The sequence below is a fragment of the Nicotiana sylvestris genome, chromosome 12 (assembly GCF_000393655.2).
Source record: "Nicotiana sylvestris chromosome 12, ASM39365v2, whole genome shotgun sequence".
In the NCBI taxonomy this organism is placed as follows: domain Eukaryota; kingdom Viridiplantae; phylum Streptophyta; class Magnoliopsida; order Solanales; family Solanaceae; genus Nicotiana; species Nicotiana sylvestris.
The window spans coordinates 5,725,660-5,779,235 of NC_091068.1; the positions used below are offsets into that span (position 1 = coordinate 5,725,660).

General features: G+C 38.1%; 1 protein-coding gene across 1 annotated transcript; it reads right to left on the reverse strand.

The window, feature by feature from the left end:
• Positions 1 to 26,593: 26,593 nt before the first annotated feature.
• LOC138882635 (uncharacterized) lies at positions 26,594 to 51,787 on the reverse strand. Its single transcript, XM_070163241.1, has 4 exons — positions 51,643 to 51,787; positions 47,983 to 48,294; positions 27,101 to 27,336; positions 26,594 to 27,058 (listed from the first exon to the last, which is right to left on the reverse strand). The coding sequence occupies exons 1-4, from the start codon at positions 51,785 to 51,787 to the stop codon at positions 26,594 to 26,596; spliced, it is 1,158 nt and encodes a 385-aa protein (XP_070019342.1).
• Positions 51,788 to 53,576: the final 1,789 nt, after the last annotated feature.

Here is a 53,576-nt window from a genome sequence, read left to right on the forward strand (position 1 = left end):
TCAAAATAAGCATCTCGAACCAAATTCAGCTTCGCTTAAGAAGTTGTTTATCTTTCGAATGTTGTCAAGTGTGTTGAGCATGATTCGTTATTGCCTCCTTTAGGAGTGGACTAAGAAGGCAGAGGAAGGAATTTCCTGCACCAGAGACACAGAGTTTCAAGCTAAAGTTAATCAGTGGAGTTTGCTGTGATATATTTCCAGTCAGATGTCCTAACCAGACATGTTTTGGTTTCTTTCCTAGTTCTGCTAATTCTGTGACATTGTATAAATAATCATGTTTCGGTTTTTGTGGTTTATGGTGCTGTTTTGAACAATGATAATTATGTCTTGTTCTTTAGTATCATTTTCATTCAGTTTGTTGTTACTCTTTTTTGATTGCTAGCATCCTTAGATTGATTGTGGTAAGCTTATTTACCTTGATTATTTGTTGTGTAGCCCCAACGGCTATAGGATTGACATCTCTCTTGCTAACAGTTGCATTGACTAAAATTAATTTCTTCGATGATGCCAAAAGAGGAAAGATTAAAATGTACACGAAAGTGATGAAAAAAAAAATTAGTACTCCCTCCGTTTCAATTTATGTGAACCTGGTTGACTGGTCACAAAGTTTAAGAAAAAAATAAAAACTTTTGGTATTTGTGGTCCTAAACAAGTCAGAATATTTGTTTGGCTATAATTCTTTTGAAACTTGTGGTTGCAAACATGCTAGAGTATTTGTGTGGTTTATAAAAGCTTCTTATTAAGGGTATAATTGAAAATTTAAGCAAAATTATTCCCAAATTTAGAAAGGGGTCATTTTTTTGGAGCAAGACCAAAAAAGAAATAGATTCACATAAAGTGGAACGAAGGGAGTACTTTTTAAAGCTAGTTTTCTTATAATCCTGTTCTTAAGTGTAGTGGCCTTGGCGATATGCTGATCATGATGGGATTGTATTTGGCTTTGTGTATATTTGTTTGTCATCATCAAAAAGTGCATTTATTGAAAATTGAATTTTGATGATTAACAAACATGCAACTATGTTGGGTGGTTGTTGCAAGTTGAAGATTCTAGTCATGTATTGTCTAGCACTTAGTCCTAGCAAGGGTATGATTCACTTTCGCGCAAGATATCTATTTATCTCTTGTGTATTGACCTAGCAACAACCTAAATATTAGACTATCTTGACAGATCTTTATTGCTAACTTAAAGACCAAGTCTCTGAGGAGGTAGAGCTGTAATGAGAGATTATTTTATGGAAAGTGTCACGCCCCAACCTTGGGAGGCGCGACCGGCGCTCAATCGAGTGAACCCAACTGAGCAAACCTTTATAACACTTTCTACCCAACTCAATATGATTAAGGGAACCATACTTTTGTTTATTTAGATATTAGGAGAGATCATACATTCAACACTGATAGTCCATTTTATATCATAAACCTTAAACCGTGGTTATATTCCCAAAACATCATATAGTTTACAGTTTAGAGGAAATAGGAGTTCAGAATTACAACATGGTTTAGTGACCCATCCAACCCGAACATAACCCACACAAACGTCTACGGAGCCTCTAAGGGTACAAAAGATAGTTATGACAATGCCGGCAACAAGGCCCAGCTATACCTCAAAAGTGGAAATTACAACAAAAGATGTACAACATAACCCATTGAAGGAAAAGGGGCTCACCAAGACTTTGATGGGAAGATACTCCGCTACGCGCGATCGTCATTGTCCGCTATAGAGCCACCTACACTCATTCAAAAATGTAGCGCCCCCGGCAAAAGGGATGTTAGTACCATGGAATAGTACTAGTATGTATAACTAAACAACATTTCATTAGAAAGAACTATCATGCAAGAACAAGGAAATCACAAAGAATTAATCAAAGGCTTTAAACGAGCACCACATCATCACATAAAAGAATCATATAACTTTCACATAATTTCCGTAGCTTTAGGTTGGGGCCTTTAATACTGTACATCATCAGTCATATTACCACTGCTTTCTTGAGTGGAGTCCGATCACGGCCCGGTCGGCTAAGCTGCCTCACTTGAGACATATACCTCAATTATTATTTCATCTCACTTTCCGGTTTCAATTATCAACACAATGCCACCATGTGTGTAGCATGTAGTCCGATCACGGCCCGATCGGCTAGGTCGTCTTACCAAGACATTACCCTTTTCCATTAATCATCTCACTTCGATGTTTGGTTTCACATGTATTAATTCATCGGAACTTGGGGCCACAATTACCGCATCATACTTGGCACTAGGCCACATTCCATAACTCATGTTTCAAATTATTCCCATTTTCAACATTAACCTTGCCATTTAATACCATAGGCACATACAAGAGCAATTTAAGTTATAAGCATAGAGAGGAATTCATCTAGTTCGGCATAATAATCACAATGTAACCTTGACTTGAAATTTAGCCATTTTTAGCACATAGTTCATGTTCTTCACACATATCCTCAATTTTACGAAGAATAGCATATAAAACACATGGAGATGCACCTTCCACGTGAGTTCTCACAACATCAATTCATTTGATATAACAAGTACTACATCAATCAAATTTCTGACTGACAACATTTGCACGAACACCTTGGAAGTTCAATTTCTAAGAAGAGGGGATTTTAGCCGTACATACCTCAATAGAGCTTTCCTTAAATCCTTACAATAAATTTCGGAATTTCCTAGCAACTTTGATCTATATTATGAGAATTACAAATTGAACCAAGACTTAGAGACATGATTAAGGTTTTAGCTCATTTGGGCGTATTATCAAACACTAAGTGTGCATTGTGATTTTAGGATCCTTTTGTGAGAGATTGTTATCATCTTACACCCCAATTTCGATCTTTTTAACTCACAACCTCCCCATACCCTATTATTATTTATGCATGCAAGAAAATCCATTCTCACACCCATGAACCCACTTGCTAATTATTCATTCTAGTGTGAATTTCAAAATTAAAGGTTAGGGCTCAAGTTCTTACCTATTGGGGTGAAGGCCTAGCAGCTTTGCTTGATAATCTTCGAGGATTTAGGAAAGGATTAAGTGGGAAACTTGATGAAGATCACTCTCTCCCTCTAGAACCTCCTCTCTCACTCTATTTCAAGTAAAATATCATAAAAAGGACCTAAGGAGGTGTTTCTAATGGGATGAGGTCGGGTTTTAAAAGTTAGAAAATAGGAGCCCCAACACACTCTGTGATCGCATAATGGACATGCGGCCCACAGAATGGACCACGAAAATGGTCCCAAAAACCTGAACAAACTGTTCGGATATGCGGCAAGAATGCGGTCTGCATACCTATTCTGTGGTCGCATAATGCACCGCAAAACTGTCCCTCGCAAAAATTCCAAGGGGATTATGCGATGACTATGCAGCCCGCATATTGATTATGCGATCGCATAATTAGCCGCATAGTTGACCTCAAAATTAACCATCAAACTGTCTGACTCTGCGGCGACTATGCGGTCTGCATAGCTATTATGTGACCGCATAATGTACCGCGGAAATGCACTTTTCTGGAAAATATTATTCCTTAACTTTTTAATGCACAGATCAGTCCAAAGGGTCCGAAATTTTCACGGGGCCTTACAGGAAGAATTAGGCAAAATACCTAGACGGCTACCTAAACTTGGATCATTTTTTTCCATAAGCTACCTCAATTGAGCCATGCACCTATTGGCTACATGAACTTATTCACTTATGTATCTATTAAATACTACTTAGTTACCTGGCCAAAACTGTGAATGCCACTTATATTAAGCGCATGAATTAGTAATTTTTTGGCTTACATGGCTTTATAACGGTATAAATAATTTTATCTCAACCCTTTTTTATAAACCACCAACATATAATTCTAAATTTTATTTTTTCTCTTTCTTCTCTCTTCGTACACCTGAAGAAAGAGCCCTAATTTCTCTCATCTTCTCTCTTTGTAAATCTGTCATAGTAGACCTACTCCCAGCATAAAGTCCTAATTTTTCACTATTAAAGCCTTAATTTTTCTCATCTTCTACGCTCTTCTTTACAACAATTATGAAGCTCAAATTTTACAATCAGATTGTGAAAACAATGGTGTGTTTATGTCTATACAGGCGTGTTGCATTGTTTCAAACATCATGGACTGATAAAAACCCAGGTCGCATGTTCTATTGCTGCCACTTAGGCAAAGTAAGTGTATTATGTTAATTTTTTTGATAAATCTTTAGACCCTCCTCAAATTGCAATTTTATTGTAGGCTCCTGGTGCATGCGAATTCTTAAGGTAGCACGATGATCAGATGTCGGAGCAAATAAGGGGAGTATTTTCAGTCTTTTGAAGAAAGTTAATACCTATGAAAAAAAGAAGGTTTAGGCAAAGTGGATAATTATTGTACTTGTTGTTTACATAATTTGGACTTGGTTTGGGGATTCTACTTAGTTTATTGTAGATTATTGGTATGTATTATGGGATGAGTCTAAGGAAATCTAGTTGAAGGGTCAATGTGATCTGCAATTTTGCCTTCTATGTGCAGATTGTGTGCTGAAAAAATGCATCGTTTAATATGAATCTTCAGATTGTATTTTATACTCTATTTTGACAGAAATTTTCAGCTTGTATTGGCTTGGTAATTCTTGATGGTAATAATTTCCAATAACAATGATAATGAATAATGACGAATACAAATCACGATTACTTAATGACAAATGCAGTAAATATATAGCTCATTATAATTAGCTCCAAAACAAACTAAACTAGTCAGCCAAGGCAGGTTACATGGACAAAATAAAGGTTTAAATTGGCCTACTAAGTCTGGCTATTTTAAACTCCTAACAACTTTGATCATAACAAAGACTTTCCAACATATACTTGTCACTTGTTCCTCTTTCATGGAGTTGTTGTTGTGTTGCTTTTTCTTGTTGACACTTTCATCTGTTGTAGTTGGGCAGTTGTTACTGCCTTTCTTCCATTCCATTTCAAGCCATGTGGTTTAAATCTAGTGTCAATATTGGTACCAGATGCACTCGTAAAAGAAGTTCCACCCATGATAAATCTTTCACTAGTTGTACCAGGCTGAAGTATCACAAATATTTTCACGTCATCAGTTCCAATTGTAAGCATCATATTCAGGTAAATTTAAAAAGTCATGGTTTACTTACACTTAGTATTGTCCTTGATGATTCAGGGTCTACATATAATCCATATCCAGTTTGTTTTTGTCTCTTTTGTCCTCTAACTCCTCCTCATACATCAGTTGGTTCTCTTACTGAAATACATGGCCCCCTGTATCCATCTTTAGAAGCACGTTTCCTTTCTCTCTTCATTCCAGCAGTAGTACCCCTCCCTATTCCTATGTCTCTTCCTCCAGCAGTAGTACCCTTCCGTATTCCATTACCTCTTCTTCCAGTTGTAGTACCCCTCCATATTCCCCTACCTCTTCCTCCAGTTGTAGTACTACCCCTCTCTAATCCCCTGCATCTTCGTAGGTATTACTTCTAACTACTTATGTGTCATGGCATATAGATGTTAGGAATGTATAGGGTAAAATTGGTTTGTAACAAATGGTCGAATGATAGTATGACATGTGGAACGAAGACAAGTAAAAGGTAAATCAAGTAACTACCACTATCAAGAATAAAAACTGCGGTTGGTATCAGATAAACCCCGAAAGAAGCCTAGTCAATTGGAGAAGTTCGAATGTTTGCCATCAGATAACATTCAATGAAAAATATTCTCTAACCTTAAATGGACAGTCGTTGCAGAGAATATTTTTGTTCATGGTCTGCTGTTACATATTCATTAATGGCTCGTTATTGTTATTTAAGTGGGGCTTGATCCTATGATCTTATTTCCCTAGGTATGACTATAAATAGCGAGCTGAGTAGCCATTATAAGACATGAAATTCTTGGCAAATCTTATGTTGTATTCTACTTTCACTCTCAATTAAAACAACTTTATTTGCTCTTTTATTATTCTCATTTCTGTCCTTGAAGACGTTATTCTCAGAGCTAGGCTTGTCATCTTATTCAATTTTAATCTCGAAGTCTTATTTTTAATCTTGTTTATTTACCATTTTACGGGTTTGGCACCCACTGTGGGGCTTATACAGTTGCGTAATTGCTTTGATCCTTGCGTTTGTTACTAACTTGTTTGATTTTTTCCTTAGAAAAATCAAAAATGACAGTTAATGATGCCAACACTGCACACAACATTGAGGGAAATGAGAATTTTCCTCAATATGAAGATTCAATTAGCGACACCCATAACAAAGGGGACGTAACAACCCTGGTTCATAAAGGGCAGTACCCCGGCCGGCTTGTACGGGAGCCAACTCTCGATGACGCGGAAGAGGAACACGTTGCGAAAATAGTAAGAATACTAAGAGAGAAATCGAAAGGCATCATGGGCCACCTCTCAAGGCAGGATCGGGTGATGACAGAGTCGAAGCAAGCGTTGTTAGGTGCTTCCAACAACACAAACGGAAGGCGCCCAGTTCTTCCCAGCGTTCCTGCAAATCAAATGACTCAAAGAGTTGATAACAATACCCAAGGGGTGAGGTCAGTTTCGATGGCGCTGGGGGGACCGATAGCAGATCTAGTAACAATAATGGTAATGATCACTTCAAATCGAGCTCATGATATTTATGAGGGAAATTAACAAATGGATGGATCAAAACTGAAGGAATTTCATGCCTGAACAGATCAGATTCCGAGTGCACCACAAGTTTTGAAGGGCCCAGATTCGAATAAATACACTCAGTTGCTGTCTAAATCAAGTGCAACACTAGAGTTAGTTTCGAAGAGGTTCAAGATGACAGACATACGAAAACACGATGGGACTTCAAACCTGCAGGAGCACATCACAACTTATACCACGGTTGTGAAAGGGAACAATTTGGCTCAATATAAGATCAAATTGGTTCTACGGAAGAAGTTTGGAGAAACCATCACAAAGGGGGCCCTGGCATGGTATTAACTCTTACTCGAGCATTCAATTGACTTTTTTGAAATGCTTACAAATTCATTCATTAAGGCCCATGCTAGGGCCAGAAATGCCCGAGCCATGAAGGCGGACATATTCAGGATCGCACAAAGTGAGTCTGAATTGTTGCGGGAATTCATGATCAGATTCAAGAAAGAGAGGATGTTTCTATTGGCCGTACCATACGAGTGGGCAGCGGAGGCGTTCACAAAGGGTTTGAATTTGAGGAGCTCTGACGCCTCTCGAAAGCTGATGGAAAGCCTACTTGAATTCCAAGAGACTACATGGGCAGATTTTCATAACCTTTATGAGTCAAAAATAAGGATAGAAGACGATCAACTCGAGTTCTCGTGTTCCTGAAATTAACCAAGGGACGGGATCGAGACAAGAACCAGGATAAGTTCAAAAGCAATTTTGATGTGTACCGACGATCTTCTAAAGGTCGTTTCCTGTCATATGAGAAAACCAAAGGACGCAACAACAAAGGGTTCAGGTGCTTGAATAGGTTTGCTCCTACAGAAAAACTGACTGTGGCTGGAGCAACAGATTACTTCAAGAAAAAGAGGTACCACGGGCCCAGGATTCCACATATCCTAGGTTGTCAGATAATAATTTCAACATCAGTGTTGTGGACTTGGTATTAGCGATGAGGAATATTAAAGAAGCACGATTCTCAAAGCCAATCAGGTATGATCCCATCTAGAGGGATCCTAACTTATGGTGCGCATATCATCGGACTCAACGGCCAGAGAACTGGGGATTGATGACATCTGTTGAAGAGGTGGCCACATTATTGAATAACGGCCATCTCAGGGAGTTGTTGAGTGACCGGACCAAGAACAATTACGGTCGTATCCAGGATAATGCGAAGCCTTTGAAGATAGCAGAAGACCCCCTCGGTTGACTATCAACATGATTTTTGGAGGGAATGAAATTAATGGCATAATCTCTCAACGACCAAGAAAACTAAGATATCAGTGACCCACAACAAGTGAATCCGGGAAGTTGTAGAAGATGATATCACCTTCATGAAGGAAGACGTCGATGGACTTCTTCTGCCACATAATGATGCCCTGGTAATTTCTCTCAATGTCTTAGTTTTGAAGCTTAAGCGTATTTTGGTTGACCCAGGAAGCTCGGCGAACATCATTCAATGGAGAGTGCCGGAACAAGCAAAGTTAACTAGAAGTATCATTCCGGCAACAAAACTATTCGCTAGGTTCAACTTGACAAGTGTGATAATCCGGGGAAAGATCATGCTGCCCACGAATGCTGAAGAAGTAACCAAGACCACCTTATTTGAAGTGGTAGATGGCGACATGGGTTACAACATAATCCTCGAAAGGAATCAAGCAGATAAGAGGAGATCAAGCAGCAACAAAAGAGATGAACGCAATGTCAATTTCCAGGAGCAAAGGGAAGGAGCCCAACAAATAGCAATTATCGCAACTGACACCTTCTCCCTAGACCAATGAAGATGATAAAGGCGAGGAATCATTAGAATCCCACTAGGTGTCAAGATACTTTCAAGTACTGGAGGAGACAAATGCAACCAAGTCTACTATAGAATAACTCGAGCAAGTGGCTTTGTTCGAATAATTCTTGGAAAGGAAGTTTCACTTGGTAACATGACTCAATTCCAAACTCAGTTAAGGATTTATTAATTTCCTTAAAGCTAACGTTGATTGTTTTGCATGGTCGCACTCAGATATGGCAGGTATCCCATTAGAGGTGGTCGTGCACAAGCTAATCCTGGACCTGAACTTCCTACCGGTAAGGCAAAAGAAATGCCCGATAGCCGAGGTCAGAAGTAGGTTTGTTAAAGAAGAGGTAAATTGACTACTCGACATCGCTTCGATCCGGGAGGTAAAGAATCCCAAATGGTTAGCTAATGTAGTTATCATTCCAAGGAAGAATAACAAGTTTATAATGTGTGTAGATTATAAGGACTTAAATAAGGCTCGCCCTAAAGGCTCATTCCCATTTCCAAACATTGATCAAATAATTGATGCAACGGCCGGGTACAAGTTAATGAGTTTCCTCACTACCTACTCCGGGTACAATCAAATCAAGATGAACCTAGAGGATTAAGAAAAAACTTCGTTCATAATGAACTTTGGAAAATATTATTATAATGTGATGCCACTTGACCTAAAAACGCTGGAACCACTTATCAAAGGCTCATTAATAAGATGTTCGAGAAACATATAGGCAAAAAAATGGAAGTAAATATTGATGACATGTTAATAAAGTCTTTGAGTGTAGGTGATCATTTGAAACACCTCCAAGAAACCTTCGACATCTTGAGGAAGCATAATATAAAGCTCAACCCGGAAAAATAGGTGTTCAGGGTTGGTTACGGTAAGTTCTTGGGGCTTTTGGTCACAAAGAGGGATCGAGGTGAATCCCGATAAAATCAAAGACAACAAAGACATCCCGAAACAACTAACGAGCATAAAAGAAGTTTAGAGGCTAACTAGAAGATTAACTGCTTTAAGCAAATTTATCTTTTGATCCTCGAAAAAATATCATCGTTTCTTCTCACTTCTTAAGAAGAAGAATAATTTTGAATGGACTACAGAATGCCAACAGTTTTTAAAGATTTGAAATGGTACATATAAATCCCCCCGCTACTATCGAAATTGGGGGAAGGTGAAAATTTGCCAATATATCTAGTGGTCTTAGAAGTAGCGATGAGTGTCGTTTCAGTCCGAGAGGATGAAGGTACGCAATTTCCTATCTATTATGTCAGTAAAATATTGTCAAGAGTGAAGACTCGCTATCCACACCTTGAAAAGTTGGCCTTAGCTCTCGTAGTCACCTCTTAAAAGCTTAGGCCTTATTTTTAGTGCCACCAGATAGCTGTTGTGACAACCTTCCCCTTGAGGAATGTTCTTCACAAGCCTGAGTTGTCAGGACGGTTGGCAAAATGAGTTGTCGAAATTAGTGCGTTTGATATTGAATACAAGTCTAGGACTATGATCAAATCATAAGTTTTGATTGATTTCAGTCCCCGGTTAATGTCCATAGCCGATCAAGAGGCAGTATTAATGTTAGAAACGACATCAGGAGTTTGGACCTTGTTTATGGATGGAGCCTCTAATGAAAAGGGTCTAGGCTCGAGGTGGTTCTAACCACGCCCTCGGGGGAAACCCTGAGGAAGGCCATTAGGACAGTTCCTTTAACTAACAATGAAGCCGAGTAGGAGTCTTTGGTTGCAGGACTTGAATTGGTCCGGGGACTTGGCTCAGAGGTCATATAGATCAAATGTGATTCACAGCTGGTAGTAAAGTGAATAAGGTTCAGGCATTGCTTGCATGGAGTTCGTCGAATATCTTCGGCATGGCAAGTTGCCTGAAGACCCGAAGGCATCCCGGGCACTACATACCAAAGCGACTCGCACTGCCTCATGGACGGGCAATTATATAGGAGATTATACCAAGGCATGTAAACCGATGTCTAGGAACCTCGGAGGTGGACTACGTGATGAGAGAAGTCCAAGGAATTTGTGGGAACCATTTCACCGCTGATTTGATGGTACTAAAGCTGGTTAGGGTAGGATGTTATTGGCTTCGGATGGAACGAGTCGCAAAGACATTTGTTCATAAATACGACAAATGTCAACAATATGCGTAGTTGATACACTAACCGGCGGAACTCTTGCATTCGGTGTTATCCCCGTGGCCATTCATGAAATTGGGGATGGATATTGTTGGTCCACTGCCACCGGGTGTCGGAGAGGTAAGAAGCCTCTTAATTTTAACTGAGTACTTCACTAAATGGGTTGAAACATGTCCTTACGATAAGATCGGTGAGCGCAAAGTGGCCGACTTCCTATGGGACCACATAATCTATCGATTCTGAATCCGAAGGAAATTGTGTGCAACAATACACCACAGTTCATAGACTCAAAAGTCACAAAAATTCTCAAAAATTTGAAAATCAAGAGGAATACATCCTCACTGTACCATCTGAGCGCTAATGGACAGGCAGAGTCAACCAATAAGGTGATTATCTAAATCCTTAAAAAGAGGTTAGAAGCTGCTAAAGGCGAATGGCCCAAAGAGTTACTGGTCATGCTATGGGAGTATTGGACGACAGCAAAGTCAAGCATGGGATATATACCTCTTCTCTCGTATATGGCGCGGAAGCTCTGATACCGGTGGAAGTAGTGGAACCAACCTTATGGTTTTTCTGAGCAAACGAAGAAGCAAATAATAAGGCATTGCTGGTGAAGCTGGATTTGCTCGATGAACACATGGACTTGGCATATGTGAAGATGGTGGCTCATAAGCAAAGGATAGAGAGATACTATAATTTTAGGGCAAATCTCCATTATTTCAAAGTAGGAGACTTGGTTTTGAGGAAGGTGACTCAGAGCACTCAGGAAATCAATGCTGGGAAGCTGGGTCCAATGTGGGAAGGTCGCTATCGGGTTTCAGCTGTCACCGGTAAAAGATCATACGAGCCGGAATATCAAGATGAAGTCAAATTGCCCAACAATTAGATCGTGACTCGCCTTAAAAGGTATTACTGCTGATAGATCTATCAATACTGAAAGTATTGTCACACCTCCTTTTTACTTACACCCCCATAAAGGGGTATATAAGGGAGTTTTTTACAACTTAAAGCAACAATCGAAATGGGATTAATTATTAAAGAATCAGAGTCGCCACTTGGGATAATTTATGGTGTCCCAAGTCACCGGTTTAGAATCCCGAATCGAGGAAAGATTGACTCTGTTTTACAGTCCGCGAACACAAAAATCGGGTAAGGAATTCTGTTAACCCGTGAGAAGGTGTTAGGCATTCCCGAGTTCCGTGGTTCTAGCACGGTCGCTCAACTGTTATTATTGGCGTAATTATCCGATTTTAGAACACTTTCAAACCTATATGCATTTTTACTTTTAAACCTCTTTTATTCATTTTTAGGAATATTTCAACATTATACAAAACACGTCTTTGGATCATGCCACATGAAATACACCCGCAATCCGCGACATATTTTATTTAACGTTGTTAGGATTTGGATTTGGGTTACATGAAATGCACACCCGAGTTTAAGGAAATTAATTATTAAAATAACGCGCCTAAATCAACTACGCGTTTTTAAATTTGCGAGGGCCATGAAAAATTCGCTAAATGGCTCACCTCGATTTCTAAAAAGCAAACACATTAAAAATGAGGGTCGTGCATTTTAAGATTTTATTTGGCACGGCACTCCTTGATTCCAATTTTTAAAGAGAATCCAAACTAAATTTTGAGGGCCATAAGCTATTTTGTGTTATTTGATATGGCACACCTTCTTTTTCTTTTTTAACTAGTGGTGGGAATAAAGAATGCAACAATGCACATTCCAGACCTCTGAAACTGAATCCTTAGGAATTGGACAAAAAAGTAGTTGATATCTTGAATAACAACAATGAGATAAATAAAAAAAAATTAGAGAAAAGCTATAGGAATGGCTGGCATAAGCAATACAAAATTTTCAAATTTAAGAAAGGAAGTGGCGTTAACTTGAAACCAATTAAAAACAAATGACGAACTCATAGCGCCATAAAATATATAAAGTAACAAATTTATTTTCGTTGATCCAATTTTCCAATTTAGAGCGACGTAAAACTGTTCGACTAAACACTACCAATCAGAAAAGTTTCAACAACCGAGTCTGAAAAGAATTGGCGTCCTACGCAATTGAAAACAAAACAAAAATGGCAAACCAGCAATTTTGAGGGGGAATCGAATGTAACGTAAATGAACTGGAGAAAATTAGACAAATTGAGAGAGAAGGCAAATATGTTAAACTACCCAACAACCCATTTATTTGCTCTTCCTAATTTAATTTAACTGAACAATTGTTAATTCATAAAATAACAAGCAACTCAACATTTTTAGAGATTTTAAGCTAATTTCAAACAAAAACACAGCAAACTAACCCAACTAGCAGACTAAGTAACAGAACAAATTATAGCATATCCAACAACATTAAACAAGGAAACTCACTCAAAATGTTCAAACAACTATGTAAACGGAAATGAGAAGATCTCTATTACTGTAATTTTCTCTCAATCACATCAAAGTAGAGTAAGGAAACAGAAACGCACCAGAAAATGACCACAACCAGAAGAGGGACCCGAAGACCTCGAACGGAATCGTGAATGGCAACAGAAACTCGACCACGGGCTGGAAATCTCGAGTTGGTGTTTCGACAGGTTCTGAGGCTGTTTGATTGCGTTCCAAAATTGGAATTATTGGTCGGTTTTCATTGCTTCTCATGGCTGGTTTCCGGCGAGTTTGGGAATCAGATCGGCTCTGTGTACGTGTGTAAAAGAAGAAGGAGATACGTTGGGGAGGAGGTGTCGTTTGGTTTTGCTCAAATGCAGCACTACTGAGTTTGGGAAGGTGGCATGGCTTGTGTTGGTTTGGTGCTGCTGAAGGTTCCCGTTGATGGATGTTCTAAAGAAGTTTTGAAGAAGAAGACTTGAAAAGGAGGGTGAAGATGATGATCCGAGGGGGTGGGGGTCCTCTTTTGGCGCAGCTTTTCAGCTTTTCCAGCATTATTTTTGTTGTCCTTTTTGCTGATTTAGGCGTTCCTATATGTAGAGTCTAGGTTTAGGTTATTATTTTGTGTATTTTACCAATTAGTCCCTAGGTCTTCTGTGTTAAGTCCTTAGGGTCTTTTTTATTTATTTTTGTTCCAAAGAAGAGTCTAGAAGGGTCCTTAGGCTTAATGGACTAATCCGAATTGGGCCAAAAATTGGGCTCTAAAACTCTTAAAATTGCGATCCAACACCTTAATTGACTCATTTTAAAATAAGATAAAAATACTACACAATGCAAAAGCTAACATGAAACTATTATATATTTTTGTATTTTCAAAATTATATAAAGATAAAAATAAAGTACTATTTTTTGTATTTTTGTTTTTAAATTTATGAAAGATACATACTAAAATATTTTTTTGTAATTTTCATTTTTCTTGTAATAAAATAAAGTAAAATAGTAAAAATGAGTTGAAATAGCTATATTAGGCCTAAATTAAATATTTACGTGCTAAATATGAAAAAATATTGGGGAGGGTCAAAAATCACATGTCTACAGTTGCCCCTCTTTGGCTGGAAACGCGAAGAGCTTTCAGACAAAGAACGACTAGACAGGTTTTTTAACCCGACCCTTATTTAAGGAGACCAAAACTAAGTGAAAAGGGGAATGTGACCGAGCCCTGGTATCTGAGCTGCCTACATATCCTTGGCTATAAAGGAATCATGCCACGTGTAGTTCAGAGGTGAGTGAGATGATGGAGTATGCCGAGGTGGAGAGCCAGTCAAGGTGACGTTCTGCCGAGGTTCCGGTCCGCGGTCCTGTTATTACATCAAAAAATCACAAGATGAAAAAGACTAGCTAAGTCTGTTAACTACGAGTTATAAGATTCCTATTTATAAGTCTTTTGAAGCTTGATCTTGAGTCTTAAATGGTTTTTCATGCAGACTTTGGATTTGAACCTTGACACTTGCTAGCTGCAGGTGCTACTGCTTACTGACTTCCTTATTACACCATGAAAAAATAAAATAAGCTAGACTAAACTATGATCTATGCATTACAAGAATCCTATCTATATCTTCAAACTTGATTTCGTAATTCATGTTGCCTTGTTGACTTGTATTTTCTAGATGAAGTCCCTTTGTTGCTGACTTGAATTGTGATCTGAGACACTTTCCCTTTTCTTGAGGTGGACGCCTGATTGCTGAACTCGAATTATAATCTGGGATGCTTTCCTTTACTCTAGGTGGACGCCTGATTGCCAAAATTTGAACTGTATTCCCGTGCTCTCCAGGTGGGCGCCTGATTGCTGAACTTAAACTGTATTCCTGTGCTCTCCAAGTGAGCGCCTGATTGCTGAACTTGATCTATATTCATGTGCTCTCTAGGTGGGCACCTGATTTTTGAACTTGAACTGTATTCCCGTGCTCTCCAGGTGGGCGCCTGATTGCTGAACTTGAACTGTATTCCCGTGCTATCCAGGTGGGCGCTTGATTGCTGAACTTGAACTGTACTCCCGTGCTCTCCAGGTGGGCACCTGATTGCTGAACTTGAACTGTATTCCTGTGCTCTCCAGGTGGGCGCATGATTTCTGAACTTGAATTGTATTACCGTTCTCTCCAGTTGGGTGCCTGATTGCTGAACTTGAAATATATTCATGTGCTCTCCAGGTGGACGCCTGATTGCTGAACTTGAATTGTATTCCCGTGCTCTCCAGGTGGGCGCCTGATTGTTGAACTTTAATTGTTTTTCCCTGTTCTCCAATTGGGTGCCTGATTTCAACAAAAATAGACAAAACAAAGAAAATTTTCTGCCCCGGTTTGGTAGCTGGGCACATTTGTGAGTGTTAAACTGAATCATGTTACCAAATATTACTAAGAGTTTGAAAGTTAGGTCCCATTATCCTTGAGGGTCCTGAAAACTCCTAGTTAAATGACAGTTTTAATCTAAATTATATGTATTAAAGGTATGACTTCCGCTAAATTTTGTTATCTAAGAAGGTTTTAAAACTACGTCCCATTATCCGGGAGGGTCCTGAAAATCAAAATCAAACCTTATCTTAAGAGTGACAACTTTTACAGCTGAATTATACTTCCCTGCGATAGAACTCTTACGGCTGAATTATACCTCCCTACAACTGATCTTACGCTAAACCTTGTTATCTAATGAAAATCTTAAAGCTAGGTCTCATTATTCAGGAGGTACCTGAAAACTTCTAATTGAATCCTATCTTAAACATGCAAACTTTTAAACCAACTTATATCCCTTTGGGGTACACTTACACTAGATCTTGCTACTTACGATTGTTTTGAATTTTAAACTAGGTCCCATTTTCCCGAAGGGTCCTAAGAATTTACTGTCAAACCTGTTTGGTGCTTGCCTTTCCTTACGGAGGGTTCCTCTGAAACAATCGAAATTTTCTGCCCCTGTTTCAAATCTAAGAAAAATCTTGTCGGTTTAAAAATATGGTGGTTGGTTTGTGGCCTTGACTTTGAGGGTGATTGCTCCTTCACTTCCCATGATAACTTCGATTTCCACTCAAAGACCTTGCTTGTTTATTGACTAACCACTCTCTCTATCACCCTAATCACAGAAAATACCTCTTCTCTGTTCAGACCCAATACCCTTTATCTATTGCATTGCTCATGAACTGACATTTACCAAACCTTTGTGTCTCACATGAATCCCAAAGCATGTCAATTGCCACCCACTCAGTGCGTATGTTGTTCTTTCTTGACTTAAACCACTGGCCTTGGCCTTGAGGTCTATTTCTCCTTCACTTGCTATGATAACTTTGATTTCTGCTTGGAAGACCTTGCTTGTTTATTCACTAACCACTTTCTTTGTTAATCTTATCACAGAAAATACCTTTGATCCGTTCACCTAACACCCTCCATCTGTTGCATTGTTCATGAATTGAGATATACCAAACCTTTGTATTTCACATGGATCCCAAAGAATGTTGATTGTTACCAACTCAGTGTGCTTGTTGTTCTTTCTTGACTTATGACACTTTGATTTGCTAGCCAGATCCCGTTTTGTGCAAATGGAAAGCTGGTGGCAAATTTTGAAGTCATTTCTCACTTGTTCTGACCAAACAGACTCAGGAAGAGGAAGTAAACAAGACAACCGGAACAGAGTAAAGAACAATGGAAAGAGATGATTCCTAACAAGAAAACTACAAAGTCGAAACCTATCAGATGTGGATACCAACTCTAATAACCATGACATGCACCTATGGATATTCTATCAAGAAAGTCTAATGTTCAACTCTTGTTATACCCCCAAACCGTGAAACTGGGCTTCAATGCTCCGATTATCCAATCGGATTCACAATCCCTATTCGACTTGTAGTGCCCGAAGGGTTTTCACCATCAAGCCTATCTCATTTTGTTTTTTCTCTCAACTTATAGTCGCCTCAAGGTGCTCGTGAAGGTTCTCACCAATAAGACTCTCTCATTTTTTATTTCTCTCAGATTTCATCGCCTTACGGTGCCTGTAAGGGTTTTCACCAATAAGACTCTCTCATTTTTCATTTTCCTCGTTTGGACCGGAATGTTTCCCATTATATGATTCACCTCTACTTGCTTGCCTTGGCATCTCTCAAAGACTGATCGGAAGGTCTTTCTCTGGACCGTAATATGGGCTTTTGGATGGGGTTAGAAAGAAAGGGTATCAAAAGGCTCAAAACAAGCTCAACCGCGTTCAAAATTACAACTTTTGGAACCAGATTTTCTCACAACAACCGCAACTTCTGCCCCAATTTCTTTGCTTGGGGACTTTTGGATTTTTATTTTGATGGGACCGAACCGTGAGGCTTCCTACGTATCCTTAAAAGGAATCAGATCGAACGTAGTTCATGTCATAGGAATTACTTTGTTTGTTGTGATTTTTCTTTTCTTTTTCTTTGTCTTCTTTTCTTCTTTTTGTTTTTCTTTTTGTTGTTTTTTCCTCTCTTTTTCTTTTTTGTTCTTTTTATTTTCATTCTTTTCTTTCTCTTTTTCTCTTTGTCGTTTACTTACATTTTGCACTTGCGTTTCTGAACTTTACTACTAATTCCAAAAGAGGAGTATGAAAAAGAAATAAATAAGGCTCAAAAGGGTAACAAAGGATAAAGTGTTTAGATAGCAGAATAAAATGTCTTCGTCATTCCAATCTTCAAAGCACGCCAGATGCAAATAGCACAATTAAACAATCTAAAGAAATGACACATAATATATTTTGACTGCATTAGAATTGATAGTCATATACACACATTTGCCTTCTACATTTGCTAAATAAAAAGCACCTTTGGACAACACTCTCACTCTCACTACCACGAACGGCTCCAGTCAATTTGGGCAAACTTGCCTTTAGCTTCAACCCGATGCGGCATGATGCATTTCAATAGGGTTTCTTTATGTTTTACCTGCCCTAGTTTCACACAATTCGGGCTTGAAGTGATCTCAAAATGCCTTTACTTATTTCCCTCAAATGTCCCTATCATCTTCAAAATTGTTTTATTGCTTCATGACTAAATTGACTTTTAAAACCAGGCTGAGAATTATGCGTGCATGTCATGTCACTAGGGTCAACAAGAAAAGAACTATAAAAGAAAAGAGAACTAAACAAAAATGACTAGCAGTTACAGAAAACAGAAAATTGCATTAGACAACTGGTGAAAGGATTTGAACAACAAAACAAGAAAACTAAACTGGGGTTACAAACCTAGAACAAACCTAGACAACACTAAACGAGCTGCTATGACTAAACAACTAGGCAAAATAAAAGGATACAAGGGTTTGAGTCACAAGACAATATCCGGATTACAACCCTGGAAATAACCCGGATAATAGAAATGACAACAAAAATAAACCACCAAAACTTCTCCCTGGCTAACCAAGAAAAGAGCGTCTTTCCAATCACCAAACTCAGCATCTTAGCCACTGACTTCTGCATCAACAATACTAGGACCTTCACAAGTCTCCATCACATTATTCTTAACAAATTGCTTTTGGGTTCCATGTGCCTTCTCATTCTTAGGATCAACCTCTGATAGCGCCAAAAGCTTCGTAGTGCGTGGACCTACAAGGATCTCAGAATAATTATCATATCCCTTTTCAAAATAAATCATACCCACCATATGCGTCTCATTACGCATAGGCGATGGACCTTGGCTAGTGTCTGTTGTATCTGGATTTTGTACGACAATGTCACCTACATCAATAAGCTTCTGAATTGCTTTGTTCAGATGCCAACACTTCTCTATGTCATGCCCCGAGGCATCTAAGCAATATGCGCACCTTTGAGAAAAATCAAACTTCTTTGGAAGAGGGTTTTGCATTTTTATTTGAATCGGCTTCAACATGTCCAATTTCCTTAGCCTCTAGAACAGACTGGCATATGACTCTCCCAATGGAGTGAAGGTTTTCTTTCTCTGCAACCTCTCGTTCTTAAATGCTTGATTGGGCCGAAAACCTGATCCAAGAGGGTTTCGGTAGGCTCGTGGGGGCGAATAAGACATTTGGGGAAGTGGTGTGGGCCATCGCGAGCCTTGTGGGTGTGGAGCATATGGTGGTCCATTATGGATAGGGTACTAGGAAAGTGATGTGACTTTAGGAGTTCTGTGGAGAAAAGTAGCATTGGGGAGGGTCATCCGGTGCACAAGGATATCCATGGGGACGATGTAAGGCTGGAAGTGCTTAGCAGGAGGCCCATCGGATCATCTTTTCTATTTCTCTTTCTTCCACCCAAATTTACTCGGATGTTCTGAATGTCTTTTGTAGTATCTTTCAATGCCGAATAACTCATGATTTTGCCTGACTTGATTCTCTCTTCTACTATCTCCCCCATTTTTAACACATCATTGAAAGGCTTACCCAAGGCCGGGATGAAATGACTGAAGTAGGTGGGCCCCTAGGCTCGTAGGAAAAGCTCAACCATTTTTTTCACCAATTAGGGTACTGACTTGAGCATCTTGCTCCCTCCATCTGAGCCCAAACTCCCTAAAGCTTTCCTCTGGCTTCTTTTCCATTCTAGATAGGGAAGAGCGGTCTGGGGTAACGCCTGATTTGTATTGAAAGTATGGAACAAAATCTTGAGTCATGTCACCCAATGTAGGCCATTTACCAACATCTTGATATGCCATTCCAAAGCTGCCTCAGTCAAGCTCTCATCAAAATAAGCCATGAACAAATCATCTTTCTCGCCAACACTTCTCATTTTACTGCAAAAGACCCTCAAATGGGCTACCGGATCCCCACGCCCATCATAAAAGTTAAATTTTGGCACTTTAAATCCCGCAATCCATGCTACCCTGGTCTCCCATTCCTTGCTTGTTCTCTAAGGACTGTTCTATGCCTTTTAGCCTCCTGGTATCCCATCTCTCCCTTCTCTTCCTGTGAACTTTTCATTTTTAACATGAGGCTCATCACGCGGGCCCTACTTGTATGAGTTAGGGACCTTATGGGCAACCTTTGAGGAGTAATGTTGGGTATAATGAGCTTTGAGTGGGTGTTCATTGTCGGGGATAGTGGATGTGACAGGAAATCACTTTTGGGAAAAGATAGTTGGAGGACGAGTGATGGAGCTACTAGGGTAGTTGGGAAAGCTGTGATAAGCGGGTGGATCTGGAGAGTATGGATGATCATTTGGCATTGGGTCCGGAGTTTGGGTAAGTGCAGCATCTAGGAAGCTAGGTGGTGGCGGGGGTAGTGCCTTCCCAGTCATCCAAGCCTGATACATGTACGCCATGTGTTGTCTTAACATATTTACCTCTTCAACCAACCCATTGTCCTATTCCAACAACTGCTTCTGGGCACCGGTATCAACCAACTCAGTTCTGTTGTTGTCTCCCATTGTCTTTTGACTTTATGTTGTGGAGAAGAGTTACTACTTTATAAACCACAATCTAACTACCTTTCTGCTATGAATATAACAAAATGAAGTCATCACATTAGCGTTAGGGCATTTAACATAAGATAATCTCACTTTATGTGCAATGCACCTAGCCACAGTTATCGGTTCTAAAAGACTTCGAGGGTACGAAGGTCAGTTGGCATCATCTCAATTTGTTCATTTCAATCCTTTCTTTTCTTTGCTTTTCCAACACTTGCTTGATCATTTTCCTTCCTCTTTTTCTAATTTCACTCTTTTCTTTCCTCTTATCCCACAATTTCATCTCTTTTTCCTTTTTTCCTTTTTTTTTCTTTTCTTTTAACAGTAAAAAAATGATTCGATCGAACCCTATGTAGGTTGCCTACGTATCATGACGCCGCATGAATCAGATCTTTGCGTAGTTCTGGGAGATCGAGAATAAAGCAAACAAACTATAGTTATCTTTTTTTTTCTTTTTTACCTTAATGACTACTCTGATGAAAAAAGAGAAATAAAAGAAACAAAACCCCCCTTTTTTTTGAATTTCTAGACTTAATATTCTATAACCTATTATAAACTCAAGCTTAACGAGTAAATATTTTTGTTCTCTTTTTTTTCTTCCTTTTGAAACAAACACTCTATGGGAAATTATTAAGGAAAAAATCCTACAAGAGAAAAATATTTTTTGATTTTTGATTTTTTTTAGGAAGGAAATCTAACCAATAAACCAAAGAAAAATATTTTGAATTTTCATTTGATATCCTTGAAGAAAGATTTCAAAATGAGAAATGAAAAAGATAAACAAAAAAAAAACTGTTTTTGGATTTTAGTTTTTGATTTTCTAAGAAAGAAACCTTAAAGACAAACAAAAGATAAAGTATGTTCCTTTTTTCTTCTATGTACAATATCCTAAAGTTCTAGTGAAAATAAAAGAATATTTTTTTTATTTTTCATTAATTTCCCAAAAAATAACCTCAAAAAAAATTTTTTTTGGATTTTTGATATTAATACTTTAAAGAAAACGTTTTTAAAAAAAAAACAAAGTACTAAAAGACAATCTTTTTTTTGAATTTTTAGTCCTAATATACTAAAGGAAATATAAAAACAATTTTTTATTTTAAGTTCTAGATATTAATTGCCTAAAGGAAAAACCACCTCAAAAATATATATTTTTCATTTCTACAATTATTATTCTAAAGAAAATTACTAACGGAAATATGAAACGCAAATTTATTTTTTTTTGAATATTTGCCTTATTACACATCTTTCTTCAATACAAAGTGGGAAACACAATACCAAAAGACTCGACATTATTGTACAAAGCTAGAAGTTAAAAGACGACATAAAAAAGAACAACAGACTCAAAGCATAAAAAAGAAAAGAAAATCTTCTTTTAATCCACTCCTGAATGAGCGATCCTGACTAGATGGTCCTGGAGCTCTGCCATGCTCGAACTTCGATAAATAGACCCACATCTGTATGAGAAAACTTTAACCAATACTATGTGCGATAATAACACTCCTTATTAGACATATGCAAGGCATGATTGGGACTATTTTTTGCAAAATGACTAGAAGTGCAAAATTTGGCTAAGACCCCGCAAAGCCAAGAACCTAAGATTTACTAAGAAGACCGGACCCTATGTGGGTTGCCTACGTATCATGCCCCGAAAGACGAGAATCAGATATGCGTGGTTCGGGCAGATTGGATGCGGGCGAGAATTAAAAAAATAACTAATTTAGAGAAAACATATTTTTTGTCTTTTTCTTTATAAAAAAATGATGAGACATAGTAACTTTTTTTGGATTTTTTCTTTTTCTTTTTTTTGATTTTCTGATTTACGGAAAATGATGAAAAGGTGCGAAATCTCTTCTTTTTTTTTGAATTTTCAAGCTCTTTTTTTCTTAACAAGAATGTGACAGAAAACATAATTGGGACCCACTCGCTTTATCTTCATACTTCAACCTATATTTTTTTCTTTTTTCTTTTTTATTGGTCCGCCAAATAACCCTTTTACCCTTGAATAAATGCAACATGTGGCACATAGGATGCATCAAGATGGTCTGTTATTTTGGGTGCACCTGTCCTAGACGGACTCAACCCCTGTGTTGAGTCCCCAAAGTCAAAATGCACATGATGCAAGCAAGCGCTGCTACTAGGGATCCGGCATGAGGCTATGTTATACTAGGTTTGAAAACCTGGGTTTATCGTTATAGACCTGGTCTACCCAAACGGACAACTCGAGGGGGGGCAGCGTACCAGAAATACAGAAGCTTCACCGGCTTTGCAACTTGTCTGAACCTCGTTCTAAATTTGGCATATGACTCTAACAAAAGAGAAGCTACACGAAGCGCACCCTTCTCAGATGATTTATAAGAGTCAGAGAGAGGAGTGATTCGTAACAATTTATATACAGTTCAACCATATCAAAGCGGAAAAAGCAACGTTAAGCACATTAGGCCCAAACATGTAATAAAATAAGATAATAAATAAAGCCAAATATAACAATTCATCCAAGCTCGAATTCTTGAACCCTGAACCAGAAGTTCTAGGTTCTTTTCCCCAGCAGAGCCGCCAGAGATGTCACACCTCCTTTTTACCTACACCCCCGTAAAGTGGTATATAAGGGAGTTTTTTCTAACTTAAATTGACAATCAAAACGGGATTAATTATTAAAGAATCAGAGTCGCCACTTGGGATAATTTATGGTGTCTCAAATCACCGGTTTAGAATCCCGAATCGAGGAAAGATTGACTCTCTTTTACAGTCCGCGAATACAAAAATTGGGTAAGGAATTCTGTTAACCCGGGAGAAGGTGTTAGGCATTCCCGAGTTCCGTGGTTCTAGCACGGTTGCTCAACTGTTATTATTGGCCTAATTATCTGATTTTAGAACACTTTCAAACCTATGTGCATATTTAATTCTAAACCGTTTTTATTCATTTTTAGGAATATATCAACGTTATACAAAACACATGTTTGGATCACGCCACTTGAAATGCACCCGCGATCCGCGACATATTTTATTTAACGTTATTAGAATTTGGATTTGGGTCACATTAAATACACACCCGAGTTTAAGGAAATTAATTATTAAAATAACGCGCCTAAAGCAACTACGCGTTTTTAAATTTGCGAGGGCCATGGAAAATTTGCTAAATGGCACACCTCGATTTCTAAAGAGCAAACACATTAAAAATGAGGGACGTGCATTTTAAGATTTTATTTGGCACGGCACGCCTCGATTCCAATTTTTAAAGAGAATCCAAACTAAATTTTCAGAGCCATAAGCTATTTTGTGTTATTTGATATGGCACACCTCCTTTTCCTTTTTTAACTAGTGGTGGGAATAAAGAATGTAACAATGCACACTCCAGACCTCTGAAACTGAATCCTTAGGAATTGAAAAAACAGCAGTTGATATCTTGAATAACAACAATGAGATAAATAAAAAAAATAGAGAAAAGCTATAGGAATGGCTGGCATAAGTAATACAAAATCTTCAAATTTAAGAAAGGAAGTGGCATTAACTTGAAACCAATTAAAAACAAATGACGAACTCACAGCGCCATAAAATATGTAAAGTAACAAATTTATCTTCGTTGAGCCGATTTTCCAATTTAGAGCGACGTAAAATTGTTCGACTAAATACTACCAATCAGAAAACTTTCAACAAACGAGTCTGAAAAGAATTGGCGCCCTACGAAATTGAAAACATAACAAAAATAGCAAACCATCAATTGTGAGGGGGAATAGAATGTAATGTAAATGAACTGGAGAAAATTAGACAAATTGAGAGAGAAGACAAATATGTTAAACTACCCAACAACCCATTTATTTGCTCTTCCTAATTTAATTTAACTGAACAATTGTTAATCCATAAAATAACAAGCAACTCAATATTTTTAGAGATTTTAAGCTAATTTCAAACAAAAATACAGCAAACTAACCAAACAAGCAGACTAATTAACAGAACAAATTATAGCATATCCAACAATATTAAACAAGGAAACTCACTCAAAATGTTCAAACAACTATGTAAACAGAAATGAGATAGATCTCTATTACTGTAATTTGCTCTCAATCACATCAAAACAAAGCAAGGAAATAGAAACACACCAGAAAATGACCACAGCCGGAACAGGGACCCGAAGACCTTGAACGGAATCGAGAATGGCAACAGAAACTCGACCACGGGCTGGAAATTTCGAGTTGGTGTTTCGACAGGTTTTGAGGCTGTTTGATTGCGTTCCAAAACTGGAATTATTGGCCAGTTTTTATGGCTTTTCAGGTCCGTTTTCCGGCGAGTTTAGGAATTCAGATCGGTTGCCTGTGTGAAAGAAAAAGGAGAGACGTTGGGGAGGGGGTGTTGTTTGGTTTTGCTCAAATGCGGCGCTACTGATTTTGTGAAGGTGGCATGGCTTGTGTTGGTTTGGTGCTGCTGAAGGTTCCCGTTGATGGGTGTTCTAAAGAAGTTCTGAAGAAGAAGACTTGAAAAGGGGGTGTGAAGAGGATGATCCGAGGGGGTGGGGGTGTCCTCTTTTGGCGTAGCTTTTCAGCTTTTCCAGCGTTATTTTTGTTGTCCTTTTTGCTGATTTAGGCGTTCCTATATGTAGAGTCTAGGTTTAGGTTATTATTTTGTGTATTTTTCCAATTAGTCCCTAGGTCTTTTTGTGTTAAGTCCTTAGGGTCTTTTATATTTGTTTTTGTTCCAAAGAAGAGTCTAGAAGGGTCCCTAGTCTTAATGGACTAATCTGAATTGGGCTCTAAAACTCTTAAAATTGTGATCCAACACCTTAATTGACTCATTTTAAAATAAGATAAAAATACTACATAATGCAAAAGCTAACATGAAACTATTATATATTTTTGTATTTTCAAATTTATATAAAGATAAAAATAAGGTACTATTTTTTGTATTTTTTTTTAAATTTATGAAAGATACATACTACAATATTTTTTGTAATTTTTGTTTTTCTTGTAATAAAATAAAGTAAAAGAGTAAAAATGAGTTGAAATAGCTATATTAGGCCTAAATTAAATATTTACGTGCTAAATAAAAACAAATCTTGGGGAGGGTCAAAAATCACATGTCTACAGTATGTGCTGCACTTTTTTCCCTTTGACCGTTTTTTGTCCCAGTCAGGTTTTTATGGAAAGGTTTTTAACAAGGTAGCAATGAAACGCATACTATGAGAGGAGCAACATTGGCAATGTTAAGACCTTTAAATGACAAGACATTGAAATCATATACCACTATGGGATGGTTAAATAATCTTTGGCTCGATGGCAAGTTCCTAATGGGAAACAAAACTTTCCATCGAACCAATGACTATTTAACCGCTCACAAGTTGTTTCTACCAACGAATCAAGACTTCCAGTGTTCTAGTTCGCATACTTTGTATTCGAACACTGGAAGGGGAATAATATTAGATACAGTAACATGAATAACAACAACAACAAGCCCAGTATTTTTTCACAAGTGGGGTTTGGGGAGGGTTAGATGTATCAGCCTTACCCCTATCCTAGAAGGACAGAGAGGTTGTTTCCGATACAGCAACATGAATGCCACAAAAAATTGGGGACTGCAAGAACTGAGAACAGTAATGTCTCATTGAGATCGGAGACTGCATGAGCGACCCCGTAGAAATAAGTTGTACAAGTTAGCCATATGTAGTTGGCAATTTTTTTTCCTTTAGCAAACGAATTCTTAGGTACTTTTAATGATAGAAAGAATAAAATAAAGTCTTTTTATTTTTATCTTGTTTCATGTCCAAACGATGAGTTGATATTATCATTTGAAAGTTAACAAAATAAAACTTGAAATGCTTGTGCCAGAATGAACATGAGGCATCCTCTTCAAGATCACCGTAAACATAAGAGGTACATCTCTTATGAAACCCTCATGGTAAAGGGTTAATTCTGAAAGAATTCATGCCCAGAATTAGAAGTTAATGGATGCATCTATGCCCGAAGCTTTAACTAGTTCAACGCAAAGAAAATGTAATTTACACAACACTTCAGCAAAATTCTTCTTTATTTATCAAAAGTGCCAAACGCGGTGAAAAGTTTGGCATAACTACAAAGTACAAAAGAAAAATAAAAAGGGAAAACAACAAAGGGAAAAAATCTATGCATTATCCCTGCCAGAGCCCGGGGGAGAGAGGTTTCTGCGTCCCCCACGGTGGAAGAGGGTGGATCAGTTGACGGTTCGGATCCTGGACCTTCACCATCATCCTCTTCAATTTTCATCCTCAGTTACCGAATACTCATAACCGGTGCTCGAAGAGTCAGTTGCTACGAGCCAAGGAAGGAAGCATTCTCGTGCAATTAACTCTAGTTCTCGAGCCTTGGCGATGCAATCATCAGTGTCAATGATGTCTGCCTTGGACTCTTCCAAGGTTTTTCTCCTCATATGATACATAGCATATATTTTCTCACACACGAGGGAATCCCCTTGGTACAAGAGCTTTTCCTTAAGTTTGTCAACCTCGGCCTGAAGGCCGTCCCTATCGGATCTCATGGCACCGATGCAAGAATCAATATCACGAGTTGTAGATAGATGAATCAGGTTTTGCTTCATGATTTTGTTGAATCTGTCTTCCATCTTGGCCCTCTTCTCCTCGGTAGCATTGGCCTCCTTGGTTTTGGAGCTCAAGGCTGCCTTCAAGTTATTCACTTGTTCCTTGGATGTAGACTCGCGTATCTCAGCAACAAGCACAGTATCTTAGAGTTCAACCCATTTAACCTTAGCCTCTTGAGGTTGTGCATCTAATTGAGTGGCTTCTTGGCTATGGTACATCACTTTCTGTTCACTTTGCTGCAACTGGGCCTCAAGCTCTCCAGCCTCAACAACTTTTGCCTCCAACAATAGGAGGCGCGCAGCAAGATGGTTCCTTTTGGACAACAGTTGATCTCGCTCGGAGGCGAGTCCTTGCTTATCAAGGATCAATCTCTGCAGGTCCTCGGTAGAAATAAAGTTGGCTTGTAAAGAAGAATTTCAAGGTTAGAAATCCCTTTACAACAAATAAATAGAAAGCAAGTAATAAGAGAGCAAGTACGATACCACTGCGCATTATGCATTGTATTATTCAAAAAATACTCCCCCAAAAGGTAACGTATTATCTTCCTATCTTTCTTCGAAGCCAGCAGCTTCAGGTAGTTGGAAAACTCCAATGGACTAGACAGCAGATGGCACTCGTTCGAGCATGAAAGAGAAGCACTCCTTCTCCCTCAAGGATCTGGGGAAGGGGGCGAGTAATTGTGCCCCAATTCCTATGGTTGGGAGACCGAGGAGAAGCACCTCCTCTCAAACATTTGTTTTCGTTGGAGAAGACACAGTGGATGTTGGTGCGAAGGTGTAGTTGGTGTAGAGGGGCGTTAAGTTGTTGGCGTTGAAGGTTGAGGAACCGTTGTAGTAGGAGCAGTGCTGATCATTGGTAGCTCAGTTTTCAAAGGCAGAAGAGGCCCGGGTGTCACAACCCAAAATCCATCCGAATGAGTCGTGATGGCACCTATTCTCTAAACTAGGTAAGCCTAGCATTTACTAAAATAACATTAGCATTTACTGACTTTAAATTAAATAACTCTCAATAAATCACAATTCCCCAAAACCGGTGGTACAAGTCATAAGCTTTTCTAAGAGTAGTTATATAAAATAGATACAACATTGTTCCAAAACGAGAAAGAAATCAATGGAACGTAAATAAAAATGAAGGTGACTCCGAGGCCAGCGAAAGCAGCAACAGGTTATTGTGAGTCTCCACCGCGACTATCCGCACAGCTACTATCGATCAATACCTGGATCTGTACACAAAAATGTACAAAAGTGTAGTATGAACATACCACGGCATCAGTAAGTATCAAGACTAACTTCGGTGGGGTAGTGACGAGAAATAGTCAAGACACATACTGGTCAAATGAAATGAACAAGATATGATAGTGAAATATCGAGATAAAGATAACAAGATAAAATCAATAGCGGAGAGAAATAAAAATACAAATAGTAGGAACAATAAAGGGAGAACACGGGTAGTAACGAACGATAACAAAGTAAATCAAATACAAATAGTATGAACAATAAAGGGAGAACACGGGTAGTAACGAACGATAACAAAGTAAATCAGATAACCAAGTAAATCAGATAACCAGGTAAATCAGATAACCAAGTAAGTCAGATAACCAAGTAAATCAGATAACCAAGTAAATCAACACTAACATAACAGGAACATAGACAAGTAAGAATGTATTCAAATAAAGAAGGCAATACCAACTCAATTAATCACATCATGTCTAATACACAATCCCGACCTTCTCAATCCTCGGTTTCTCATATCATAATTTCAACTTCCGAACCTTCAGCACACATGGCATCTTGTGCCCCCATAATTTCCATCTCACTCTTAACAACAAAATCCACATGCTATACAATACATAGGGTCCGTACAAATGCACTCAAGATGTTCAAGAAGTCTCATTTACCTAATATAAGTAAATTATAATTTCTAAATTAAATAGGAAAGCTAGCGTGAAAAAATGAAGTTGTTTCTTTTGAAATCATTTGAGTAAAGAAGGTACCTATTTCAATTAAAATACAACATCGAATGGATTATTACCTTTAACATAGGAGTTAATAACTTAAAGCTTAGTAGAAATTCTTTTTTAAAGTAAAATAGAACCTCAGGCGGTTCAAGGGGATATAATTAAGAAACTAATTGAATTAAAGATATAACAATTATTGAAGTTTGAAGTATTGGAATGTATATATATAAACCCTGTGAGGTATTAGAAACACTATAGGTTCCAACATAAAGGATCATAGCAATAAAGGGATTTAAATAGTTAAAGCACTTGAATTGATAACAACAAATAAACACAGCAACAGAAAGTGCATGGCATCACCCTTCGTGCTTTTACTCTCGTTCTCACCATAAGAATCAATATTCATTTTTATTCTTTCTTGTTGTGGCGGGTAACCCGATCCAAAATCATATAATACCGTTGCAGCGTGCAACCCAATCCCATTTCACATAATACCATTGTGGCGTGTAACCCGATCCCATTTTACATAATATCGTTGCGGCGTGCAACCCGATCCCATTTCACATAATACCATTGCGGCGTGCAACCCGATCCTATTTGACATAATACCATTGCAGCGTGCAACCCGATCCCATTTCCTATAATATCGTTGCGGCATGCAACGCGATCCCATTTCACATAATATCGTTGCGGCGTGCAACCCGATCCAATTTCATATAATACCATTGCGGCGTGCAACCCGATCCCCAAATACAATTCACCATCAACATAAAAGAATCTAGGCAAGGGAACAAGAGTATAACAACAACATCCCGGCAAAGGAGACAATATCGTAAACAGTAACATCCCGGCAAGGGAATCAACAAGTACATAATAAGGGTCACAGAAAAGAAACCAAGAAGCACGATAGCCTCAACAAAACAACAAGACATAATAAGCACGTGATACTACACCGGTAACTACAATAATTGGACATGTAACATATTTGCACGAAGTCATAGAAGAACTCACAATCAAGAAGTATCCAAAATAATAAGGGAGGCAATCACTTCAATTAAGGCAATTAAGGGTCACTGTAACACGTAGGAATTAGAGGAAAGTTAACAACATCATATGAAGCATATAGAGGCAATTCAAGCAATCATTAAACCCAATCATAACAGGATACTTTCCATATAATGTACATAAGGACCTAGGAACCCTAGAGGCAATTTCCCACAACGAAATCTGAGCACACACTCGTCACCTCGCGTGCACGGACTACAATTAGCATAGAAAACTCAAATCCTAAGGGGAAGTCCCCCACACAAGGTTAGGCAAGATACTTACCTCAATCCGGCCAATTCAATACTCAATTTAGCTTTTCCTTTACCAATTCATCAACGCACGGCTCAATCTATCCAAAAACGACTTGAATACATCAAACAATGCAAGAGAAAACAATTAAAATTAACAAAACTATGATTCTTATACAATTTGCAAAACGTCAACAAAATTCAACTCCCGGGGCCACACCTCGGAACCCGACAAAATTTACAAAACTCAAACACTCATTCCGCTACGAGTTCACCCATACAAAAATTATCTAATTTTGATACCATTTGGTCATTCAAATCATCATTTTACATTTTGAAAGATTTTACAATTTTTCCCAAATTTTCCTTTAGATTCTCATGAACTTGATGTTAAATATAAGATATAATCACAAAATATAGTTGAAAATTAATTATAGACACTTACCCAATGATTTGGAGAAGTTTGGGTCTTTGGAAAATCGCCCATGGAGGTTTAGGGTTTGAGAAAATTGAAAAATGGGTGAAAATCTCGTCAAAAATCTCACTTAACAGGCCTCAGATGTCGCATTTGCGACCATTGCGAACCCTCGCAAATTGCGAACAAAGAAGGGCTGGCAGAAGTCATATTTGCGACAAAAAGTCTGCATTTTCGAACTGGGCATCGCAAATGTGATGAAAAAGTTCGCATTTACGAACACACTAGAAACCAGCAATTATTCCCGACACGAAATGAGCATAACTTCCTCATATGATGTTCAAATTCAATGATTCTTTTTCATATGGCTCCATAATTTCGACATGGATCTAATTGTTCAAACAAAACAAAATTTGGATCTTATTTTATCAATGTGGTATTATTTTTTTCTGAATAAACGACGATGAAGCCCCCAAAACAAGCGCAACATAGCCTAAACATATCCGAAACTCACCCAAGCCCTCGGGGCTCCAAACCAAACATGCACGCGAGTCTAAAAACATCATACGGACTTGCTCGTGCAATCAAATCATCAAAATAACATCAAAAATTACGAATTTAACCTCAAAACTCATGATTTTCTCAAGGATACTCAAATTTTCTAATTTTTCAACCCGACGTCCAAATCACGCCAAATCAATTCTGGTTCTCACCAAATTTTACATATAGGACATAAATATCATAACAAACTTGTACCAGGCTCCGGAACCAAAATACGGGTCCGATACCAACGAGTTCAAACATTAATTCATTTCTTTATTTCCTTTAAAAACTAGCACAACAAGTTTCTTCAAAAATAGTTTTCTAAGGCTATGGACCTCGAAATTCAATTTCTGGCATATTCCCAAGTCCAATATTTTACCGCAGACCTCCCGAGATCGTCAGGACATATATTCTTGTCCGTTTACCAAAAATATTGACCAAAGTCAACTAAAACCAAATTTTAACTCTAGAAATTACTATATTTTTCATATTTTCACATAAAATCTTTCCGATTTCACGCTCGGACTGCGCCCGCAATTCGTTACAAATAATATGAAGTTGCTCGTGACCTCAAACTGCCGAACCGGATACAATTGCTCAAAATGACCAGTTGGGTCATTTCATTCTCCTCCACTTAAACATGCGTTCGTCCTCGAACGTGCCCAGAGTCGTTCCAAAGCTATCGAACCACTACATGAGCTCCTCATACATACACCCGGGGGTGATTCCCCATCATCCAACCTATGCAAAACTGACAATGCAATCTCATCTCCTCCTTAGTCCATAACCTTAGAACAGGACCCAAACCTCAACATCCGAAATTCATCATAGGACCTGAATTCCACATCATCACACTGAACACACCCAAACAAGCTAAATCGAGCCAAAACTTCCAATCCAGAATACAATCACATGATGTTCCACACAACTCACATACTCAAAGCAATAACCTCTGACCACCATAGCAGCTCAAATAACATCTTGGATGCCGGTAATATACTTCACATTAAATACAACCTTATTCCGGACTTCCACAACACTACCCGTGATAAAGAGACATACGGAAACTCATAGCCTCCCATGAAGTCAACAAGTCACGAAGCTCTCCCGCCCACCAAGGGCCATTACCCAAATCTTAGCAGAAATACCGTCTCACTTCCAAACACTCCCCACCCCCGATACCATAGCACTAAACTCAGGTTTAAGAACCTCATCTCAGCCAATACAAGCAATCCAACTAACAACTCATCACGGAACCACACAGATTCTTACACTACACAATTTGAATACCAAATCAGCAATAACTCAGTTATGCAGCACAAATAAAGGAAAACAAAGTTGTAGAATTATCTAACAAGTACAACATGTGTGACAACAAAAGTATAGGTTTTTCATCAAATCGTCCCAAGGTAAGACACAACACCAAATAAACATAAGAAAAGGGTATCTCACATAACATGCGTTGCGGCGTGTAGCCCACTCCCAAATACCCATCAAGCCAAAATGCTCGGGCTCACTGAACATATGAATACTGATATCAAGTACAACAGAGTGCACAAATAAAACTGTGGGAAAATAAATAAAAGTGCTAGAACATGAAAGAAACAAGCACAACTAAGGTGCAATGAACAAATCAACATCACGAGGGCTATCTTTCCCGCATCGCCATAAGGCCTGAACAAAATTACAACATGCATGGGGAATAATCATACAACCTCACCGCCTAACACAACATAAAAGAATAGCGCATAACATAGGCTAGGGGCACAAATAATATTCATTCTGCCCGGTAATATAACCATAATGACAATCTCACAGGAGCGCTCAAACTTGATCTGATACAAGATATATATTCTTATTGAGCTTTCAAATAGTCCCCAACCCAAATCCTGATTATTTCCAAATAGGTAAATATCTTTTCCAATAATCCACAACGACCTATCACTCATGCATGCTATTAATTACCTCATCCTCAACATTTCTTCACAATCTGCCAGTAGAAAATGGTCCACATATGAGGGCATCTAGCCCAAAACCTCAATAATACCAAAACTTCCATACTCAAACTCCACTACGCAAATCAAATGGCTAATATAACACTTACACCCTATCATTCTGCTAAAGCACTCATATAGAGTTCCTGGCCGCGTACCAAAACATGAACCTCGAAAGCCTCAAAACCCAGTAATCACCATGCTACCAGCCACGCAGCCGCAAACCAAACCTCAAGGTCCTTTCCAAAATGCACACTCTTTACATATGATAGCCAACAATGTCAACACCCCATTAATTTATGATGCATATTCAGGAGAAAGCCACAATGTACCACATATTCCTTACGCCCATAGTAGACACCCAACTCAAGCCGTAGTCAAACCATCGAGAACCCTTTGAGATCCGCCCGCACGCAAGTAAGCCATCAGGACAGCACCTTCCCAACTCAACCGAGTCACACAAACCGTCCAATCCAAGAGTGATCCCACATATACCAGTAGAGAATTCCTATTCAAAGGACCAATCACTTCATCGCTATACTGACCCAACACCACAAAGCTGACCCATTTCCTCTGATAGTCAATATGCAATAATCACAATCAAAGTCCCAACATCGTCTCGTGTAAGATCTCAGACCTTAGTCATATACAAATTTCGGGAACCTACAACACCACACATATATATACCTCAGGCCGAAACTGATACAAGTATGACTATGCAATCTGAATGTCGCTGATGGACTCTTCTACTTGGCGTGAAGCCATAGAAAACAATGATCCGCAGAGCTAACCTTCATAGCTCGTACAACACAAATCACAAGGTACTCTAATACCGCCAACTATCCTCAATCAACACCCACCACACTTCTGTTACGCCTCCATATAAACAATTGAATAGTCTCTCAATACCTCTGTATCTCCAATCTGGACAACACGTTGACAAAATGTCTGAGCATCCCTGACTCCCTCGTAGCTTGTCTATAGCATCACGAACCACTAGCACATAGCGAACACCGAGAGCGTAATATTACACACAAGTGGATGTAAATGAACATAAGTTAATGTTTCGAGGTGAATCAATATCGCGCAATAAGGAATGAAGAATATGAGATTATCCTAATAGTTTTGTAGCCTCTTGAAGATAAGTACAGACGTTTCCGTACCGATCCGCAAAAGTCTACTAAACCTGCTCATGACTCATAGCACCTATGAACCTAGAGCTCTGATACCAACTTGTCACGATCCAAAATCCCTCCGAAGGAATCGCGATGGCACCTAGTCTCTAAACTAGGTAAGCCTAGCATTTACTAAAATAATATTAACATTTACTAACTTCAAATTAAATAACTCTCAATAAATCACAATTCCCCAAAATTGGTGGTACAAGTCATAAGCCTTTCTAAGAGTAGTTATAAATACAACACTGTTCCAGAACGAGAAGGAATCAATGGAACATAAATACAAACGAAGGTGATCTGAGGCCTGCGAACTCAGCAACAGGTTACCGCGAGTCTCCACCGCGATCATCCGCATAGATACTTCGATCAATACCTGGATTTGTACACAAAAATATACAGAAGTGTAGTATGATCACACCACAGCGGTGCCTAGTAAGTATCAAGACAAACCTCGGTGGAGTAGTGACGAGGAACAATCAAGACACCTACTGGTCAAATGAAATGAACAAGATATGATAGTGAAATATCGAGATAAAGATAACGAGATAATATCAACAACGAAGAAAAATCAAAATACAAACATTAGGAACAATAAAGGGAGAACACGGGTAGTAACAAACGATAACCAAGTAAATCAGATAACTAAGTAAATCAAATAACCAAGTAAGTCAGATAACCAAGTAAGTCAACACTAACATAACAGGAACAGATACAAGTAAAAATGTATTCAAATAAAGAAGGTAATACCAACTCAATCAATCACATCATGTCTAATACACAATCCCAACCATCTCAATCCTCGGTTTCTCATATCATAATTCCAACTTCCGAACCTTCAGCACACATAGCATCTTGTGCCCCCAAAATTTCCATCTCACTCTTAACAATAAAATCAACATGCTATACAATACATAATGTCTGTACAAATGCACTCAAGATGTTCAAGAAGTCTCATTTACCTAATATAAGTAAATTACAATTTCTAAACTAATTAGGAAAGCCAACGAGAAAAAATGAAGTTGTTTCTTTTGAAAGCATTTGAGTAAAGAAGGTACCTCTTTCAATTAAAATACAACATCGAATGGATTATTACCTTTAACATGGGAGTTAATAACTTAAAGTTTAGTAGAAATTTTTTTAAAAGTAAAATACAACCTCAGACGGATTAAGGGGATATAATTGAGAAACTAATTGAATTAAAGATGTAACAATTATTGAAGTTTGAAGTATTGGAATGTATATATATAGCGAGTTATTGAAAATACTATAGGTTACAACATAAAGGATCACATCAATAGAGGGATTTAAAAATTTAAATCACTTGAGTTGATAACAACAAATAAACACAGCAACAGAAAGTGCACGGCATCACCCTTCGTGCATTTACTCTCGATCTTACTATAAAAATCAATATTCACTTTTATTCTTTCTTGTTGTGGCGTGCAACCCGATCCCAAATCATATAATACTATTGCAGCATGCAACCCGATCCTATTTCACATAATACCGTTACGGTGTACAACCTGATCCCATTTCATAAAATACCATTGCAGCGTGCAACCCGATCCCATTTCACATAATACCGTTGCGGCGTGCAACCCGATCCCATTTTATATAAAACTATTGAGGCGTGCAACCCGATCCCCAAATACAATTCAACATCAAGCATAAAAGAATCCAGGCAAGGGAACAAGAGTATAACAACAACATCCCGGCAAAGGAGACAATATCGTAAACAATAACATTCCGGGAAGGGAATCAACAAGTATATCATAAGGGTTACGGAAAAGAAACCAAGAAGCACGATAACCTCAACAAAACAACAAGACATAATAAGCACGTGATACTACACTGGTAACCACAACAATTGGACATGTAACATATTTGCATGAAGTCATAGAAGAACTCACAATCAAAAAGTATCCAAAATAATAAGGGAGGCAATCACTTCAATTAAGGCAATTAAGGGTCACTGTAACACGTAGGAATTAGAGGAAAGTTAACAACATCATATAAAGCATATAGAGGCAATTCAAGCAATCATTAAACCCAATCATAACAGGATATTTTCCACATAATGGACATAAGGACCTAAGAACCCTAGAGGCAATTTCCCACAAATAAATCCGAGCACATACTCGTCATCTCGCATGCACGGACTACAATTTGCATAGAAGACTCAAATCCTAAGGGGAAGTCCCCCCCCCAAGGTTAGGCAAGATACTTACCTCAATTCGACCAATTCAATACTCAATTTAGCTTTTTCTTTACCAATTCATCAACGCTCGGCTCAATCTAGCCAAAAATGACTTGAATACATCAAAAAATGCAAGAGAAAACAATTTCAATTAACAAAACTATGATTCTTATATAATTTGCAAAAAGTCAACAAAAGTCAAATCCTCAGGCCCGCACCTTGGAACCCGACAAAATTTACATAAATCGAACACCCATTCCGCTATGATTTCACCCATACAAATATTATCTAATTTTGATACCATTTGGTCATTCAAATCATCATTTTATATTTTTGAAAGATTTCACAATTTTCTCGAAATTTTGCTTTAGATTCTCATGAATTTGATGTTAAACTTAAGATATAATCACAAAATATAGTTGAAAATTGATTAGAGACACTTACCCAATAATTTGGAGAAGTTTGGGTCTTTGGAAAATCACCCATGGAGGTTTAGCGTTTGAGAAAATTGAAAAATGGGTGAAAATATCGTCAAAAACCTCACTTAACAGGCCTCAGATGTCGCATTTGCGACCCAGGGTTCACAATTGATTGCGAACCCTCACAAATTGCGAACAAAGTAGGGCGGGCAGAAGTCGCATTTGCGAACTGGGCATCGCAAATGCGACAAAAAGTTCGCATTTGCGAACTGGGCATCGCAAATGCGATGAATAAGTTCGCATTTGCGAACACACCAGAAACCAGCAATTTTTTCCGGCACAAAAATGAGCATAACTTCCTTATACGATGTCCAAATTCGATGATTCTTTTTCCTATAGCTCCACAATTTCGAAATGGATCTAATGGCTCAAAAAAACTGAATTTGGATCTCATTTTCTCAATGTGGTATTATATTTTCTTGAAGAAACGATGATGAAGCATCCAAAAACAAGCGCAACATAGCCTAAACCTATCCGAAACTCACCCAAGCCCTCGGGGGGATCCAAACCAAACATGCACGCAAGTCTAAAAACATCATACGGACTTGCTCGTGTGATTAAATAATCAAAATAACATCAAAAACTACGAATTTAACCTCAAAACTCATGATTTTCTTAAGGACACTCAAATTTTCTAATATTTCAACCGGACGTCCAAATCACATCAAATCAATTCCGGTTCTCACCAAATTTTACAGATAGGACTTAAATATCATAAAAAACTTGTACCGGGCTCCTGAATCAATATACGGGCCCGATACCAACGAGTTCAAACATTAATTCATTTCTTTATTTCATTTAAAAACCAGTACAACAATTTTCTTCAAAAATTGTTTTCTAAGGCTAGAGACCTCGAAATTCAATTCTGGGCATACGCCCAAGTCCTATATTTTATTACAGGTCTCTCGGGATCATCGGGATACAGATCCGGGTCCGTTTACCAAAAATATTGACCAAAGTCACCTAAAACCCAAATTTTAACTCTAGAAATTACTATATTTTTCATATTTTCACATAAAAATTTTCTGGTTTCATGCCCAGATTGCGCACGCAAATTGATACACATAATATGAAGCTGATCGTGACCTCAAACTTCCGAATCAGATGCAATTACTCAAAATGACCAGTTGGGTCGTTACACCGGGATCCGAGCTCCTTGGAATAGAAACAGCAATGGGGACAGGACAGCGGGAATCAACATTATGTACCAGAATTATCTCGCCCTAAAGTGCTTGGACCTCTTCTACGGTCGGGTTTTTAAGCTCTCCCGGTCGAGCATCCAGTTGAGCTGATGAAGTTATTCTTCTTCTTTGGAGGGGAGCCATTTCATCATTGGCTTCTCCATCTTCCACAATAACCACTATGGTCATCTTGGTTGTTGTTGTCATGACCCGATATCCCAACTTCGGAGTTTGATGGCGCCTAACATCCACTTGCTAGGAAAGTCGATGTGAGATAATTAAATAGCCATTTTTAAACAGTTAAAACACATTGATGATATGCAACGATAAATAGAAACCCAAACCAACACCGTACTAATATAAGGCACGTGATAATATCAACTCCCAAGTATTCGGAGTCACAAGCACACGAGAAACTAGAAGTCTACAAACAGAGTCTGAAATAAATACAACTGTTTCGAAGGAAATGAAAAGTAAAAGTGGGAAAAGGAGGGAGACTTTAAGGTCTACGAACTCCAGTAGATCTACCTCAAGTCTCCGTATGCAATGATCCAAGCTATCACACCTCACGCACCGCTGGGACCAATACCAGTATCTATACAAGAAGTGCAGATGTGTAGTATGTGTACAACCGACCTAATGTACTCTGTAAGTGTCGAGCCTAACCTCGACGAGGTAGTGACGAGGCTATTACGGGACACCTACATAAATAAACCTATACAAACATATATAAAGCAGCAATAATCACAAAGAATGATAACGTACAAACTGGGAGGGGACATGCAAAAGGGGATATATATAATAGCTACGGCAGGTATGAAATCACGAGATAGACAATTAAATCATCAACCAATGAACTTAGATAAATCAATGATATGAAAATGTCACGGCATCACCCTTCGTGATTTACTCTCGTCCTTACCATGAAATGATAATATAAGTAAAATGAAATGGCACGGCATCACCCTTCATGCTTTTACTCTCATACTCACTATGTAACAATGAATAAATGAGATGAATGGCATGACATCGCCCTTCGTGCTTTTACTTTTTTATTTACCATAAAATAATAAATGATATGTATGGCACGAGATCACCCTTCATGTTTTTACACTCTTCCTCACAATGTAATGAAAATAATATGAATTCAGGAAATAAATAATGCGGAGAATGTATTTAACGTCAGATATGATGCCAAGATACCAAACTTCAACTTCCAAAAATACTCAACAATTATGAAATAAGCAATAATTATGAGGCAAATAATCAAGAAGTAATAATCTAACCTAAACATGAATATCATAATTAACAATGCGATAAAATACAAGGAAACAAGTTCCACCCACATGCTTTAACCAAAAAATAACGCATAAGTAATCGTTACCTCACATATACGTTGATCCCACACATAAAACACTAAGCAAATAGACTAACAAGTCCTAATACCTCAAGTCAAGGTTAACCACGACACTTACTGTCACGGCCCAAAATCCACTATAGGTCGTGATGGCGCCTAACGCCACCGTCAGGCAAGCCAACGGTGATTGATCAACTTAATTACTCATTTTTATTACTTGAAATCATAATTCCAATTAATTATGCATCCCACTTAGTCGATGCCTCAAATCACATAAAAAACATCAAAAACACAAATCACACCTCAATTCAAGCCTAGTAAAAACTAATGCATTCCACTTCTGCAATCGATGCCAAAACCTATCAAATCAACTCTGATTACCTCAAGTTTTGCACACAAATCATAAACGACACAACGAACATATTTCAACTTCCGGAACTAAAATTCGATCTCGGTAACCCCCAAGTCAACTCTAGGTCAAACTTCTCAACTCTCCAAACTTCTAATTTTCCAACTTTTGACATTTCAAGCCAAGGTGATGTCATGTCATTTCATTCATATTATTATATGGTGAGGACGAGAGTAAAAGCACGAAGGATGATGCCGTTTTATTTCATTCATATATTACATGGTGAGAACGAGAGTAAAAGCACGAAGGATGATGCCTTGCCATTTTAATATTATTTATTTAACTGATTTCCAATTTTGGTGATTTACTTGGTTATTTCATGTCTTCATACTTGTCGTATTTATTATATCTTCCCTTTTTTCGTATGTCCCCTCCCAGTTAGTATTTTATCATTCTTCTTGTTATTTTGTTGCTTTATATACACTTGTACATGTTTAATTATGTAGATGCCCAGTCATAGCCTCATCACTACCTCGTCGAGGTTAGGCTCAACACTTACGGAGTACATTGGGTCGATTGTACTCATACTACACTTTTGCACTTCTTATGCAGATAGTGGTATTTTTTTCAATCTTTATGGCCTTAAAACGCCAAAAAATAAGGAATGACCATGGCCAAGCGATGACTATTTTTCCTTGGGTTGTTTTTAATAGGCCGGCAAATTTTAGGCGATTCGTTCCAGTCGGCCAGATGCATGCATTTGGCGTGGGCTATAGCACACGAAAATCTTGGAATCGGGCGGAATTCGAGTTTTACGTTCCTAAAATGCCAATAAATGAGAAACAGTCATGACTAAGTGATGAATATTTTTCTTTGTATCATTTTTTATGGGCCAAAAATAATGTAGGCGATTCAGTTTCGGTCGCCCGTATGCAAGCAGATGGCATGGGCCACATGAAAATTTGGAAATCGAGCAAAGTTTTAGTTTTATTTCACCAAAACAGCAAAAAAGAGGAATAGTCATGGCCTTGGGTTATATATGATAGGCCGGCAAAATATTAGGCGATTTGGGTCCAATCACCTAGATGCATGTAGATGGTGTGAGCTATAGCACACGAAAATCTGAGAATCGGGCGGAGTTCTAGTTTTATGACCCTAAAACGCCAAAAAATAAGGAACGGTCATGGCAAAGTGATGAATATTGTTCCTTGAGTCATTTTTTATGGGCAGGAAAAAGTTAGGCGATTCAGATTCGATCGCTCGGATGCATGCATATGGACTGAGATATAACACACGAAAATCTCAAAATCAGGCGGAGTTCTAGTTTTATGGATTAAAAATGCCCAAAAATGAGGAACGATTATGGATAAGCGATGACTATTGTTCCTTGGGTCATTTTTATATGCCGGTAAAATTTTAGGCAATTCGGGTCCATTCAATTGGATACAAGCATATGGAATAATATCTAGTTATCGGGCGGAGTTCCAGCTTTATGTGATGACCCGGCCAGTCGTCTCATGAGTTACCACTCTGTTTCCCCCATTTCTGCTTCTTATTGCTTTGTTTATCGGTTCTATGAGTGATCGGGTTGGTTGGCTCGGGTTCAGAAAGGATTTGGTAAGGTTTGAGACACTTAGTCTCTTTTGAGGAAGCCTAGGTTGGAAAAGTCAACCAGATGTTGACTTATGTGTTAGAGGGCTCGGATGTGAGTTTTGATGGTTCAGATAGCTTTGGGAGGTGATTTGGGACTTAGGAGCGTGATCGGAATGTGCTTTGGAGGTACGAAGTAGATTTAGGCTTGAATTGGCGAAATTAAATTTTTGGCATTTTTCGGTTGATAGGTGAGATTTTGATATAGGGATCGGAATGGAATTCTGAGAGTTTCAGTAGTTTCGTTGTGTCATTTGGGATGTGTGTGCAAAATTGTAGGTCATTCGGGCATGGTTTGGTTGGGTTTTTGATCAAAAGCATAATTTAGAAGATTTTGGAATTCTTAGGATTGAATTCGAGTGTATTGATGTTGTTTTGAGCGTTCCGGAGGTTGGAACAAGTTTGAATGATATTGTGGGGTATGTTGGCATATTTGGTTAAGGTCCTGGAGGCCTCGGGTGAGTTTCGGGTGGTCAATCGGACCATTTCATGTTGTTGAGAATTGCAGAAAACTACTGAAGTGTTGCAGAGAAATTTGACCTTCGCGTTCGCGAAGGGTTATCTAGTGAGACTGAGATTTTAGCCTTCGCTTTCGTGAAGAAGGATCCACGTTCGCGAAGGGGTAGAGTCATTGTGCATTGCGTTCGCGAGAGAGGCTCCACGTTCGCGTAGAAGAAGTTGGGCATCTGGGCTTGAGAGTTGATTTGTTCATCATGTTCGCGAGAAGAGGAACGTGTTCGTGAAGGTGGAGCAGAAGAGCCATCACGTTTGCGAGGTCTGGTCACGATCGCGTAAGAGGAAAATCTGGTCAAAGTTGGATTGTGCTTCGCGAACGCAAGGCGTTGATCGCGTTCGCGAAGAAGAAATTGAGGCCTGGGCAGAATGTTTAAATAGTCATCTTGTCCGCGACTTTGGGGTTTACTTCCACCATTTTTGAGAGATTTTGGAGCTTTTTGAAAAGGATTGAAGAGGGATTCAAGGGAAACACTTGGAGATTTGGAGCATCCGGAGGCCGATTCGAGGGGCAAAGGCATCGCGAGCTAGAGATTTTGACTGAGTAGAGGTGAGTAATGATTGTAAATGTTGTCCTGAGGGTATAAAACCCCGGATTGCACATCGTTGTGCTATATTGAGGTGATGCACACACTAGATAACGAGCGTGGGGTCGTGCACTGTTGGGGATTGTGACTTAGTCCATCCCGAATGACTGTTTTACCACGTATTTGACTGAAAACTATTTGCTATCATCATGTTTTGGGCTGAATGCCATATTTGGGACTCGTGCCAACTACTTGAACCCTTATGGGATTTTTACTGATAATTTCTTAGTGTTTTGACTTTATACTTGAACTCAGTCATGCTATATTCTACTGTTTTCATAACGCAACCATGTTTACTCTACTTTAACACTTAAATGATATTTTGGGTTGAGCATCATGTTTTACTGTTGCCCGAGTGGCTTGTGAAATTATGACTGAGCAAGGCCGAGGGCCTATGTTGTGAGGAAACACCTGATTATGATTATGAGGCCGAGGGCCTGAGATTTGTACGCCATGAGGTGGTTTGTTGATATGAGGCCGAGATACTATTTATGATGCCACGAGATGGCTTGATATGGTGCTTGGGCCGTAAGGGGTCCCTCCAGGAGTCTGCATACCCTCAGTGAGCGCGGGTACCCATAGTGATGTGAGATATAGCCCGAGGGGCTTGTTATTGTTCCATGTGTTGCCAAGGGACGTTTCTTTATGTGTTTACCTTTTCTAGTTGCCTGTCTTTTACTTGCTTAACTGTTTAAAAATGGATTTTAAGAAGCTTAAACTGAACTAAAGTGACTTTGCATAACTTCACTATTTCATGACTTTTTACTGGCTTTTACTGCTTCCTTATAGCCTGTGATGTGCCTTACATGATTTCTTATTTCTCAGTCTTTATTTATGATTATTACTAACTGAGTTGGAGTACTCACTTTACTCCCTACACCCCATGTACAGATTTAGGCACTTCTGATCCTGCTTGCGAGGGTTGAGAGCTCCCGGCAGATTTCGGAGTTCACGAGGTAGCTGCTCGGCGTTCACAGCCCCGTGCTTCTCCCCATTTATCTCATTTCCTTACTCTTGTTAGTGATTCTGTAATAGCTTGGTAGGCTCTTCATACTTGTAGTATTGATAGATGCTCATGACTGGTGACACCTCGATGTCGGGCTGTGTTGGTTTTAATTCTGCAAATTGTACTGTTCACTGCTAATTTTGGAATTTTATCATGTTTAAGAATTAATACTTATTATTTTCATTGCTTAAAATTGAAATGAGAATGTGTCGGCTAGAATTGTCTTCACAAGAGGCGCCATCACGACCGGGTCCGAGTTTAGGGTCGTGACACTTTATGACCTAAAAATGCCAAAACAAATGAGGAATGGTCATGGAGAAACGATGACTATTGTTCCTTGGATCGTTTTTGATGGACCATCAAAATTTTAGGCTATTCAATTCCAATCGTCCGGATGCCATCCCCAAGAAAGGAACCTACAAGTATCTTGGGTTAATAATCTACGAAACGGGAAGATCAACGATGACTATTGTTCCTTGGATCGTTTTTGATGGACCATCAAAATTTTAGGCTATTCAGGTCCAATCGTCCGGATGCCATCCCCAAGAGAGGAACCTACAAGTATCTTGGGTTAATAATCTACGAAAACGGGAAGATCAACGATGATGTAACACATCTTATTGAAGCATGGTGGATGAAATAGAGGCTCGCATCAAGTATCTTACGTGAAACAAATATGTTACCATGACTTAAAGCTAAATACTATAGAGTGGTTGTTAGACCAACTATTCTGTATGGGGTAAAGTGTTGGCCGGTCAAGAACTCACACGTTCAGAAGATAAAAGTCGCAAAAATAAATATGCTTAGATGGATGTGTGGTCATTTTAAGAGAGATAATATTAGTAACAAAGGTATACAAAACAAGGTGGGAGTGACCTCCATACTGGACAAGACGAGGGAAGCATAGCTGAGATGGTTAGGGCATGTGAAGAGGAGGAGCATAGATGTCCCAATGAAGAGGTGCAAGAGGTTAGAAATGATAAGTCTAAGGAGAGGTAAAGGTATATCGCATAACAATTGAGGAGAAGTGATTATATAGGACATGACACATCTTCAGCTCTCCGAGGACATAAGGTCGATTATTAGGGTAGAAGGTTAGTAGGAAGTCGAGCGATTTTCCTCTTTTCTGTGGGAGGGCATGGTTAGTTTAGAGCACCTTGTCTTCTTCCTTTTCCCCTTATTATTATTATTGTTGTTGTTGTGGTGGTGTGGTGGTTGTTGCGACCAAAACACTCACGCAAGTGTGCGCGATCGACAAGTAATATAGTAGTAAGTAAAGTATCGTTCCCACGAGGAATTGTGATCAACTTATCGACTGATGTAGGCTCAAACAATTATCAATTCAAGCTAAATTATCACAAAATATATAAAGAACCAATTTACAATTTACCTAGTAATTAAACAATAATTCAACACAAAATTACTACACCAATTTCACAATATGTTTATAACAATTTGGATAAATATATTCTCGGGTCATGGACTTGCTAGAAATTATGCTACTATTTTAGCTTAAAATGGATTTATTGAATTATCCGGGTTATTGATTATAGGGTTAATAATATTCATAAGAATCTTTCGAGTTCTTATGCATCTATTCAAGTTAAACTAATACCTATATGTCTATGGTATTAATATTAGCAAGAATGCATTTACAACTCCTATTTTTCAACCAAACAAGGCAATTAAGTATATGTCTATCTTAATTGTGAATTCTTCACCCGATGCCCGAAATTTAAAACTTGTTCTATTTGATTCTATATGCAACCAAGAATTTCCTTTGTCAAGTTTAATTCAAGATTCATAAATAGTATTTCACTGTTAGCTACGCAGTAAAATAATTAGAAGCAGAACCAAATAAACAACCCATAAATAGATTCAAGATCTTCAATTTAAGCTTCAAATAACATAATTATCTAACATCCATGACCTAAGAATACTAGAATTTTTAGCTACTCATAATCATACAAAAATCAACAATAAAAGTTTTAAACATAATATTAACAAGCAAATAGAAGAAAGTTTAGAAGAACTCTGTGAATCCTTGCTCCAACATGATGTTCTTCTTCTCCTTTCCTAGCTCCAAGATGAAGCTCCTCCTTCTTCTATGGCTTTTTCTCCCTCAAAAATCTGATCTCTCTCTCAATAATGGAGCTTTACTTTATGTAAGTTGAGTGGATCCTCCCAGATTTCCCATTTTGCCCCCAAATAATTGATTTCCCGGACTGGACTAGCGCGGGAGCGCATGACCCGCGCTAGTGGGGTTTCTTTCTGTCCAAAACAATTGAACTAGCGCGGGAGCGCATGACCCGTGCTAGTGGGGTTTTCTCTTGTTAAGATGTTGTTGCTCAACTTTTCATCATTTGACTCCATTTTTCACTTGATTACCATCATAAATCCTCATTTATTTATTGAACTCCTGTGAGACATTAAAGTCATGATTAGAGCCAATTTTTGCATTATTTGAACATTTACAATAGTAAACCATCCTTAAGTTGAGCTAAAACATAGGCTATATTAAACAATTTAGCCTATTATCAACACCCCACACTTAGCTTATTGCTAGTCCTCGAGCAATCCACTATATTCTTTTTAGAGAATTCTTCACTCAACCATTTCCCCTCACGCATTACACCTAGAACATTGTACATATATTACGCCTAGCAGTGAACAATCCTAGCCTCAAAGTCAACTCTCAAGTGTCATGCAATATTTACACTTCCTCAAAGTACTCTACAGAGAAATCAAGACTTGCTTCTCCGTCACGATTCATATGCCCTCACAATTACATCAACAAAAACTGAGTTCAATCCACCACATTCAATTCATATATTCACATATATCAAGGAAATCACTCACTCTCACAAAAGAGGTCACATGCATGCAATTGGTACCATAAGCTTGCCCTTAATGTAAATCTCTACTAATGTAGGCTAACTCAATCCAAAATTAATTAGGACTTTTTCATGGTTGTAATGTGGGCTAAGGGACGGGTAGGATGTATTTAGGAATAGTGACTCAACCCCTAAGCACTTTAACACATCACATGAGCAACATTCAGCATAAATTCTTCAACCCACTTCTCATTTATATACAATATCATCCCACAAATACGCCCTTCTTCTTTAAGCACTCTATTAATTCATTCCCACTAGCTAGAGCAAAACACAATGTAATTTTTCTTGTCACTCAATTTCTGCTAGTGGTGTATTCGTTTACAACATAAGTGCACCTTTCATCCTTTTATTTGTTCCACTCAAAAGCCACCCCACACTTATTTCCTTCTTACTTCTTTTAGCTCTCTTCTCACAATTAAAGTGTTTTAAGAGGTAAAAGGATCAAAACAATGTCAATTTAGAACAAAAGGGTATGTGCTTGTAATGCGGGTGCCAAACAAAAAGTCTGAAGGCTCAAAAGGGTGAACTGGGACAAATTTTATTTTTAATAAGCAATTAAGCTCAAAAAGGTCAAAGAAAGCCTAACATCATTTTTCAAACCGAGCATCACCTCAAATTTCACTTCAACTCACATACCGGGCAAGTTCTAGACACAAGTACAACACATACTACACAAATACTCACCACACATGGCATATGACTCATTCCAGATCATCTCATCAAGACACTCCATTACGAGCATACAATTCAGTACAAACATACAAATTAAGGCACTTTCAGGGAGATTCAACAATTAGGACTAAGCGTTACACTCTAGGGTCAATTGTGTTCAGGTGTGTCAAAGCTATGGGTTTACTTTTCTATAGCTTATAACTCCTTATTTTAGTCTACAAATAAAAAATATAAAAACAGAAATTAAAAACTACATATGCCCGGTTCAAGATAAACCCTTGGAAAAGTATCGCGGCTTAAAGAAAAACCAAAGGGGAATTGTTATACTACTTAAAAATACAAAAAAAAAATCTTTTTGTTGTTTTCTATGGGCTCAATTCCTCAAGAACTACTATCTAAAAGAATCTATCATCGGGTCGCGCCAATATAACTACTAAAAAAAATCTACTGAAAATGTTAAAGAACAGAAAACAATTACTCCAACAATACTAAATTACCAAAACATTTAAAAACAAAAGTGAAATAGTCACGCAATCCCAAAACATTATATATTGTACCACACCACCAAAACATTCCAACAATCCAAAATAATTGAAACAACCTAAAAATCCATAATAATTACTACCATCCAAAACATTTAAGAACAGTTAAACATATGTTTAAAGGAATCCTCCACCCCACACTTAAAACGAGACATGTCCCCATATCTTTCATTATAAACAAGAGATGAAGCAAAGATACTTCCCCGAGGAGTCACTCCTGGTCGAAGACAAAACCTGAATCCACATTGCATGCCCGACCAATTGCACGAAGCCAACCCAAGAGTCGGCTTTCCATTTTCTTTTGCTGAACTTGCATTTTATCAACACGTCTCCCCAGAACTGTCACTGATGTTTTAATTTCAGTGATTTCCTGCTCCATGCGGTCTATCCTTTGTCCCCGACCAGCCCTAGACGGTCCTGCTGCATCAAAAGCTTGTGGTTGTGAAGGTGGTGCATTTTCTCCCATCTCCACATCATCAGCTCCTTCTTGTTGGTCATCTCCTTCCTCATCGTCACTGTCATCAGAATCAGCAACAACCAATTTAGCTGGATGTACAACTTACTTACCTGTAGTGAACATTTTAGCCGTGAAAGGATTGACTTTAGCTAGTCGTCCATCTGCAGCAAAATTGTTTGGTACATTGGCTCGAAGGCACAGTAGGGTGACAAGAGATGGGTAATACAACCCGTAGCGTTGAATTCTAACCCTCTGGAACATTTCTTTATGTATCAACAATGGCACATCAAACCATACCCTATTCATGAACGCGACCAAAACACTCACGCAAGTGTACGCGATCGACAAGTAATATAGTAGTAAGTAAAGTATCGTTCCCACGAGGAATTTTGATCAACTTATCGACTGATGTAGACTCAAACAATTATCAATTCAAGCTAAATTATCACAAAATATATAAAGAACCAATTTACAATTTACCTAGTAATTAAACAATAATTCAACACAAAATTACTACACCAATTTCACAATATGTTTATAACAATTTGGATAAATATATTCCCGGATCATGGACTTGCTAGAAATTATGCTACTATTTTAGCTTAAAATGGATTTATTGAATTATCCGGGTTATTGATTATAGGGTTAATAATATTCATAAGAATCTTTCGAGTTCTTATGCATCTATTCAAGTTAAACTAATACCTATATGTCTATGGTATTAATATTAGCAAGAATGCATTTACAACTCCTATTTTTCAACCAAACAAGGCAATTAAGTATATGTCTATCTTAATTGCGAATTCTTCACCCGATGCCCGAGATTCAAAACTTGTTCTATTTGATTCTATATGCAACCAAGAATTTCCTTTGTCAAGTTTAATTCAAGATTCGTAAATAATATTTCACTGTTAGCTACGCAGTAAAATAATTAGAAGCAGAATCAAATAAACAACCCATAACAATAAATTCAAGATCTTCAATCTAAGCTTCAAATAACATAATTATCTAACATCCATGACCCAAGAATACTAGAGTTTTTAGCTACTCATAATCATACAAAAATCAACAATAAAAGTTTTAAACATAATATTAACAAGCAAATAGAAGAAAGTTTAGAAAAACTCTTTGAATCCTTGCTCTAAAATGATGTTCTTCTTCTCCTTTCCTAGCTCCAAGATGAAGCTCCTCCTTCTTCTATAGATTTTTCTCCCTAAAAAATCTGATCTATCTCTCAATAATGGAGCTTTAATTTATGTAAGTTGAGTGGATCCTCCCAGATTTCCCATTTTGCCCCCAAATAATTGATTTCCCGGACTGGACTAGTGCAAGAGCGCATGACCCGCTCTAGTGGGGTTTCTTTCTGTCCAAAACAATTGAACTAGCGCGGGAGCGCATGACCCGCGCTAGTGGGGTTTTCTCTTGTTAAGATGTTGTTGCTCAACTTTTCATCATTTGACTCCATTTTTAACTTGATTACCATCATAAATCCTCATTTATTTATTGAACTCCTGTGAGACATTAAAGTCATGATTAGACCAATTTTTGCATTATTTGAACATTTACAATAGTAAACCATCGTTAAGTTGAGCTAAAACATAGGTTATATTAAACAATTTAGCCTATTATCAACACCCCACACTTAGCTTATTGCTAATCCTTGAGCAATCCACTATATTCTTTTTAGAGAATTCTTCACTCAACCATTTCCCCTCACGGATTACACCTAGAACATTGTACATATATTACGCCTAGCAGTGAACAATCCTAGCCTCAAAGTCAACTCTCAAGTGCCATGTAATATTTACACTTCCTCAAAGTACTCTACACAGAAATCAAGACTTTCTTCTCTGTCACGATTCATATGCCCTCACAATTACATCAACAAAAACTGAGTTCAATCCATCACATTCAATTCATATATTCACATATATCAAGGAAATCACTCACTCTCACAAAAGAGGTCACATGCATGCAATTGGTACCATAAGCTTGCCCTTAATGTAAATCTCTACTAATGTAGGCTAACTCAATCCAAAATTAATTAGGACTTTTTCATGGTTGTAATGTGGGCTAAGGGACAGGTAGGATGTATTTAGGAATAGTGACTCAACCCCTAAGCACTTTAACACATCACATGAGCAATTTTCAGCATAAATTCTTCAACCCACTTCTCATTTATACACTATATCATCCCACAAATACGCCCTTCTTCTTTAAGCACTCTATTAATTCATTCCCACTAGCTAGAGCAAAACACAATGTAATTTTTCTTGTCACTCAATTTATGCTAGTGGTGTATTCGTTTACAACATAAGTGCACCTTTCATCCTTTTATTTATTTCACTCAAAAGCCACCCCACACTTATTTCCTTCTTACTTCTTTTAGCGTTCTTCTCACAATTAAAGTGCTTTAAGAGGTAAAAGGATCAAAACAATGTCAATTAAGAACAAAAGGGTATGGGCTTGTAATGCGGGTGCCAAACAAAAAGTCTGAAGTCTCAAAAGGGTTAACTAGGGACAAATTTTATTTTTAATAAGCAATTAAGTTCAAAAAGGTCAAAGAAAGCCTAACATCATTTTTCAAACCGAGCATCACCTCAAATTTCACTTCAACTCACATACCGGGCAAGTTCTAGACACAAGTACAACACATGGACTACACAAATACTCACCACACATGGCATATGACTCATTCCAGATCATCTCATCAAGACACTCCATTACGAGCATTCAATTAAGTACAAACATACAAATTAAGGCACTTTCAGTGAGATTCAACAATTAGGACAAAGCGTTACACTCTAGGGTCTATTGTGTTTAGGTGTGTCAACGCTATGGGTTTACTTTTCTATAGCTTATAACTCCTTATTATAGTCTACAAATAAAAAATATAAAAACAGAAATTAAAAACTACCTATGCCCGGTTCAAGATAAACCCTTGGAAAAGAATCGCGGCTTAAAGAAAAACCAAGGGGGAATTGTTATACTACCTAAAAATACAAAAAAAAAAAATTGTTGTTTTCTGTGGACTCAGTTCCTCAAGAACTCCTATCTAAAAGAATCCATCATCGGGCCGCACCAATATAACTACTAAAAAAAAAATCTACTGAAAATGTTTAAGAACAGACAACAATTACTCCAAAAATACTAAATCACCAAAACATTTAAAAAAAAAAGTGAAATAGTCACGCAATCCCAAAACATTATATATTGTACCACACCACCAAAACATTCCAACAATCCAAAACAATTGAAACAATCTAAAAATCCATAAAGTTACTACCATCCAAAACATTTAAGAACAATTAAACATATGTTTAAAGGAATCCTCCACCCCACACTTAAAGCGAGACATGTCCCCATGTCTTTCATTATAAACAAGAGATGAAGCAAAGATACTTCCTCGAGGAGTCACTTTTGGTCGGAGACAGAACCTGAATCCACATTGCATGCCCCACGAATTGCACGAAGCCAACCCAAGAGCCGGCTTTCCATTTTCTTTTGTTGAACTTGCATTTCATCAACACGTCTCCCCAGAACTGTCACTGATGTTTTAATTTCAGTGATTTCCTGCTCCATGCGGTCTATCCTTTGTCCCCGACCAACCCTAGACGGTCATGCTGCATCAAAAGCTTGTAGTTGTGCAGGTGGTGCATCTTCTCCCATCTCCACATCATCAGCTCCTTCTTGTTGGTCCTCTCCTTCCTCATCGTCACTGTCATCAGAATCAGCAGCAACCAATTCAGCTGGATGTACAACTTCCTTACCTGTGGTGACCATTTTAGTCGTGAAAGGATTGACTTTAGCTAGTCGTCCATCTGCAGCAAGATTGTTTGGTACATTTGCTCGAAGGCACAGTAGGGTGACAAGAGATGGGTAATACAACCCGTAGCGTTGAATTCTAACCCTCCGGAACATTTCTTTATGTATCAACAATGGCACATCAAACCATGCCCTATTCATGAACGCGACCAAAACACTCACGCAAGTGTACGCGATCGACAAGTAATATAGTAGTAAGTAAAGTATCGTTCCCACGAGGAATTGTGATCAACTTATCGACTGATGTAGACTCAAACAATTATCAATTCAAGCTAAATTATCACAAAATATATAAAGAACCAATTTACAATTTACTTAGTAATTGCACAATAATTCAACACAAAATTACTACACCAATTTCACAATATGTTTATAACAATTTGGATAAATATATTCCCGGGTCATGGACTTGCTAGAAATTATGCTACTATTTTAGCTTAAAATGGATTTATTGAATTATCCGGGTTATTGATTATAGGGTTAATAATATTCATAAGAATCTTTCGAGTTCTTATGCATCTATTCAAGTTAAACTAATACCTATATGTCTATGGTATTAATATTAGCAAGAATGCATTTACAACTCCTATTTTTCAACCAAACAAGGCAATTAAGTATATGTCTATCTTAATTGCGAATTCTTCACCCGATGCCCGAGATTCAAAACTTGTTCTATTTGATTCTATATGCAACCAAGAATTTCCTTTGTCAAGTTTAATTCAAGATTCGTAAATAGTATTTCACTGTTAGCTACGCAGTAAAATAATTAGAAGCAGAATCAAATAAACAACCCATAACAATAGATTCAAGATCTTCAATCTAAGTTTCAAATAACATAATTATCTAACATCCATGACCCAAGAATACTAGAGTTTTTAGCTACTCATAATCATACAAAAATCAATAATAAAAGTTTTAAACATAATATTAACAAGCAAATAGAAGAAAGTTTAGAAAAACTCTTTGAATCTTTGCTTTAAAATGATGTTCTTCTTCTCCTTTCCTAGCTCCAAGATGAAGCTCCTCCTTCTTCTATGGCTTTTTCTCCCTCAAAAATCTGATCTCTCTCTCAATAATGGAGTTTTACTTTATGTAAGTTGAGTGGATCCTCCCAGATTTCCCATTTTGCCCCCAAATAATTGATTTCCCGGACTGGACTAGTGCGGGAGCGCATGACCCGCGCTAGTGGAATTTCTTTCTGTCCAAAAGAATTGAACTAGCGCGGGAGCGCATGACCCGCGCTAGTGGGGTTTTCTCTTGTTAAGATGTTGCTGCTCAACTTTTCGTCATTTGACTCCATTTTTCACTTGATTACCATCATAAATCCTCATTTGTTTATTGAACTTCTGTGAGACTTTAAAGTCATGATTAGAGCCAATTTTTGCATTATTTGAACATTTACAATAATAAATCATCCTTAAGTTGAGCTAAAACATAGGCTATATTAAACAATTTAGCCTATTATCAGTGGTCTTCGACGTCGTTGTTGTGAGCACGTAATTTTTTCCCGACTAGAATTACTCCTACAAAAACTAAAAAATAGGTT

Coding starts and splice junctions, on each gene's coding strand:
- LOC138882635 (XM_070163241.1), bottom strand. CDS start 51,787: ATGGAGCAGGAAATCACTGAAATTAAAACATCAGTGACAGTTCTGGGG. Junction 27,337..47,982: donor GGCATGCAATGTGGATTCAG/GTTTTGTCTTCG, acceptor CTTCTTTACAAG/CCAACTTTATTTCTACCGAG. Junction 27,059..27,100: donor CACAACCTCAAGAGGCTAAG/GTTAAATGGGTT, acceptor CTTGTTGCTGAG/ATACGCGAGTCTACATCCAA.